The sequence below is a fragment of the Humulus lupulus genome, chromosome 6 (genome assembly GCF_963169125.1).
Source record: "Humulus lupulus chromosome 6, drHumLupu1.1, whole genome shotgun sequence".
NCBI lineage: Eukaryota > Viridiplantae > Streptophyta > Magnoliopsida > Rosales > Cannabaceae > Humulus > Humulus lupulus.
Window position 1 is genome coordinate 80,049,247 of NC_084798.1, and position 72,089 is coordinate 80,121,335.

Below are 72,089 nucleotides of genomic sequence, written 5' to 3' on the forward strand. Positions count from 1 at the left end.
CAAGCTTAAAGGGGAGCTCTTCATCTTCAAGCATCCTCCAAGTAAAATCAAAACTCTCCAACCTTGGGTAAGTCTTCTTCTCCATGCCTCTTAGATTGCTACATTTTTTTCTAAAAAAAATGCCATGGCCGAATATGCTTGTGCCTTGGATGTTCTTGAAGTTCTTGAATATGTCTTGTTCAATGTGTTTGCTTGTTGTCTTGATGAGGTTTGTGGCATGGGTAACCCGAATTTTCCCTTAAGCTTTTAGGAATTTCAAGACATTTTTGGTATTTTGACATAAACATGAATATGGGTTTTGAGGGTTTTGATAGTGTAATGGGTTTTTAAGAACATGGAGAAAACCTTTCATTTATATGCTTTGATCTTGTTTTTTTTTTTTATGTGAATGATGGAATGTGTTTGAGACTAGGGATTTTTAGGGCTTTGTCTATTTGGTTCGGATTAGGGGTAGGCAAAGTATGCCATTAGGGGCCATTTTTTACATGGTTTTTTGCCCAGAAATTCTGGGCATACGCGTCTCTTGAGGCGTGCAAGTTCCATCTGGTTTGATCGGACCTTATGTTCGACCGGAGCCCACGCCAAAACACCTTAGCCAACGACGCCTCCTTAAGTTGTGGTTAAGTCATTAGGTTCGATCGGAGCTCTTGTCCAAGGCTGGAAGTGGTTGCTTTTCTCTTCATACCCGATCGGAGATTCGAAAAATTTCAGACAAATGTGTGGTCCGATCGGACCACACTTCCCTTCCTTGGCTTTTAAGTGCCCGAATTTTTGACAGCAAATTTCGAACCTCCCTTGACACCTATGCCCGATCGGTCCTGAATTGTTGCAGTTGCTGGCTAGGAGTTTTTTGGAGGCACGAGGCACACGTCCGATCGGACCTCAACATCTTCTCCTCGTGCGTGCTATGTCCGATCGGACGTCTTGGGGACTTCGCGTGAAGCTCGAGCGGTGGCGAGGCAGGACGTCTCCTGGCTAGAAGTTGTCCGATCGGACCAAGTGCACTTTGCTCTGGGCTCGCGTGGATGCACGGTTCCTTGACCCATGGGCTCTGAACGCCTCTTTTGGTCATGAGTACCCATCCTATCTTGGCATTCGATCGAATGCTTAGTTGTCCCTTAGAACAATCATACGGTCCTATCGGACCACATTCCGTAGACCTTGGCTTCTTTTCCTTCCAAGTGTATACCCAACCTCTGTATGTTAACTACACACATAAGGAACTTAGTCTTATAGGAAAATCCCAACAATGCCTCCTTCTATAAGCTTTAACAAGTTCAATACTTTAAGTACCTTTTAGGCACCTTTGAGCATTAAATTTTTTTTTTTTTATATGCGTTATATTTTTATAACTTAGACAAAATTTTCCAAGTATAAAAATAACTCTTATTTTTGATGAATTTTTTCTGTATGGTTACTCACCTCCCCATTTTTTATTCATTTTTGTAGATGAATCGCTCTGACTATAGGGGAGGTGACAACCATACGGACTCCGAATCATCCGCCCCGCAAACAATCGAGACTCCCTTGAATAGCGATTCCTCACCAGGCTCGTCTACCGGTTACACTCCAGAGGATCGTCTTCACCGCTTCAAACAGATCCTCCCTCGCTCAGCTTTATATCTTCTCCACGAGGAACAGTTTCTTCGACAAGCCTCTGAGTCGACGATGAGGGTGAAGCAATCTAACAGGCTCCCTCAGGAACACGACCCGCAGGTTGCCCGCAGAGCAGTACAGAAGGTGGTACAGCGTAATCAAACCCGCACTACCACAGCTCCAAGAAAGCCTTCTCTGAAATTTGCTACCGCGATTCAGGATTTGGCTGTCCAGAAGCCACGTGATGAGGGAGAAGAAGAACCCTCCTGGTTCGTTGCCGAAACCTCAAAACTTACTCCCGCGCTATTCCAGAAACACATTGAAGCTTTAGGCTTAAGCGGGGCAAACGTGACGTGCCCAGGCTCGCACCAAAGAGCCAATAGGCCCGGTGGAAGGTACTGTGCCTGGTCCAGGCACCATGTGCATGCTGGAGCAACACTCCCGCTGCACATGTATTTCCGGTCTGTAGCAGACTACTTCAACGTCTCCCCATTTCAGATCACGCCGAATGGGATACAGGCACTCTCTGCGCTGTATATTCTTTATTTTCTGAATGGTTGGGACGAGCCCACCCCTCATGAGGTGCATTACCTGTTTGATCTTCGGACCAATCCTTCTCACAACAACTCAGGTTTCTTCCATTTCTATCACAGGCATAGGGGGGTTACATATCTCAATGGCATCTCCCATAAGTCAAACGCCGGGAAATATCATAAGGAATACTTCCTCACATTGGATATTGAGGCCAACAACTTGGCTTTTACGCGCTCGGGTCCATTTGAGCGACCATTGCCTACTGAAGGGATGTTTAGGCGGGCCAAGAAATTGGCTAACATGAGTCTTAAAGAGAAGGATGTAAAAAAGTTGGTCACGCTGGACCTTCTCCAGATGGTGAGTCTGGTGCCATGTGAGCAGGATCTGGTGGTGGAAAGTACCACCGGGGAGAACGACACGCCTGGTCAGTCTACCGAGGGCACAGAGCAAATGACTGATCGGCATTCTCCTGGGCCTTCTCCGCTTTCCCGTAGACCTGGTGACTTAGTCATTAGAGAGCCTGATCCTCAGCGTAGATCTACTATTCCCGCTCAACCTGGGAAAGGAAAAGCTATCCAGGTTGAAGGGGAACTTAGCTCATCCTCGGACGACGAGGATGAGTTCCTTGATCAGATCTTCAACGCAGGTAACACATGCTTAGTGAAAATAGGCATATTTTTTATAATTGGTAATTAGAGAGTATCACAATTGTAGTATACACTTGCATATGTTTCATTATGTTTATTTCTCTAACAATCTTGTTTTATCATCCTTGGCAGATTCAGACATGTTCAGAGATTGCGTTGCTTCAAAGAGGAAAATTGGTGATGGAAGTGGCTCTACGCCTCCACAGAAGATTCAGAAGGTAGTACCGCCAAGTCAAGGGAGGCAACCTGGGGGACCAACTACACTTCCGCCATTGACCCCCTCTTCCCTTCCTCCTTCTGCGAGCCTAACTCCTACTCACCAGGGTAGTTCGAGTGAGCTTTTTCGTGCTGTTAGCGACCTGGGCAAGGGGCTTCTTGAGGATATTGGCCGTGATGCATCGACGCTTCAAAGCCTAGACTCCTACCCTCGACTTAGTGTCGAAGTTGTCTTGAAGAGAGGACTCGCTCAATTGATGAAGGTAAGCATTTTTCCTCGAGATACTTTGTTATTAGTATTTTCACTTGTATTAACTTTTTGTCTTCCATGCAGTCACTTGTCACCATTGGTCATGCTCAGCTTCGAGCCGTAGATTACAAGGAGCTGATCAAGGTGCAGGACGATCAACTGGTGGAGGCCAGGTCCAAGCTGGAGCAAGCAGAGAGAACTATAGCTGAACGGGACGAGTCTCTCAAAAAGCAGGCTCAAAACAATGCTTCCTTGACAACTCAATTGGAGAAGCAATCCCTCGATATTAAAGAGTTAGTTCGAGACAATGAGAGGTTGATTAGCGAGAACGAAGAGCTGAAGCAAGAAAAAGAGCTTGACTTGATTCGCTTTGAGGAGGCCAGTTTTGACTGCTTCTATAAGGTCTGGAAGCTGAACAAGCCTCTTAATCTTGATTGTTTCCCCAAGGAGGCCCAAGCAGAGGATCTTGCCAGATGTGAAGCAAGAGCCGCTGAAGAAGCTGTCAACCTTCCTGCACTCGCCCCAACCTGCTCTGCTATATCATTTCGAGCGAGAGGAGCAGTTGATGCAGAGGAGGGAGTCGATCAACCCTCTAGAGGAGCTCGCCTGTGACTCCCTCTTATAGTTCATCACAGTCTACTTTACTTTGTATTTTGTTGCTCGAACTAGTGAGCTATTTTGACATTTAGCACTTTACTCTTTCCTTGCTGACAATTTCAAACTTCTAAGTTTTTATTGTGCATAGCAAAGTTTTTGGATGCCTTTAATTTCACATGAGAATTTAGTTTTTTAACTTAGAAATTTTTACCATTCCATAAGTTCACACCAAATATACTTCCTCATGCTCTTATTGCTCTAACTTTTTATGAGCGTAAATGTCTTGTTACACGAATATCAGTTTTTAACTTAGAATTTGAAAAATTCTAAGTTACTTAAGCTTTGTAAAACAAGTTAGCTTAACGGCTGTTTTAGACTCCTAAACTTACAAGTCAGCCCAAAAACAAACATATTTGCTCGTGCTCTTATTGCCTGTGTTGAAATACATACCAGTATACCCTATGTGCCCCCCAAGTGATTGAGGGTGGATAAATCCTTGATCACTTACTACTTGATCGGATTTGTTCGAGTAGTTACTACTCGTGAAACACATGAAATATACGAAAATATATCAGTAGTTGACCACTACATAAATATTATCTAAACGTTGGTCCTCCATATTATGATACCGACCAGTTGAACACTGTCCAGTACATTAGTTTTTAAAAGACCTGTTTTGTTTAAATTATTATGACAGTACACTGCCCAACAAAAATAATCAACACATATGCAAAGTTTGTAGCAAGGTACGACCACAATGCGTGTGGTCTCTTTTATTACTCGTAATAATAAATGACAAAACGTGTCTAACAACGAGTTCCAAACAAAATAACATTGTTCAAAATAATGTGACTGGGTAGCAAATAACCAGTTCACAAACAAAAAACTTAAATAACAAGTTAAGCACTTGATACAAAGCTACTACTCTGCAAGTAGTATTTATTGATAATATTTTCTCAAGTGCTCGCCATTCCAGTAGTTTCTGATTAGCTCCCCATTCAATCGAGCAAGCTTGTAAGTGCCGGGCGGTAAGACCTGTTCAATTTGATATGGTCCTTCCCAGTTCGGTCCTAGCACACCAGCTGCTGGGTCTCTAACAAACACCTTCCTTAGGACTAAATCTCCGACCTGGAACTTTCGATCTCGCACTCTGGAATTGAAGTAGCGTGCCACTTTTTGTTGATGAGCTGCTACTCTGAGGCTTGCCTCCTCTCTTCTTTCTTCGAGGAAGTCCAATGATTCTGCCAACAACTGATGGTTCTCCTCTTGGTTGTAAACGGTCCTTCTATGAGAGGGTGGATCTACCTCCACAGGTAACATGGCTTCATACCCATATGCTAAAGAGAATGGGGTATGGCCAGTTGCCGTCCGAGCGGTAGTCCTATACGACCAAAGGACTTCTGGTAACTCATCTGCCCAAGCACCCTTAGCTTGTTCCAGGCGCTTCTTCAAAGTGTCCTTCAATGTTTTGTTCACTGCTTCAACCTGCCCATTGGCCTGAGGATGGGCCACCGAGGAGAAACTTTTGGTGATGCCATGCCGAGTGCAAAAATCGGTAAATATGTCGCTGTCAAACTGGGTGCCATTGTCAGACACTATCTTTTTAGGTAGACCATAGCGACATATTATATTTTTAACAACAAAGTCCAACACTTTCTTCGATGTAATCGTGGCTAATGGTTCGGCCTCAGTCCATTTAGTAAAATAATCTACTGCGACCACAGCGAATTGCACTCCTCCCTTTCCTTTGGGTAACTTCCCGATCAAATCAATGCCCCATACTGCAAAAGGCCACGGACTTTGCATTTGCCTCAAAAGATTTGGTGGTGCTCTGGGTACCTTAGAAAATCTTTGGCATTTGTCACACCTTTTCACATATTCCATAGAGTCTTCGTTCATAGTAGGCCAGAAAAATCCTTGCCTCAAGATCTTTTTAGATAGACTCTGCCCCCCAGCATGATCTCCACAAAACCCCTCATGCACTTCAGCTAATAAGCTCTTTGACTGGTCGGGGGTTATGCACCTGAGGAGAGGTAAGGAGTATCCTCTCCTATATAACACTCCATCCACCATGGTGTACCTAGCAGCTTGCCTCATAACTTTCCTTGCTTCATTACGACCATCTGGGAGCGTCCCATGTTCAAGGTAAGCAATGATGGGAGTCATCCAGGTGTCGACTATCGTAATCGGCATGGCCTCTTCTCTATTAATACTTGGCTCTGCCAAGTACTCTACTGGAACTATATTCAGTGTTTCGGCATCTTTCGCACTTGCAAGCTTTGCCAGAGCATCAGCATTGGAATTCTGCTCCCTTGGTACTAGCTTAATGGTATACTCCTCGAACTGGGCTAGTAAATCTTTAGTTTTGTTTAAGTATGCCACCATGCGTAGGCCCCTCGCCTGGTACTCCCCTAATACTTGATAAACCACCAATTGGGAATCACTGTTTATCTCCACCGACCGGGCACGTACATCTCTAGCCAGTCGCAAGCCTGCTAAGAGGGCCTCATACTCTGCTTCGTTATTAGAAGCATTGAATCCGAACCTCAGTGCACAATGAATTCGGTGCTTCTCTGGTGTGACCAGTATAATCCCAGCTCCTGAATGGTGCTCGTTCGACGATCCATCAACGAAAAGTTGCCAAGCAGGAACTTCTTCTTTTAACCCAGTAACACTCTCCTGTTGGTTAGGGACCTCAACGATTCCGGTACACTCAGCGATGAAATCCGCCAAGGCTTGACCCTTAATAGCAGTCCTTGGTTGGTACTTGATTTCAAACTGGCCTAGCTCGACCGCCCATTTAAGTAGCCGACCAGACGACTCCGGTTTTTGCAAAACTTGGCGAAGAGGCTGGTCAGTGAGGACCTTGATGGGGTGTGCTTGGAAATACGGCCTCAACTTTCGTGATGCAAGTACCAAGCAGTAAGCCAACTTCTCAATCATGGGGTATCGGGACTCCGCTCCTATCAAACGCTTGCTAACGTAATACACTGGGTGCTGCACTTTATCCTCCTCACGTACTAAAGCAGCGCTAACAGCGTGTTCCGTGACTGCTAGATATACAAGTAGGTCCTCTCCATCAACTGGTTTAGAAAGAACAGGAGGTTGAGCCAAATGTTCCTTTATCGCCTGGAAAGCTTGTTCACACTCTGCGGTCCACTCGAACTTCTTGCCTCCTTTAAGCAGGTTAAAAAACGAGACGCACTTGTCCGTTGATTTTGAGACGAACCTGCTTAGAGCCGCAATCCGCCCAGTCAAGCTTTGCACCTCCTTTATTCTTGTGGGAGACTTCATCTCTATGAGAGCCTTGATCTTTTCAGGGTTTGCTTCTATTCCTCTGGAGTTGACAATAAACCCAAGGAATTTCCCAGAACCCACTCCAAACGAACATTTGAGGGGGTTTAATTTCATGTTATACTTCCTCAAGATTGCAAAGCAATCCTCTAAGTCTCCCACGTGCCCCCCAGCTTCTTTCGACTTCACCAGCATATCATCTACGTATACCTCCATGCTTTTGCCGATTAAGTCACGAAACATGCCATTCACCAGGCGCTGGTAGGTAGCTCCTGCATTCTTTAACCCGAAGGGCATCACTCTATAGCAATAGAGCCCTATATCCGTTCGGAAGCTGGTATGTTCTTCATCAGGAGGATGCATGCTGATTTGGTTGTATCCCGAATATGCGTCCATGAAGGACAAGGTCTCGTGACCAGAGGTTGCATCCACCAACTGGTCTATTCTCGGTAAAGGGAAACAATCCTTCGGGCATGCTTTGTTTAGATCAGTAAAATCTACACAAGTCCTCCACTTTCCATTGGGTTTAGGCACCAAGACTGGGTTTGAAACCCAAGCTGGGTAGTATGCCTCTCTAATAAACCCGTTCTCCTTCAACCGCTCTACTTCCTCCTTAAGAGCCTTTGCTCGATCCTTGTCAAGTAACCTCCTCTTCTGCTGTACCGCTGGATACCTTTCATCTACGTTGAGCACATGGCTGATCACAGTTGGTGAGATACCCACCATATCCTTGTGAGACCAGGCGAAGACATCCTGATTCCTTCGCAAGAACTCTATCAGTTGTGCCCTCACCTCAGCTTTCAATTTCTTCCCAATCTTGACCCCTCTTGTCGGGTCATTCTCATCTATAGGGACCTCCTCTAATTCCTCGGACGGTCCCACATCACTCTCATAATCCCCAAAGCGAGGATCAATATCTCTTTCCTCGCTTTGGGCAACGCCCTATTTGGTGACTTCATCACCTGATGGGGTCTTCTGCTCTTTCGAACTGGGAGTGCTCTCCTGGTCACACCCCTTCAACACCTCTTCATCGTTTACTACAACAAGACTCTGGTCTACGTCCATCTCATCCACTTCCCCTCCTTCAACACACACAATCATGTTGTTTTCCTTGGCACCTTTCTTTGCCTTAGCTATGGAGGCATTATAACACTCTCTAGCTTCCCTTTGGTCTCCTTGGACGTAGCCTACGCCAACGCTGGTCGGGAACTTCATAGAGAGGTGCCAAATTGAAACTACCGCATGCAAGTTGGTGAGTAGTGGTCGACCAATAACCACATTGTAGGCAGACGGGCAGTCAACAATCAAAAATTCAGTCATCACGGTTTCATGCTTGGGAGCTTCCCCCGTGGTGACTGGCAACTTTATTGTTCCAGCTGGTGATAGTCCCTCTCCAGTAAACCCGTAAATGACGTGAGAGCATGGTTTCAAGTCATTGATGGATAGCTTCATTTTTTCAAAAGAGGACTTATAAATAATGTTTACGGAACTTCCCGTATCAACCAGACATCTTTTCACCTTCATGTTAGCTATTTGAACTGTCACTACGAGAGGGTCATTGTGAGGATACCTCACGTGTTTGGCATCCTCCTCAGTGAAGGTGAGGGACTCACTTTCATACCTTGGGCTCTTTGATGGTCTCTCCTCCATCGTCATAACCTCGGATGTGGACGCTGCCTCCAACTCATGACGAAGGGTGCGAGCATATCTTTCCCTCGCCTTGCTGCTATCACCCGCAAGATGTGGTCCTCCACATATTGTATCTAGTGTGAAGTCCACAGGTTCAGGTTGCAAAGGTGGGGACCGTTGTCGCTTGAACCCAGGATTATTGTTGCTTCCCTCTCCTTGGGTTTTCTCTGCCTTATATTTTTTTAGTTTCCCCGAACGGAGGAGAAACTCTATCTCATCCTTAAGGTGGTTACACTCGTTCGTGTCATGACCATAGTCTCCATGGAAACGACAGAACTTGTTCTTATCCCTCTTACTCATTTCCTTCTTGATTGGAGGGGGCCTTCGGTAAGGGACCTCCTGATGGCTGGCTAGATAGATCTCCGCTCGGGTTGCCGAAAGAGTAGTGTAGTTGGTGAATCGAGGTTCATACTTCGTAGGTTTGTCATTCGACCCAGACTTAGCTTTCTTCTCACTGCGGTGGTCAGACCCGTTATTCCCACGTTTCTTACTACCGCCTTGATCATTTCCGCTATCCTTTGGAGTATCCCCCGATCCACTTGGGTTGTTCAACCCGTTCTCTCCTTTCTCAATGGCATCGTCCAACTTCATGTACTTATCTGCACGGTCCAAGAACTGTTGTAAAGTTGAAATTGGATGGCGGTGAATGCTGTCCCACAAAGGACTTCGATAAATAATACCCGAGGAGATCGCAACCATCTTCCCTTCATCTCCAACAGCGGTAGCCCGATTGGCTTCTCTCATAAACCTCTGTATGTAGTTCTTGAGAGATTCATCTTTGCCTTGCCTAATATCCACCAAGTGGTTGGCATAAACTGGAGGGGTTCGGGCAGTGCTAAACTGCCTGCAGAACTCCTTCCTAAAGCTCTCCCAAGAGGTGATGGAGTCGGGTTTGAACTTCCAGTACCACTCTTGGGCAGTGTCTGACAAGGTGGTGGGGAAGACTCTACAGCGGTAATCGTCACTCACCCCAAGCAGCTCCATCTGATCTTCGAACTTCCCAACGTGTCTCACCGGGTCTGCCTTTTCTGTATAAACTGGCAATATCGGCGCCTTGTATTTCCTTGGTGGTTGGGCTGCTCTTATTCTAGCACAAAAAGGGCTACCATTTCTGTGGTCTACTGGATCAATAACTGGTTGTTTGGATAAACCTTGTACTGCCGCCGTCAAAGCATCAAGCTGGGCTTGGATGGCTGGGGCCACTGCTGGGGACGCACTTTCGGGACCGCTAGGTCGGGCACTCCTATCCAGCGCATCCACGTCAAGTATTTCTACTCGACTAGTAGGACGGATCGGCTCCTGCCCTTCGAACGGAGCGGTCCTCCTTCTGTCATCAATGATGTCCCTTAGGTCCTTCTGAGCAGTGTTTTTTCCCAACCGGTCGAACACCGTACTCCGAGTCTTTTCGGAGGGTCTATTAGGTGGAGCGTGCTCTTTGCCATTACGCTGGTTGGGATGTCGTGGTGGCTTCCCCGTTTGAGCTGGTTGATTATCTCCCTCTCGTCGGTTATTATTCTTCTCTTTCGACTGGTTGGTGTGGTAACTGTCACCTTCATCACGCCCATGTCCATCTTTGAAGTGTGAAGTTTCCTTGCCACGAGGGGCTTTGTTATGCCCCTGCTCAGAAGGTGTTTTCTTACTGCCAGACTTATGACTTCCTGACCTGGAAGTCTCTGATCTATGGCTCCTTGAGGGGGTCTTAGAATTCCCCCTTTGGGTAGAGGCAGTGCGTGATCGTACTCCCTCCTCCTCATGACCAGGTGGGTTACCACCACCTCTTGCTGGTCTATCAGCTTTCTTTTGACCAGCCTCTATGGTCCTTGCTTTTTGAGTGGGTATCACCCCAGGCATAGCTTGAGCATTGGCTCGGGTCAACTGCGCAGCTGCCTCCAGAGCAAGTGCAGCTTCGCGGTGTCGCCTGTCGGCCTCCTCTTGCTGTCGACGGATCTCCTCGCTCCTAGCGTCCATCTCTTGTCTCTGCTTGGCCATTTCCTCAGCAAAGGCCTCCTGCCTAGCATTGAACTGGGCCAACTCATCCTGGAACGCGCTCATGGTCTCCTGGAGCTCCTCAACTTCAGGAGCTACATCCTCAAGCACGACCCTAGGCTCATTCTCACGATCTTGAACGTTAGGATTTTCCGATCTAGCATGCTCCCTGGAGGTGCTTGCCCTCTTGGAGGCCGCAGTGGTGTTCTTAGGCGCCATATCGCTTTAGGGACTGTCTGTTTTCTCTTCAGGCTCTCAATGAAAGCACCAAAATGTTGACTGTGAATTTAGCCAACGACGTGAGAACGTCAACTACGACAACCTTCAAGAGAATTATAAACGACAACAGACAGTTTTTTATGAACGGAAGTAAATAACACAAGGTTTTTATAGTGGTTCAGCCCCGATGATCGGTAATAGCCTAATCCACTTAGAGATTTTATTATTATATTCACACTCAAGATCAGATGAACCTTGTCAACTGAGTTTCTTCAGTGTGAGATACTCCAGAATACAAAAATGGGTTTTTCTCAAGAACAACACACTTTCTCTCTCTAGAATACAGATTCACTCTCAATTTTTGCCAAAAGTCCTTTTACGATCCTCCCAAGTCCCTATTTATAGACCTGGGTTCTCAACTGATATCCCCTTTTGATCGGGATATTCTATTATTTACCTAATATTTATATTACAAAATAAACATTCAAAATATAACTGATCCCTAATTTCGAGTGAGGATTGAGTGATTCCCGGATGCTTAGACCAATTCTCACTGAAGTAGTTTTCGGGCAGTTTGACGTAGCTTCTCATGCATGTTGACTATTCTTCAAGCTTCACGTAGGTCAAAGGTAGCATTCGCATGGCTCTCCTTGGACCAAAGGTCAACTACACTCGAGGTATACTCCTCCATTGTGTCCGATCGGACACAATGGTTGTCTTCTTTGGCTTAAGGTGGTTCAAACCACCTTATTTGACTCCTTCAATCAAGGTCCAATATGACCTTACACTTTGCTCCTCGGACCAAGATGGTCCGAGCCATCTTCTTCCTAGCATATCCTCGTACCAACATGGTCCAAGCGCTCCTGCAGGCGTCTTGCACGATCGGGGGAGGTCATGTGCGATCGGGGGAGATCTTGTGCGATCGGGCATAATGCCCCTTTACTTGGACCTAAATGGTCCAAGCTTCCTTTGGCTAACCAAGGTCCGATCGGACCTTGGTCCTCTCTCTTCGGACCTTGGTCCTCTCTCTTCGGACCTAGGTGGTCTGAGCCACCACCTCTCCTTGGATCAAAATGGTCCAAGGTACCCACAAGACCACGTTCGATCGGGCACACATCCTTCTCCTTAGGCCAACTAGGTTTGAACCTCTTCGCTCAACCAAATGCTCGATCGGGCATTAGGCTTCTCTCCTCGGACCAAGGTGGTCCGAGCCACCATCTACTTCTCCTTGGACCTGAATGGTCGAAGGTACCTCCTATGTGTATGCTCGATCGACCACTATGTGGCTTTCCCCTTTTGAGTAAAACTTGAGCCTTATTCTTTTTGAACTCATTCGAGCCAAGCTTAACAAGAGGTCCCCTAAGCTTAGGTCCGATCGGACCTACTGTTTTTATATCTTGAACCAAAATTCATACCTCCCCTTCACTTTCTTGGACTTGGCACCAATTTAATTATATGGGTCTTTAAACTGAGGTCTAAGCCAAGCAACCCCCAGTCTAAATACTCTCTTCGATCGGGCGTATTTGGCTTGACTATCTGTCTCATTCCTTAACTGATGTATTGGGCCATTACTAAGCCAGATCACCCTACTGACTCATGCCACGTGTCAATTTCACTGTCACGTCATTCCTTTCAAATTTTTGGGATAACAACAGCGATGCTTGATTTCTTAGGAACTACTTGAAATGGACTCACCCACTTGCTATCTGAAATAGGGTAAATCACACCCACACTTAAGAGCTTCAGTATCTCCTTCTTAACTACCTCCATCATAGGTGGATTTAACCTTTTTTGAGCCTCTCTAGAAGGCTTGAATCCATCTTCATGAAGAAGATGGTGCATACACATAGTTGGGCTTATTCCCTTGACATTTGCTATGGTCCACCCTATGGTTGTTTTGTATTCCCAAAGTGTTATATTATTTCATATAATATAATGTTACATTAAATAATGTGACAAAATGTGATTTGTCACACCTTGTAACATATTATTGAGAGTCACAAAAATTGGACATATGTGTGTGCCAAAATGTGACATATTTTGGAGTTACAAAAATCAGTTACAAATTTGTAACTCCCAAATATTACCCAATAATGTGTATATTGTATGTTACACATTTGAGATTGGATTTTACAAAGCCATTATGAAATATGGCTGTTGGAGACATGTTCTTAACTCCCATTAGGTGTTTGGAGGTTACAAAATCATGTGGGAAATGATTTGGGACGTTTTGGAAAAATGACATTTTGTGCTCAAAATGGCCTGTGGCCGCGACCATTGACTTTCCCTGGCCGCGGCCTGGGGGACAGGGGCCAGTAGCCTGGCCACGGCCAATGAGGCTGATAGCCAAATTGTTTTTTTTTTCTTCAGTTTTTTCCAATTTGAATTGTTCTAACATCCCAAGTAACTCCCAAATCTCCATTTTAATTCCATAACACATCCAATTAAATATTGGTAACAGCCATGGGGGTTGGTGGAATTTTAAATTCAAAGGGTATCTCAAAACTCTATAAATAGGAACCTAATGCTCACTTGTAAGACAACTCTATTTCTATCCACTAAAGCACTTGGCTAGAAATACACCAAAATGCTTGATTATTCCAGAGAGTTATTTCCAATATTGAGAGAATCCTTTAGTGCTTGAGATAGGGGAAAATACGCTTTTGGGCAAAGGTTGTAAACCTTGTTCAAGTTGGTGATCCCCAATGCTCTTCACTTTGGTTGTGTGAGTGAGAGTGTTTTACTTTTTTGTTCTTGGTGTTTCTTCTACCATTGCTTTTATCTTCTATTCTTATATTTTATATTTACATATTTATTTGTATCTTTTGTTTTAGAGTGGTAGCCCTTATCATTCTCCTCATCTATTTCTTTTCTATATTTACTTGTATTTTGATTATTGAGTTGTAATCTTATTTAATCAATTACCCTGTCTATTATATTTTTGCATAGAGTTGTAATAGTATTTCTTATTTTCCATTGAGACAATACAAATATCTCTAACACAAAGTACCCTTATCAAACGATCCTCTTGTACTTGGGTAAGTTGTGTGGTGATAATAACCAGAAATGTCTCTTTCTCACCCAAGTAAACATATTTGAGATGCTCTGGTAGTGGTTTTAATTCAAGCTTGGGTGGTGATTTAACAGATGGTTGAAGTTACTCATGAGAAACAAGCAACTCTAAGAACGACACCTCTTTAGAAACCTCTCCACCACTATTAAGTGCAGCCGCTGTCTCCTTTACTTCAGTAGTGAAATCATCTTTCTTCAAGTCTATTTGATACCACATAGCCTCAAAAATATTAAAGCGAATCACCTCACCATCAAACTCCATGGTCAAAGTTCCCTCATGACCATCTACCTTAGTTCTAGCTATCTTTAAGAATGACCTTCCCAATAATGCTGGTGTAGAACATGGAATCGAGTCATCTTCCATATAAAGAATGTAAAATTCTGCCGGAAAAACCAATTCATTTACTTTAACCAATACATCCTCTACTACTCCCCTTGGATAGGCATTAGAATGATCTGCTAATTGTATGATCACCCCCGTTTCTTCCAGTGGTCCAAAATTCAAAGAGGTATAAATAGAGTAAGGCATTAAATTGATTGAAGCACCCAAATCTAAGACACATCTTTAAATCCTTTTATTGCCAATAGTGCAAGGAACACTGAAGGTGTCAGGATCCTTACACTTTGTTGGAAGTTTCTTTTGAAGAATCGTCGAAATATTTTCCCCACACTCACCTTTTCATTCCCTTTTAGCTTCCTCTTATTGCTGCATAACTCCTTTAAAAACTTTGCATATCGAGGTACTTGCTTAGTGAAATAAAGTAAGGGAATGTTTACCTCAACCTTGCAAAAAGTCTCCAGTCTCTTGTTCAGCTTCATCTTTCAGTGTCTTTCTCAAACGACTAGGAAATGAAGGAGTGGTGACATAAGTGGGAATAGTTGGTTTAGGGTTGAGTGTTTTGGTTGGGGTTTCATCTTTGTCTTGTTGGGCGGAGTGGGTAGGAGGTAATGGCGCATCATTTGAACTTGATGGGATTGTGGGTGGATTACAAGTCTTGCCATCTCTTAATGTGATGGCATTAGCATTTTCCCTGGGGTTTCGAACAGGCTGTGAAGGTAATTTTCCTTGATTCTATGGTTCACTTTGACTTAATGAAGTGGCGATTTGACCCATAGTGTTCTCTAAATTTTTCAGGGATGCATGAGCGCCTTGAAGAAGTACTTGAGTTTGTGTATTGGAGGCTACTAATGTTTTTAGCATATCTGCCATTGATGGATCCTGAGCTTATGAGATAATAGGATGTTGAGGCTGAGGTGTATAAGTTTGTTGTTGCCTTTGTTGATAAGGAAACCCTGGTTGTCTAGTAGGTACAATTTGTTATTGATTCCCATATCGAAGATTAGGATATTTCTTCCATCATTCGTTATAAGTTATAGCATAAGGGTCATACCTTTGTCTAGGTTGCCTGGGAATCCCCCCATTGCATTTACATGTTCATTAGTATCCTCTTGAAGTGTGGGAAATGCATCCGTAGGATGCCCCGCCAACTGACTTATGCCACAATGTCTCATTTGCTGACCTAAAGTCATTTGTTGAACCATACTAGTTAACTATGCAAGTTGTTGCTCTACTTTAGAGTTTGTCTCATTTAATCCCTTAACTGAAACTTCTTGACGAACTCCAAACTGTTGAGAATTAGCTACCATATTAGAAATTAAACTCCTAGCTGCAGCAGGGGTCTTGTCCACCAATGCTCCCCCACTTGCTGCATCAATCATGGTCCTATCCAATGGAAATAGACCTTCATAAAAGTATTGAATCAGGAGTTGTTCACTTATTTGGTGGTGGGGGAAGCTAGCACATAGCCTCTTAAATCTCTCCCAATACTCATATAATGACTCCCCAGTCTGTTGGTGAATGCTGCATATTTCCTTCCTTATGCTACCAACCTTAGATGCTGGGAAGTAACGCTCCAACAACAATGTCTTCATTTCATTCCAGGTATTAACAGTTCCAGGAGGAAGGTAATAGAGCCATTCTTTTGCACCATCCTTCAAAGAAAATGGAAATGCTCTTAATTTAATCTGCTCTTCCGTTACTAAAGTTTGTTCAATACTAGAGTAGACTATGTGAAATTCTATCAAATGCTTATTCGGGTCCTCTCCTAGTAGCCCATGGAAAGATGGTAGTAAATGTATGAGGCCCGAATTGAGTTCAAATTTAATGTCCAACACCGGATATTGGATACATAGAGGTTGATGGTCTAGATTTGGCACCACCAACTATTTCAACGTCCTTTCCTACACCATCTAAGACTTAACTGATGTTTTAGAGTCAGAATCGTCATCAGATGGTAATGGTAATTGTACTAGATTGACTTTCTTTAAAGGTTGAAAGAGTGACTTGTCAGTGATAGTCCTTGAAGAGCGGGATGACGATGTCTCAAGATATTACTTTATGGCTTGTAGTCTTTCTTGAGTATCGTCGCTAGACATATGCACATACAATAAAAAAAATTAACTAGTGAGTATGTAGTTAATTAAATTGAATAATAAAAACTACTTACAATAGTCCCCGACAACAACGCCAAAAATTTGATAGGTGTCGTATGCCGTATCAAATTTAGGGTTAACTTTTATAATAAGTTTGGATAGCCCACCAAAAATTACATTTAAAATTGAAATTTTAAGAAAAAAAAAGTTGTCACACCACCGCGACTAGTGATTCCTGGTGGTCGCGGCCACGAGGTGTTTCTGGGCTAGATTCGCATGGAGACCGCGGCCAGGAGATTGTGGTGGTCGCAGCCACTATCCCTGACTCCCAGGCCGCGATCAGTAAATGTTGGTGGTTGCGGCCACATACCAAATTCTGCTTCCGTGCTTTTTCTTTGTAATCTTCAACTTTAAGCTCAAACATCGGGTTTAGGGACTTCTAAAACACTTCAAACTTGTTCCAAACTTCATTTTCTCAAATCCTATCATTTCACATTCATTCCTAACCACAAAAAATGTATCAAATTCATCAATAATACCTTATAAAATATTTTATGGCTTAAAATAAAAGACTCGTAAAACAAAGCTAAGAACACCTAAAAACATTTAAAAGAAACATTATCTAAGTGCGAAAGGATAACAAATATAATATCCAAAATACCCTTATCACTCCTTCATATAGATAAGGAGTTTGAATCTTCACTCGTGATAAAATGCTTGCAAAAGATTCATTTGATATTTTACTTCACACGATTTGTAAATACATATGCATATTAAAAACAATAATTAATTCTTATATGTGCTCAAGTTTATTTTACTTCTAATTGCAAGTATCAGAATCTAGGAATTCCTAAAATAATTTTTGTATGTAGTTAGTTTTTTGGACCAAAAAAGATAAATTATCATAAAATATTAATTAATGACCATAAATTAGAAAAATTTGAATAAAAAATGAGAAAAAAATTAGAAAATAGATGGATTGGATTGAAGATATTTTAAAGTACCACATCTCCTTCTTGGGGCTCTCCTTTATTTATATAGATATAGAGAGATTACAAAAATCATTTAAAAAAATTCAAACAAATCAAATTAGAATTCAAATTTAAATTATATATCACATTAAGAAATATTTTTGTAAATCTATTTACGTTTAAATAAAAATCATAAATAATTTAAATAAATGTTTATTACTATAATTATTATTGTTATTATCAACCATAAATTACAAAAAGTAAAATAAAAAAAATGATAAAAAATAGAGATAGAGTAGGATAAAAAAGTAAGAAATTACCCATTTGGAACCTTTATTTTTATAGATATTAATAATCATTTAAATAGATGTTGATATAGATTTTATAGATATTTTTCCCTTAATTAATAATCATAAATTAGAAAAAGTAGAATAAAAAAATGAGAAAACAAAAGATAGAGTGGTTTGGAAAAATTTAGAGTGTCTCGTGGCCTATTATTATAATTGTTTTCAATATTGTAAAAAAACAATGAAAATATTAATAATAATAGCAAGAAGAATAATAATATTGTTTTTTATAGATATTTTACAATAGTACTTTTTTATTGATATTTTATATTGATTAAATATATTTATAGATAGATAATGTCATTTTTTTAATATATATATAAATTTTACAAATTTAAATGATATAAAAATATATACTAAAAAAATTAAATATGTAAAATATAAATAATATATTAAATTTGATAAACTCAACAAATATATAATTATTTGGTATTTTGGCAAGATTGAGTTAAATCAATCACCCATATAAGAAAAAAATTACTAATGTTGAGACAAATCAAAGTGATCCAATGATACTTTATTTATAGACTAAATGTATAATACCCACAATGGTTTGTAAACCATGTGGGACTATAGGGATTTTTTTTAAATTGTTAATTAATGATTAATATATCATACAAAAATTAAATATGTAAAATATAAATAATATATTAAATTTGATAAACTAAAAAAAAAATTGGTATTTGGGCAAGATTGAGCTAAATCAATCACCCATATAAGAAAAAAATTACTAATGTTGTGACAAATCAAAGTGATCCAAGGGTACTTTATTTATAGACTACATGTATAATACCCACAATGGTTTTTAAACCATGTGGGAGTATATGGATTTTTTTAAATAGTTAATTAATGATTAATATATACTAAAAAAAATAAATATGTAAAATATAAATAATATATTAAATTTGATAAACTCAAAAAATATATAATTATTTGATACTTGGGCAATATTAAGTTAAATCAATTGCCCATATAAGAAAAAAAATACTAATGTTAGTACAAATCAAAGTGATCCAATGGCACTTGTTGTCCATATTTTCCACCAAGAACTCTCAGAAGAGTCCCGAGCCCAACCAGGGCCCAATGAACACTGAGCAACCAGAGGTCTGAAGGCCCAAACTCATCCTAGGTCCAATAACTGGCGAATTATCCAAGTATAACAAGAACCCATACCTGAGATGAAGGCCCAGACCAACTTCATGAGTGCACACAACCTCCATCCTCCGGAATGTAGATTGTTATGATGGACATCCCAGTCCAAGGGTCGGATCCCACCGTGTGGGATCCGAATGGAGTTTCCGAGTCCTTCCTCACATTTCAACTCGCTAACAGGATATACCCTTCGATCTGTCATCACTAACTGATGTCCGCCTTGGTAAATGAACCCAGTCCATACAACCTGGTAGAACAAGATCAATACTTCATCTGACTAACGTGTCCCTGAGAAATCCGGAAGTTGGTCTCCTCAACTAACCTGCAAAAGGGTTACGCACAGAATGTACAGTGTTCCTGGGGATCGATACCGCCACTAGTCTGACATATCCTATGCCTAGAATCCCCATGACGGCTCACGTGCACCAGTCCATATCAACGTACAAGGGACAGTTGTAGTGCTCAATCACACTTAAGCCGACCAGTGGGCCCAGATTAAACACTTTGTATTCACATTCTCCACATGTATTATAGCTCCATTAGAGGGTAATTAGGATTATATCTTTATTGGGTCAGGATTAATCCGGGCCAAACTATATGGCCACCTATAAATAGGGCCATTAATGCACTGTAGCAAAGATCCGATCCAACTTTTTCATGGATGCAAAAATGTTGTTGAACTTGCTCAAAACCTCCATTGTTAAACTCTCTAAAGCTCAATACAATTGACTCGTGGACTAAGGCTCATTAACGCCCCAACCAAGTCAAAACTTTGGCCTTGTTTACTTCTTTCCTTTCTTACTAGCTCTAAAATCTTAATATATTTAGTTTATGAAAAACTCGGTAAACAATTTGGTGCTTTCATTGATAGCTAGAAGAAAGCTTGAACCAATCTTTGTCATCTACGATGATGGTGAATACCAAACACACTGTGTTTCATCCTGCTCAACAGCAGCAGCAACAGGACAATGGAGAACCATTGCAAGAACTGCAACTTCCTCAAGACCAACTAGAGGATATACCTTATAACGACCCCCTGCCTGATGACTCCCAGAACTTCGAAGAAGGGGTGAATATGATGAAGAGTATTATGAAGAAGACGGAGAAGGGTACGAAGACCATGAGGCCAAAAATCCCATCGACCCCGATGAGAATGATGTGGAACCTAAACCAGAGGACTTGGAAGTGGTTTGTTTAAGACGACAGATCCTCGATCAAGAAGCAAAGATGGCGAAACAACAAGAGACCACCTGCCAGATGCAAGAATCCCTCCTAACTCTTCAAGCATTTATTGTTGCTCTGGGTTTTACAGTTGATCTCGCAGCAGCTCCTCCCACAAGAACTCAGCCAGCTGTCCCACTTACAGGGACTGGCGCTCCCAACAATGCAACCCCCATTTTTCCTCTGGGATGATCCAATCATCCCGTAGCTGGTCCTTCTAACCCAATTCAAGAAAAAGGGAAGGCCAAAGTGGCTGATCCCGTAGAAAAACAAACCCCTAAAAGAAGACTCCTCCCGCTCCAATGACTAGGGTGGACCCCAAAAAAGAAAGGGTGAATCCTGTCCCAGGACGGAATCACCTGAATAATCCGCAGGAGAAATGCCTGCAGGGTACCAGGCCCCAGAATGCTCTGGGACACGATGCCCAGGGAAGACGTTTTTATCCCAGTGCATTTGTGAACAAGGATCACGGGGGACAAGCACAGCGAGGAGCCGAAAGTCTTTAGTTAAGGAGATGACATATCCCGCATAGATTTGCGAGACGACCTCAACGCCCAAAAGGAGTAGGCTCGTAGAGAGAAGATTTGCCCTCCGGGAGGGGACTTGAGGAATAACCTTAACGACAGAAAAAATGAGAAAGTTCTCGTCGATGATAGAATGGCCAGACCATTCATGGAACAGCTGGCCGATCTCAAAAAGATCAAGGACCGTCTTGTCTTGAAATAAGAAGGCGGAGGTTCTGATTCGGAAGATGAAGAAAAGGAACCATGTGCGAAACACATCCTGGATGTCATATTACCCAAGGGGTTCAAAATGTCAGATATCCCACCTAAACCGGGAACATCGACCCTAGAGACCATCTATCCCACTACAATCGCCTGATGATTGTAGCCCATGTCTGCAATAATGACATATGCCTATGTTTTTTGATCACCTTGGCTGGATCCGCTGAAGAATGGTGGAAAAGGCACAAGACAGGATCAATCCAGTCTTGGTCTGGTTTGTAGTTGGCCTTTCGTAAGCAATCCGCGACCACCCTTAGGGCTTACATGGAGGTCAACACACTAGCCAAGATCAATCAACATCCCACTGACAACCTTAGGGCTTACATCCATCGTTTCACAAAGGAAGATTCAAAGACTAAGGTGGACGATGGGCAATGTCTAGTATCCCTCCAATCCGAAATTAGAACTGGATCCCCTCTCTGGGATGACATGCAACGCCATAAGGCGGACACTCTATAAGAGTTTATAAGAAGATCTCAAGGCTTCATCAACTAGGAAGAAGCTTGAATCCAAGCTTTTGGATGGCCTCCGGCACCACAGGCAACAACACAGACCATTCCTGGATACAGGACGCAAAACCCGACAAACACTTATCCGACACCACCAGCAATGTTCGGACCAACTGGAACTCCCGAGATGCAGTTCATGACCCCGACCGTCTATACGCCCACTTCATCAGGATATGCTCCAACATCTTTTACCTCTTTTTCTGGGTACGGAGTAGCACCAACCGGATATAGTGTCACTCCCGGAGCAATTCAACCATCCCAGACGGAAGTAGTAGAAGCGACCATAAATCATTCCCGGGGAAAACGTTCCAATAAGAATTACGTTCCAGTAAGAATCAAAATCAGATCGAGTCCGCGAAGGAGGGAAAGAGGGGGTATGAGCCCCAATACACAGAATACACAGGACCATACCAGAATGTGTTAAGAAAAAATAGATTTTTCCTAAATGGAAACAATAATAAATTACAACTCTATGCAATATATTACAAATAAATAATGATTGATTAAAAAGAGTTACAACTCTATAACTGAAATTACAAATAAACAAAGAAAATGAAGAAGATGATGAAGGAGAAGAAAATAGTAAAATACAACTCTAAGCAAAAGGTTACAAATAAAGTAAAGTGTTTGAAACAAAAGAAAAGAAAAGATTACAACTCTTGAACAAGAAATACAAGTAAATAGAGAAGAACAATATAAAGATGAAAAGCAATAGAATGAAAGAAAAGAACAAGATACAAAAGATAAACAACTCTCACCCACACTACCAAAGTGAAGAGTGTTGGGGATCACCAACTTGAACAAGGTTTGAAACCTTTGTCCAAAAGCTTATTTCCCCCTAACTCAAGCACTAAGGGATCTCTCACAGATATTGGAAAAGATTTATGGAATTATCAAGCCTCAAGGTGTTTCTAGCCAAGTGCTCTAATGGATAGAAATGTTGTGTCTTAAAAGTGAGCTATAGGCTCCTATTTATAGAGTTTAGAGACACCCTTTGAATTTCAAATTCCACCAACCCCCACGGGTGTTACCAATGTTTAATTGGATTAATATGGAATTAAAAATGAGATTTGGGAGTTATTTGGGTTTTTTGAGCGGTTCAACAAAGATTGAAAAAACTGAAGAAAAAAAAATGGTCAGTTTTTGGCCTGTGGCCGCGGCCAGAGACATTAGTGGCCGCAGCCACCGACCATTTTCAGCACTAAAAAATGTGCTGTTTTTCCAAACGGTTCCAAACCCTCCCAGAACACATTATTGGGGTTAAAATCATATCTCTAACAGCCATATCACATATGACTTTATGAAATTCATCTCAATATTGTGTAACAAAAAATTTACACAATTAAGGGTAATATTTGGAAGTTACAAATTTGCAACACCAAATATGTTACATTATTTGGATATATCTCATATATCTCAATATTGTAACTCTCTATTATATGTTACAATATGTGACACACTTTGTCATATTTATTTAATCTAAAACATTATATTATAAAATAATATAACATTTCCCCACTAGATTAAATAGTTATCTATTGTAACACTTATTTAATCAATCATTATATTTTGAAATATAACATATCCCCCACTTGATTAAATAAGAACTCTCTCTTATAAGAGTCATTGCATTAGTACATAAAGCAAAGTGTTTTTCAACTTGAACTTTACTATAGTGTAATTATCACAAAATTTGTCGAAAATTTGGTTGCACTAGGCATTGAACCATCTTTTCATGAGAACAAATCGGTGATAACACACACACCTTTGCAATGTTCACTTGAGACCTCTATGTCTCGCTTTGCACCGTTAATGGCCATGTGCACTTTCCATTCATGGACGTTCTTGAGAATACTCCCAATTCTCATGAGAGGCGGCACCACCCCTAGGTCCATATAGGTAGAATTCTTACAATATTTTGTTACTAAAAATACTTGTCTTTACAAGACTGAATTCTATTAAAAAACCTTTCAGTTTTAACCCTCTATTTGGTAACACACAAGTACTCAATATCTCAAATGGGACTTGTTTTGAGTACAACTAATATTCACTTGATTGACTTCTTATTACCTATTTAACCTAACACTAGTTGAATAACTAATGTTAAGATAGGTTACCATCAATCGTGAATCTCTTTAGGGAGTTTAAGTCCCATCCCTCGAGATGATGCGGCCACTAAATCCCTCGTTAGTGGCTTAGTGAAAGGATCTGCCAGATTTTCACTTGTTCTCACATAGGATATTGAGATGACTCCTCTTTGAATCAATTCTCTTACATATCCATGTCTTAGACTAATGTGTCTAGACTTCCCATTATACACTCTGTTGTATGCTCTAGCCAATGTCGCTTGGCTATCGCAATGTATCGATATAGTAAATACATTCTCTTTGATTAGGGGAATCTCTATCAACAGATCCCTTAACCATTCGACCTCTTTGCCGGTAGCAGCTAGAGCTATGAACTCTGCTTCCATAGTGGAATGAGATATACAAGTTTGTTTCTTGGAACCCCAAGAAATTGCACCTCCACCAAGTGTAAATACCCAACAATTTGTGGACAAGCTGTCCCCAAGATTGGATATCCAACTTGCATCTGTATATCCTTCTAATATCGAAGGAAATTTGGAGTAGTGAAGGCTTAGTCCTTTGGTTTTCTTGAGATAACCTAGGACTCTTCCAATTGCCTTCCAGTGATCCACACTTGGATTACTTGTAAACCGACTAAGTTTACTTACCACAAATGCTATATCAGGTCTAGTACACTGGGCAACGTACATTAGACTCCCTATAGCACTAGCATTCTCCAATTGAGCCACCGCTCTTCCTTCATTCTTCTCTAGTTTTACACTATGATCGAATGGAGTATTGGCATCTTTAACCTTGAGATGGTTAAATTTGTTCAATACTTTCTCAACATAGTGGGCTTTCCCTAACGCAAAACCCCCACTATGTTTCTTTACTTTGATACCGAGTATGGTATCAACTTCTCCAAGATCTTTCATCTTGAAGGTTGATGATAGAAACCTCTTCGTTTCTTCTATCCCTTTCATGCTGTTACTTAGAATAAGCATGTCATCCACATATAAGCAAACAATGATCACATATCCCTTACAAGTTTTGGAATACAAACACTTGTCTCCATTGTTATGTCTAAACCCATTAGACATGATGGCTTGATCAAATTTCTCATGCCATTGCTTAGGAGCTTGTGTCAATCCATATAAGGATTTTACAAGTATACAAACTTTATGTTCATATTTTGGTAGGAAAAACCCTTCGGGTTGTTCTATATAGACCTCCTCATTGAGGTCACCATTAAGGAATGCTGTTTTGACATCCATTTGATGAACATACAAGTTGTGTATAGAAGCTGAAGCGAACAAAATTCTTATAGAAGTTGTTCTTGCAACAGGCGCATAGGTATCGAAATAATCGATACCCTCTTTTTGCCTAAACCCTTTAGCTACTAATCTAGCTTTAAAGGTTTGGATAGTGTCGTCAGTGTGGTATTTTCTCCTAAATACCCATTTACACCCAATTAGCTTAGACCCCGGTGGGAAGTCTACCAATTCGTGTTATTGGAAAGAATGGAATCCATCTCATCATTGATGGCTTCTTTCCAAAATGCACTATCTCTCGATTGCATAGCTTCTCTATAAGTCTTAGGATCATCCTCAATGAGAAGTAGAATAGGAATTTTCCTAATGACTTCCTCTCTATTTCCTTCTACCATGTAGAATGAAATTCGTTGAGAATCTATCTCATCCACTACTAGACTTTTATGATTTTTAAGCCTTTTACTTCTTCTAGGTTCAAATGGTTACTTTACATCCTTTTGAGAATTCTCCTCTTGAGAATCAACTTTGGATGTAGAAGCTTGAGAATTGTTCTCATATAACAAATTCTCCTTTAGAGATGTTGAAGCTTGAGAATTGTTGTCACATAACATATTCTCAAAAAATTCAACTTCTCTAGATTCAATCACAACATTAGACTCTAAGTCTAATAGCCTATAAGCTTTACTATTGTTGGCATAACCAACAAAAGCACACTTTATGGCTCTTGACCCTAACTTTGTTCTATTAGGTTCGTTTTTCTTGCAATATCCAAGACACCCCCACACTTTGAAGTACCCTATGTTGGGTTTTCTTCTTTTCCATAACTCATATGGAGATATCTCATTTTTCTTCATCAGTATTCGATTAAGAATGTGACAAGTGGTTAAAAGCGCTTCACCCCATAAGTTGAAGTTCAACTTAGAAAACACCAACATAGAATTTATCATCTCTAGATAAGTCCTATTTTTCCTTTCGGCAACACCATTGTGTTGTGGTGTATAAGGTGCAGTGCACTCATGAATTATACCATTTTCTTCACAAAATGTATTGAATTCATTAGAGAAGTACTCTCCTCCTCTATCACTTCTTAGCACCTTAATCTTTTTATTTAGTTGATTTTCAACTTCTAATTTATACAATTTAAAAGCATCAAAAGTTTCATCTTTATGCTTTAAAAGGAACACATAGGTATATATACTAAAATCATCTATAAAAGTAAGAAAATACCTTTTACCACCTCTAGTTAAAACACCATTTAATTCACAAAGATCACTATGGATTAAATCTAGTAAATTAGATGATCTTTCTACACTAGGAAATGGTTTCTTAATCATTTTCGCCTTAACACATGTTTCACATTTACCATAGTTTTTATTATTGCATGCAATCATATCACATTTTACTACTCTTTTCATGGTAGAAAAACCTATATGCGATAGTCTAAGATGCCACAAAAATAAAGAATCATACTCAACAATATAGGCGGAATTAGCATTTTTATTGATAACATTGAAAGTTACATCATTGGTGCACAATTTAACCATTCTCTCACAAGAGTACCCTTTTCCCAAGAATACATTTGATTTGGTAAGTATAAGTTTACTGAACTCAAAACGGCTTTAATGCCGGGCTTGCCAAACAAATCACCACTTACCAAGTTTCTACTCATTTCGGGAACATAAAGTACATTCACTAATGTAACTTTCTTGCCGGAGGTGAAGTAGACTTCAATAGTACCTTGGATTTTCCCTCATTGCCCATTTGTATCTCATGGTTGCCCTTTGACTCTTCAAAGGTCTTGAACAATGATTTGTCATAGGTGACATGGACGGTGGCACATGTATCATACCACCACCCTTTCACCTTGCCTTGGACCGCATTCACCTCACTAAGGGTAGAAACTATGTTTTCCTCTTGAGTTGCATTCACCTTAGGTCCTTGTCGGTCTTTTCTATGCCTACACTCTCTAGCATAGTGACCCTTTTTCCCACACACAAAGCAAGGACCTTTCTCGCCCTTAAACTTGTTTGGGTTGGGTTTTGGACCCAAAGGTTTCTCGTTACCCTTTTTCCCTTTGTTTTTGGGATGTTTTGGTTGTGACACCGCATTTGCTTTGGAAGTCTCTCCATTAGACCCCTCCACAAGTTTATCTCTATATATCGATTCCTCTTCTATTCGAATATGTTTTTGGATTTCCTCCAAAGAATAATCCACATTTTTATGAAGGATTCTTTTCCTATAGCTCTTCCAAGTTGGTGGTAATTTAGCCACTATAGCACCAACTTGAAAGGCCTCGGGAAGCTCAATCTTTAGCACTTTGAATTTGTTAACAATTATTTGCAATTCATGAATTTGAGGAAGAATAGGTTTATCACCAAAAAATTTGAAATCGAACTATTGAGATATCTAAAACTTTTTGGTACCTTCCTCTTCCGCCTTAAACTTTTTCTCAAGTGCATCCCATATCTCCTTGGCCGATTTGGTCTCGGTGTAGAGGTCATAGAGACTATCAGATAGGGCGTTGAGGATATGACCCCTACACAAGAGATTTTCCTCCTCCCTCTTCCTTCTCTTCTCCACCTCCTCGGGGGTGCCTTTGTCGGATGGCTCGGCTAGAGATGCCAAGGAAGACTCAAGGACGTAGGCGATTTTGAGAGTGGTTAAAAGAAACCTCACCTTGTCTTGCCACCTAGTAAAATTGGATCCATCAAACCTATCCAATCTCACTAGGTCTTGGTTCATGATCTTGATTGTCTCCCCTTCCATTGAAACAAAAAGGGATAAGCTTTTGAATGTTAAGAAAAAATAGATTTTGCCTCAATGGAAATAATAATAAATTACAACTCTATGTAATATATTAAAAATAAATAATGATTGATAAAAAAGAGTTACAACACTATAACTGAAATTACAAATAAACAAAGAAAATGAAGAAGATGATGAAGGAGAAGAAAATAGTAAAATACAACTCTAAGCAAAAGGTTACAAATAAAGTAAAGTGTTTGAAACAAAAGAAAAGAAAAGATTACAACTCTTGAACAAGAAATACAAGTAAATAGAGAAGAACAATATAAAGATGAAAAGCAATAGAATGAAAGAAAAGAACAAGATACAAAAGATAAACAACTCTCACTCACACTACCAAAGTGAAGAGTGTTGGGGATCACCAACTTGAACAAGGTTTGAAACCTTTGTCCAAAAGCTTATTTCCCCCTAACTCAAGCACTAAGGGATCTCTCACAGATATTGGAAAAGATTTATGGAATTATCAAGCCTCAAGGTGTTTCTAGCCAAGTGCTCTAATGGATAGAAATGTTGTGTCTTACAAGTGAGTTATAGGCTCCTATTTATAGATTTTAGAGACACCCTTTGAATTTCAAATTCCACCAACCCCCATGGGTGTTACCAATGTTTAATTGGATTAATATGGAATTAAAAATGAGATTTGGGAGTTATTTGGGTTTTTTGAGCCGTTCAACAAAGATTGAAAAAACTAAAAAAATGGTCAATTTTTGGCCTGTGGCCGCGGCCAGAGACATTAGTGGCCGTGGCCACTAGCCTCTGTCCCACAGGCCGCGGCAACCAACATTTAGTGGCCGCAGCCACCGACCATTTTCAGCACTAAAAAATGTGCTGTTTTTCCAAACGGTTCCAAACCCTCCCAAATGATTTTGTAATTCCTAAAACACATTATTGGTGTTAAAATCATATCTCTAACAGCCATATCACATATGGCTTTATGAAATTCATCTCAATATTGTGTAACAACAAATTTACACAATAAAGGGTAATATTTGGAAGTTACAAATTTGTAACACCAAATATGTTACATTATTTGGATATATCTCATATATCTAAATATTGTAACTCTCTATTATATGTTACAATATGTGACACACTTTGTCACATTTATTTAATCTAAAACATTATATTATAATATAATATAATATTACATTATATTATAAAATAATATAACAGAATGACCAAAAGAGGTATCTTAGTGAGCTTGACCACGACTATGAGATGTGTGCATTGGTCCAGACTTCGGTCCATCGCCCAAAGCTGATGAATTTACGAATAACATTAACGAAGGAAGATGCTCGAAATGTCTACTTTCCGCATCACGATCACTTGGTCATTGACACCCAAATCACCAACAAAAGAGTATCTCGAGTGTTGGTAGACAATGGAAGTTTTGCCAACTTATTGTTCAAGCTGACCTTCACAGCAATTGGCTTAACGGAGGTGGAGCTAGACTCGTGCCTAGCACAGATATACGACTTCAATGGGGACTCATTGCTCCAGATGGGCAAGATACAACTCCCAATTACATTGGGAAATGATGCTCAAAACACTTTCAAATACTACACATTCGTGGTAGTGGACTGTCCCATTGCGTATAATGTGATTTTTGGGCATCCCGCTCTGGTCGATTTTGGTGTTGTTACCTCCATCCGCCACCTATACTTAAAGTTCCCATGTGATAACGATGGATTGGGGACAATATGGGGAGATCAGAAGAATGCCCAGAAGTGTTCTCAAGTGTCTTCCAGATCAATCTTTATGGTTCGCGAAGAGCCTCTAGAAGAGGAGGATGTCGCTCCAATCTCACAACCACAACCAGCACGAGGGATGGTCTAGGAAGATGAAGAATTGGATCCCCGAATAGAGGTGGACAGAGCATTAGAACCAATGGAGGAGATAGAAGAGGTGTGCATCAGCGACATTGATCCAACCAGGGTGATCCGAGTAGAATGAAATATGAATCCGGATGTCAAGGCTGCCATAGTCAACCGAGTAAAAGAAAACCAAGACGTCCTAGCCTGGTCCCACACGAATATGACCGGGATTGACCTTAACATTATATGTCACGCCCTGAACTTCGATGAGAACGCAACTCAGTTCTGGCAAAAGCAAAGGCCATTGGGCACGGAATGGGAAGAGGCCCTCAAATTAGAAATTGAAATGTTATCCTTGATCAACTTCATCCAAGAAGCCCTGTATCTCGTATGGATGGAGAACCCAGTGTTGGTGCCAAAGCCAAACAGGACATGGAGAACTTGTATAGATTTCATGGACCTCAAAAAAATGTGTCCAAAGGATTGTATAGACCAAATGGTGGACACCACTTTTGGATACGAGTTGCTAAGCTTCATGGATGCCTACTCCGGCTACAACCAAATTTCGATGCATGTAGCAGACCAAGAACACACCAGCTTCTAGATGAACAAGGGTGTATACTGCTATATTGTCATGCCTTTCGGGCTAAAGAATGTTGGAGCCACATATCAAAGGCTTGTTAACAGAATGTTCTCGGACCTACTCGGAAAGAACATGGAAGTCTACATAGATGACATGTTGGTCAAATCCAAGACATCGACCCAGCATGTGGATGACCTAACCGAAGAATTCACCATTATTTGGAAGTACAAGATGAAGCTAAATCCCAAAAAGTGCACCTTTGGTGTGGCATACAGAAAATTTCTAGGCTTTATAGTAAGCTCGAGAGAGATAGAAGCCAACCCGGAGAAGATCAGAGATTTGATCGACGTGCCATCACCACAGAAACACAAAGATGTTCAAAGCTTGACAGGAAGAATATCTGCTTTGAGCCATTTTGTGTCAAAGTCCACAGACAAGTGCATGTCGTATTTCAACATACTTCGCAGAAACCAGAGGTTCAAATGGATAGCCGACTGTGAAGAGGCTTTCCAAAAATTAAAAAAACGTTTAGCTCAAGCACCAATCTTGTCGAAGCCGGTGGATGGGGAACCACTGTACCTATATTTGGCTGTGTCCGAACATGCCATAAGCGCCTCCTTAATGCAAGAAGAGAGAAAAGTCCATCTCCCAGTCTATTATGTAAGCAAAAGGTTGCTGGGCGTGGAGTCCAGATAACCATTGATCGAGAAACTGAAATTTAGCTTACTGTCTACTTCCAGGAAGTTAAGACCTTACTTTTAGGCTCATGCCATCAAGAAACTAATGAACCATCCCCTATCACAAGTATTGTAGAAACCAGAATAATCAAGAAGACTTTTGAAGTGGGCTATGGAGTTTAGCCAATTTGATATCGCCTACGTTCCCAGAATCTCCATCAAGGGACAGGCCCTAGCTGACTTCATCGTAGAATGTACCAGAATCACTTAGGACGAAGAGCCAATCGATCTTGTAGTGCCTATTTGGAAAATATTTGTTGACGGAGCCTCCAATGCGAACGTGTCTAGGGCCGGGATTATCCTAATGTCCCCCCAAGGTCACCAATTACAAAGTTCCCTACGCTTCCAGTTTGAAGCATCAAACAATGAGGTTGAGCACAAGGCCATGTTGGCCGAATTACGCTTGGCTCAGGAAGTGGGGGCAGAGAACATTGAAGTCCATAGTGATTCCCACTTGGTCGTAAGAAAAATATCAGGAGAATACCAAATGAAGGGGGAGAAGATGGCCGCCTACGTGGGTTGAACCTAGGAGTTACTTCAACTGTTCAAGAGATACATCATTCACCAGATCCCCAGGGAACAGAATGTGTTTGCGGACACGCTGGCAAAGTTGGCAACAGATGTTGAAGAAGAACTCTTTGGAGTAGTTTCAATTGACCATCTATTTGCACCTAATATTCAAGCCCCCGTAACCGTGAATGCCATCGATTACACCACGTCCTCGATGGGGCCTCTCATCCGGTATCTAACCACTGGGGAATTGCCCACGGACAGAGCTTCCGCAAGAAAGCTCCAATACCAGGCCCCGAGATACGTTATGAAGGACGACAAGCCCTATCGTAGGGGGTTATCCATGCCTTATCTTTGATGCGTATACAAACTAAAATGAGCGCGATCATGCATGAAGTGCATGAAGGCTTTTGCGGAGATCACTCAGCCGGACTCAGCTTGTCCAAGAAGATCCTAAGGCAAGGATACTTATGACCAACAATGAAGGTGGACTGTGTAGATTATGTCCACAAATATGAGCAATGCCAAAGGTACATGAAGGTACTGCGAGCTCCTCCCACGGATATAACCTTGATGATCAGTCCTTAACTTTTTGCTGTTTGGGGAGTTAATTTAGTAAGACCCCTCCCGACCGAGAAGAGCGGGTTGAAATATGTCATTGTAGTCGTCGACTATTACACCAAGTGGGTCGAGGCAGAACCAATGAACACCATCACCTCTAAAAAAAGCCCTAGACTTTGTCATCAACAATATTGTGTGCCGATACGACCTCCCTCACAAAATTGTGTCCAACAATGGGAAGCAGTTTGATAACATCCACTTCACCGATTTCTGTGAAAGACATGGAATCGTCAAAAGCTTCTCCGCAGTCATAAGGCCACAAGAAAACAGACAAACAGAGGCCGTGAACAAGATTTTAAAGGGGACACTGAAGAAATAGCTACAAGCCTGCAAGAGCAAGTGATCGGGAAAGGCATACTGAACCATGGAAAGGACTTTGACCGGACATACTCCCTACTCAATGGTTTATGGTGTTGGGAATAGTGCCCTTAAAGCAATTGTAGTTGACAAATGTTTTAAATGAAATAAATAATTGAATTGAATTATTATATATATAGATTATGTTCGATATTATGTTGATAATATTAAGTAAATATAAAAAAATTCCAAAGTTTATCTATGTGGTCTAATCTCATATTGGTATAAGAGAATCGAGATTAAGATAATAAACTTGAAATAGTTCGTAGTAAAATAAAGTTATGGAATATTTAGATTATTTACTGCTAGTACGGTTCGCTTGTATTATGAATACAAGTGACCTAGATCCCGGTCACTAGTGTAGTAGGACACTTTAGTGAATGTACTTTATATACAGTGATATATAGAACTAGACCAAATGTGATTTGTTAATACTTGTTTAAACACTGTTTCATAGTATTAATCAAACACATCAAATGATGATCATAAACACGATGAACTTAATCTTGAGGTTACTATGAACTCCTATATATGTCATCTTATCCCTTGATTCATGCGTTAAGGTTTGTCAGAATGATTAGGCTAAGAACAATTATTTTGGGGACTCAATGATATATATGGCTGGGGACATAGTTTAACAAATATGGAATCTATACCTTCTTATAGATTGAATAATAGTTCCCTATTGGGTTGACTTTTGGAGCTGAAGAGGTTATGATTGCTCATGTTGCGAACTTGTTGTGACACAACCTTCACTAGTAAAGTCAATGGTACACTAGGATAGTTAAAAGGGTAAAACGGTAATTTGATTCCCTTTTAATTATGAAGTATTAATAGAGGATTAACTTTGTATGTAATGATTATATCAATGGACAATTTATTCTTTAATAAAGTACTCTGTAAATATATATCTATAATTATCAAGAGTTCAATCTCATATTTATAGTTGAGTAATCATGAGATTAATAAATATGATTATTTAATCAAAGAGCTTTGATTAATAATCTAATATTTATTAGAGCTTGATATTATAGGTCCATAGGTCCTCGCAGTGGCTCTATCAACACCATATCAAGGTAAGAGTTGATACAAGGGTAAAACTGTAATTTGAAAATTTGAGAAGAATTTTATTCTTCGGGTCAGATATACAATTATATGATAATTGAAGTTGAATAAATAATTTGAAATTAATTATTAATTTTTTTAAAATATGTTTATTTATTCAAATATAGAATTTCAAAATATATATAAGTTAATTAATTTGTTATATTAATTATTTTATTTGAGTGGGAGAAAATAAAATTGGTAAGTCAAAATAGTTTTTGATTTATTGAATTTTAAAAGATGATGATAATGATGATAATCAATTTGAATTTTGAATTTAAAATTGAAAATTTGAAATATGGTTGTGATCTTTTTCTTAAAAAGATAATATCATATTTTGTGGATGGATTGATTTTAATTAAATAAATAAATAAAAGAAAAATACAATATTGCTGAAAGGGAATACTACTATACACGCATGACACAGTCTAGGGATTATGCCATGCGTGTAGTAGTGTACTGATAAAGTATCATTATTATTTTTATCTTATTTTTATTTATTTATTTAATAATTTAAAAATAGATATTTTCAAATTTGGTAAGTTAAATATTTACCTAAATCAATTCCTATCATCATTATGATATTATTAATATATTACTATTATGATTACGAATAATAAGGTAATATATAATCTCTCTACATATATTGTGTAAGAAAAAGAAGAAAAACAAGAGAGTAAAAATTCAAAGAAAAAGTTTTAGAATTTGTCAGACAATAAATTGTCATCTTCTTCTTCTTTTAATCTAGCTCTTCTCAAGCCATAATCCAAGTTCTCATGTGTTGAGATATACTTGTGATTTATAAATCACAAACCCGTGTTCTCTATATGCCTACACACATCTTGAGGTGTAGAGAACACTCTGGAAGATCGTTGTTTGAGTACTCAAAGCGTTAGATAGGAATATCGATATATATATATATATACGTAAAGATTCAAGGACACTTGATAGGCTTCAAAAGGTAATTATTTCTATTGTTGAATATTTGTATAAATGTGCATATGATATATATAAGTATGTGCATATTTTTATATATGTTGCATGATTAATAATATTGTATATTAATGTTTCTGTCTAGATGTTTTCTTGAACATATAAATTATTTATATGAGAGATTGAAATTTTTTGTGTTTATAAACTGGTCTCACCACGCCATTTTCGTTGTGCACTCTAATTGTTTTTCCAACATATGGATGTGATGTTGTCATCCTAGTAGAAACTGATGTCCCATCCCACAGATGAGACACATACGATCACGTTCAGAATCATGGCTTGCTCCACGAATCCTTGGATCTCATCGAAGAGATCCGGGAAGAATCACAAGTGCAACTAAAGATGTATCAGGGAAAGATCACAAGGCAATTTAATTCTAAAGTCAAGAGGCGAAGGTTCAGGACTGGTGATCTAGTCCTAAGAAGAGTTTTCCCTACATCTCAAGATCTGGGAGTGGGGGCTCTAGGACATAACTGAGAAGGACCGAATGAAATCCAAAATGAAGTATGTCTGGGAACATATCGCCTAAAGCGGCTAGACGGAACAGAGGTCCCAAGGGCATAGAACGTTGAACACCTCTACCAGCACTACCAGTAGTCGGGAAGATTTAGTCGTATCTTCTCTTTTTAACATTTTTATTTTCAAGTAATGTACGCCCCAGGAGCATTTCTTATTTAATGAAAATGGTGTGAACAAAACACCATAAGAAATGTTTTATGAAAAGAAAAGGTTCATGTCCGTCTTTAATTTTTACACGAACAAGAGACCTAAGACTAAACTCTTTGGTCACTTGGGGGGTACGACCATCTACACATTCTAGAATAAAAAAGGATGCAAGGCTCAAAGCCTAGTCCTAACCCAGATTCCGATGGACTGGGGGGTTCAAAACCCAACTCCCAAAATACTAGTCCAGACCTAACATGGTCTGGGATAGTTTAATCCTCATTTATTGTTTCCCTATAACGGTCTAGGACCGTTGGAACTTGAATCTTAGGTTTGAATTAATTAAATTTAATCCCTTTAACGGTCCATGTCGTTGAAACTTGAACCTTAGATTTAGGACAAATTAAACAAATTCTATTTGATAATTCCTTAATGGTCCAGGCAATTGGAACATGAACATTGGGTTTGGGATAAACTAATCAACTAATTTCTACCTAAGCTCTTTAATGGTCCATTCCGTTGGAACTTGAACCTCAGATTCAGGACAAAGCATCTAAATTCCATATGAAGTCCATAACGGTCCAGGTCATTAGAACCTGAACCTTAGATTTGGGACAAAGCATCTAAATTCCATATGAAATTCATAACGGTCCAGACCGTTGGAACCTGAACCTTAGATTCGAGATAAATCAGTTAAATTATATCTGGTAAGTCCAAAAAGGTCCAGGCTATGGAAACCTGAACCTTGGTTTCAAGATAAATTAATTAACCTCCACAATTTTTACCCTAATGGTCCTAACCATTTGAACCAGGGTTCCACATTTAAAAAGTTCATGCATAGTGGTAAAACACTTAGTGAATTTGTAAGGAAATAAATGAATATAAAGCGGGAAATAAAGATGTGCAAGAATAAAAACCGATATAGTAACTAAATAATAAGATAAATTATTGTCTTAAGCGCATCCGCGCCCATAAACAATATTACCAAAAAAAAGTATGTTCTACAAAAGAAAAGAGGAGGAAGTACTAAACAAAATTACAAAGGCTCAGGCCTAGGCCTCGTTCTGATCCGGGACATCTAGGGTAGCTTCATCCTGTTGACCCTCGACAAGGAGCTCCGTGTCTTCTTTCTCCTTGGCCAAAAAATCAGCCCTCTTTGCAACTGGATCTTGATAGACTTGGAGATTCATATTATTTTCCTGGAGCCAAGCCATATAAATGGCTTCATCGAAAGTGGAGGCCAGCAACTCATCAGCTTGCTTCTTTCTCCTTACAAGCCTTCTCACTCTACTCCTACTCCAGCTGGGTCCGGAACTCCAAAGCTTGGAATTGGGTCCTGAGAGACTCCATCTTCTCCTGCTCTTGACACAGTTGGGCCTCATCCACCTTCAATAGTGCCTTGAGTGAATCTTATGAACCGCAGGCACTAGACAGCTCCATCCACAACTTCTCCAGCTCCTCGGTCAGGTTGTCCACCACCTTCTTGTGGTCAAAATCTTTCCTAGACAAGGCTTCCTCATGCTGAGCTCAAACTCGTGCAGTCTCTTTGTCAAGGGCCTCATTGGCAGCTTCCCACTGGTTAACAACCCTCTCCAGCTCCATCTGGGCCATCTTCAACTTCATGGCCATCTCGGCCACCAGGTTTAGGCTCCTATGAGCCAGTAATGCATCCTGGAACAAAACAAAGTTAGAAACAACACACAAAAAAAGATAATAATAATACAGAAACGAGACAAACAAATGAGACTTACTGTCATGGCCTAGTGCCGGATGGCCTAGGAAATGAAGAGGGCATCATCGCTGGCCAAGGTGGCATAGGCTTTGAGCCGGAGGCAAGACATGGAAGTCCAAACTTGGGCTAGCAAGTCCGCGGCGAATGGGGCCAAGTCCTTCCCCAACTTGGGCCAAAATCCAAGCTTGCCTCCCGACCGTTCCACGATCTGTTGGGGAGTATTATAAGCCTCGGGACGCCTAGAGAACTCCATGTTCTGGCGAGTAGTCAAAGCCGGGGCCACCTCGTCCTGTTTGTCACGACCCTCGTCCCAAGCCCGGGATACCATCCTCATCCTTTCCTCCAGGACGACTGACTCGCCTTCCCCAGGAAGAGTCAGGGTGATGGGAAGCACATGACCATCCGGGAGATCCGATGTCATAATGAGACCTTCTCTGGGGGAGTGCGCCTCGATCACAGACAAGTCCCCCACTATCTTAGACTTCTTGGCCAGCTCCACGGATTCCATGGCAGCGATTTCCATCTTCCTTTTATTCGCCATTCCTTCTATCAAAGGTTCCTGCTCCAAATTTATGACGTGGAGGGGAGCAGGTGGGGCTAAATGCTGCTCATCAAATGGTGTGGTGGCCGAATTGAGATCTCTCCAGGGCCCTTGTGGTCGGTTTTGTTGGCTCGACCATCAAGTTGATGATCTTCATCCTGGCTGAGCCCTTGGCGACCTTCTTCGTTGTTGCTTTGGCCTTGGCAGCCCTAGCCTCAATCATTTCTTTCATCTTGGCTCGGGATCAGCCATGTCTGGTTCACCTAAAGTAAGAACAAAGTACAAATTAGCAACGAAGCGGGAAGGACAAATAAAAATGAAACATGCAAGTCTAAGTCCTCTGGGACGGAGCCTTATCGATGAAGCGGGCTCGACTTAATTCTCCTAGGGAAAACGCATGAATTTGATCCCCCATGTCATCAAGGCATCATATTGGAGGAACCCAGATGAATGCATGAAGGTCAGCATTTCCACGGTTATAGGGCGAGGAAGCCTCCTGTTGCTAGTAGTCCCGGTTAAATAGTCCCGATTTCGTTGCCTATTCCTAACAAAGCCCTGAGTATGAGGAACATAAGTCAAAATAGAGGGGATTTACCTTGCCCTGAGATGCTAGCTCCGGGAGCTCCAGTGTTGGGTTGCCTCCCCTCAAGCAAGGCATCCAGCTCCTTGGACTCGGCCCGCTCCGTAAGTCTCATACGTTCCACCTTCAACCTCTTTGTGTTGGACTTGACCGCGACTTCCACCATCTCAATATGAACGAGGGCCAACTCAGAGCAAGGTCCCTCTCACACTGTAGTCCCCAGAGGTTGGGGGCCTATATCGATTGATGGTCGACAAGCAACCCGGCTAGCCGAAGATTATTCGTGTTCACTAACCCCCCCCCCCCCTCCAGATATTCGGCACTGAAGGTGGTGTATTTTCACTTCCATTCCAGGATAAATTTAGTCATCCGAGTCTAGGCATACAGACCTGCTCAAAGGAACATGAATATCCAATGATAAAGAAAAAAAAAAGATGAAGCGTAGAGTGGGAAAAGAAAACTTACCCACACGTTGAAAGTCAGGCACTAAAGTGGGATTCTTCTCCAGAAGGAACCTGGATGTCATAAAGCAATAGTGTCTGACATCTGGGGTGGTGTTTCCAGGTGTTAGATGGAGTCGGACTGACATTACAGCCCTTCAGTCTGTAAAACTCGTCTCGCGTCCTGTCCTTGGAGTTCAGCTACGGCTCCAACCGGTAAAGTATAGCACCTCCACGGGAGTGGGCTTTGCCATCTCCTTCCAGGCACATAACACATACCACCTAGTGAGTAACTTCTACGCCTGGGGCAGGAGTTGAAATGGCGCGATCCCCATGAACTCGAGGAATCACGCAAAATAGTCGTGAAGTGGGAGACTGGCTCCCACACTAATGTGGCCCATGCTCCAGGCCCCAAATGCACCCATTTCAGTGTGGGCCTTTTTTACCATCCGGGCGAGCCTATTGAAGAAGAGTCCCAGAGTCAACTCTACCCTGAAGGATTTCTCAAACTCGTTTAGCATTCGGTAGTTCTGGAACTTGTTCGCCTCCACGTCCATTTCCCACGTATTACCAGTGGGAAGCTTATGCTTCTCCAAGAAGATTGTGGCCACATTTACATCATACTCCGTATAAAGTGTGATGCCATGAGCCATGATCAGGGACCTGAAAGTGACAGGGAAAGCAAGAACCAAGCAGTTAGCACCAAAACTGAAGAAAAATGATTAAGGCACTGGGATTCTCCTAAACTTCTTGGAGAGGTCCCCTTCAGACAGTGCTCCAAGAACAACTAAAGTACCAGGATAATAAGTCGAGAACTAACAGCAAAACAAATTTTTAGAGGGGAACAATTCACTCAGATATTTTTAAGGCATTCGGGTTCATCGTTTCATCACACTACCTAAAAAGTTCGGAAGGAAATTTACACTAAAATTTTTCTATTATTTATCACTACCTAGAACCACCCCACGCGGTGGTCATGGCCATAACATTCAACATGAACACGAAAGCAATATGATAATAAAAAATAAAAAGGGAAAACAAAGAAGTGGCACAAAAAAACTTACTAGAGAAATTTGAACTTGGGGTTAGTTGGTGAAGAGGCTGGAACGTCGGTAGAAACTCACCCTTGAACTTGAGAAGACGGTACTGTTGGGGTATTATTCCCTAATTAAAATCCAATTTCTTTGTAATCTCACTTATTATCAATAACAGAATAGAAACCATTTTTTGATTTGGTCAATCACTTTGCTCACATGTTTTATTTTCATGATTATTTGTTTAATATAAACTTATATTAAATCCCGAGCATATAGCTAATTATATTTATAGTGACGTAATCACAGTGGAATATAAATATGATTATATGTTCAAAATAAGTTAGTCCTAAGATTAGTCAGTGCACAGGACTTACACTGACTTGCTAATCTACGATATGATCTACTTACACATCGCAGTGTTATGTTATTTCCACAACATTAGCAAAGTAGATAAGATCGGATGTATTTGTTACACCAGACATGACCGATATTGACAGTAGAAAGGATAAGTAAACATAACGTTATTATCTATTCTAGTCATATCATATAGTTGACCATAGGTCAATTCAATCTCAATTCTGAGTGGTTAGTATTCTAGCTGATTGTAGTATACTTATATCTTGGGAACTCGATAGTGTAATTGAGAGGGAGTGTTAATCATAGATATGAACATCTACAACTTCTGATGAAGAAGTGAAACGATGGTTTCCTTTTAGTTTGGTTCAAGGTGCTAAATGAAAGAGATCTCATTTCAGTAATTAATATTAGTTTACTGAAATATCATTTACAAGGAACTAAATGTTTTAAGGATAAAATACAATGAGGGGTAAAACGATATTTTAGTCCCATCTCATTGTATACCATCTATAGAGGATTGAGTGACAATTATGGTTGTCACAATGGATAACTAATAACGTATCTATATTGCTTATAGAGTGTTCAATGAATTCAAGAGTGCAATTCCGAGTCTTTAGTAGAGTCACGAGGAATTAATAAGTTAGTAATTATTTGTTAGATTTATGATAACTTATTGGAGCTTGATTTTATAGGCCCATGGTCCCCACTGTACCTTGGATAAAATCATCTAGATAGTCTCCATTAATTTATTTAATTATCAATTAGAATTATCAAAGTTGACCAGGTTAATTTTGGATAGTTACACAAAGTAATGTAATTTAGAGAAGAAAAGAGAAATTAGGGCAGATTTATTAATTATGATAAATTGGTATCTAAATTAATAAATAAGTTTAAATCAAGGTTCAAATTATAAATAATTAATTTGATAAGGGATTTAAATCATTATTTAATTATTTAATTAATAGAAAATAATACAGCCCTTGATTGTAAGTCCAATGCGCTTATAATTAAAAGGGAAATACATGGGCCTATGGCCCATGACAATTTCGATCTAGGACTTATAATTGGCTATTATTTTATTGATTTTTAAATTAAATAAGTAACCTAATTGATCCTATAAAAGGAATGATACGTGAGAGTTGAGAATAGATTTTTAGAAAGATTATCTGACAGAAAATCAGAAGATCTATTCTTGATGCTCTAGGTTTCAGATTCTCTCTACAGCATAAGTCCTTTTTTAAGCCTCAATAATCTCTTCCATTCTTCTTCTTTTTGTATCTATCTCATGTGTTGAGAATTTCCCACTCTAGTCTAGGTGATTCTGAGGATACTTTGGAAGGCTGTGAACAAAATTGAAGAACGATTCAGTTTCTTGGTGATACCTTGCAACATAAAATATACAAGGGTTGGAGAAACTGAAGGAAGGACTCATTCATTCCGTTGTGTATAATGTAAGTGTTCTTATCATTATCTCTGTTTAAATTCTATTGTAGAAACATGTTCTAGGTTGTCTTATATTAATGTGTTTAGTATATGATTTACATGAAAATAAACAAGATCATGTATAAGTTTTCCCAACAAAAAGAGGATGAGATCAGCTTGTTGAAACAGCAGCAGGTTCCAGCAGGGAACGTCGCACCAGTTGTGCCACCTGTCATGGTACCAGTTTTACAGCAGCGGCCGGGGGCTGAGAACAGGTGGGAGCCTTTATATGAGTGCTTCAGGAAGCAACACCCTTCTACTTTTGAGGGAGGGCCAAATCCATTACGAGCTGAGCAATGGATGGGTATGACCACCTCCATCCTAGACTTTATGGGCATGGTAGGTAATGAGAGAGAGGCATGTGCCACGTTTATGTTTGTAGAGGACTCCTGAATTTGGTGGGAAGTGGTATTCCAGACTAAGAATGTGAATAACCTGAGCTGGGCAGAGTTTAAATATTTGTTTAATGAGAAATATAACTATGATGTAGTGAGAGCTGCAAAGGCAAATGAATTCAGTAATCTTGTCCAGGGCAACATGTCGGTGACAGAGTAGGCCTTGAAATTTGATAGGTTGGCCAAGCTCACTTCTGACTTGGTTCCAACTGATGTAATAAGAAAGGAAAGGTTTGTTCGAGGGCCAAATGATCTTGGGATGTCAGAATCACCTTTGTACCTGGAGTGACGACTTAAGCTCAGGTAGTAGAGAAGGCCTTTACTGCTGAGGGCGCAGATAACAAGAACTGGTGCGAGAATGTTGCCAGAAGGGACACAAGGAGGGTGGGACCTCCCTTTACAGGATCTGGTAGGGGTGGAGTCCCTAGTGACCAGAAGAGATGACCCCAGATAATTCTACAGTTACAGGCCTAGACAGGAGGCCACGGTGTATACAAATAGGTTGCCAGGGTGACAAAGGGAGCTGGAGAACCTATCTACAGTGTGCCTGATGCATAAGACATCATCTGGGAGAATGTCGAGCGAATGCATGCTTTTTATGCAGTATAGTTCGACACCTTAAGAAAGATTGCACGAGGGTAAAGAAGGAAGATCCAAAGAAGGCAGACACCTTGATGTCAACTTGAGTGTTTGCACTGACAAAGTCAAAGGCTGATTCTAGTCCTCGTGACAAGTTAGCTTCCTAGTGCTGGTATGTTTGATACTATGTTGATTGATTCTAAGGTTACACATTCCTTTGTATCTAGTAGAGTGGTTGATAGGTTGTGTATAACATGTGAGTATTATATTGTGGGATTTAGGACCTTATTGCCTACTAGGGATCTGGTAGTCTCTAGGAGATGGGTCAGATCATTATTGGTAGAGGTGGATAGTAGAGAGTTATTGGTGGGTGTGATTGAGCAAGTTATGGATGACTTTGATATCATTCTAGGTATGGATTTGTTATCCAAGTATGGGGCAACCATAGTTTGTAAGAAGAAGATGGAAATTTTGAACCTAAGGGTGAGGACCTGTTTGTATTTGTGGGAATTGTGCCAGGACCTCGTGTTCCTATGATATTAGTATTGAGGGCTAGAGACCTATTGTGAGGTGGCTACATAGGATCCCTAGCTCGTGTGGTGGACACCACCAGGGTTGTGCTAGATTGATCTAAAGAGACCAAATTAGTCTGTGAGTTTCTGGATGTATTCCCAGAAGTGTAAACGGGGTTGCCGCTGCATAGGGAGATAGAATTTGTTATTGAATTGGCATCGGAGATAGAATCAATGTCTAGAGCACCGTATAGAATGGCTCCAACAAAATTGAAAGAAATTAAGGTTTAGTTACAGAAGCTACTTGATTTGGGGTTTATCAAGCCCAGTTTCTCGCAATGGGGTGCACCAGTTATATTTGCAAAGAAGAAGGATGGATCCCTGAGGAAATGCATCGATTATAGAGAGTTGAATAAGCTGACTATTAAGAATGAATATCCATTGCAGAGGATCGATGATTTGTTTGATCAGCTACAGGGCAAGACAGTGTTCTCAAAGATTGATCTTCGATATGGTTATCACTAGCTGAGGATCAAAGAAGAGGTTATTCCAAAGACACATTTTCGTACCAAGAATGGGCATTATGAGTTCTTAGTCATGTCATTTGGATTGACTAATGCCCCAAAAAATTTTATGGATATGATGAACAAAGTGTTCAATGATTACCTAGACAGATTCATAATTGTCTTCAATGACGACATCCTAGTTTATTCCCAGTCGGAGGTAGAGCATGAGCAACATCTCCGGTTGGTATTGCAGAGACTGAGAGAGCACAGATTGTATGCCAAGTTTATGAAGTGTGAGTACTGGTTACCTCAAGTGTAACGCCCTGGTTAACCCAGAACAGTTACAGTGATCGGTGAACCATGAACCGTGAATTTAACTCGCTACCCGAGTTCTTTGGTTAAAAATGTGCTTCTAGGTATTATTAACAGGCTAAGGTGGAAAATCAACCAAAAAGGAAAGGGTATATTTTATTTAAAACATAAAATTGTTCATGGGCCCATCAAAACACTTTCACGAGTTATTTACAACTCAAAATGGTCATTACTGTTTAAAATTTACAAACCCGCCGACCTAAGCGGCAAAAATAGGGTAAACCCCCTAGTTCCTCTGAGAACTCCTTGGCCGTGGTGGTCAAGCAGCCGCATATGTACACAGCACCACCTAAGCTCTCCACTCAGCACCACATAGCACCCATGAGCCAAAGCCCTGCAAGAAAACACAATATAGCATGATTATAATATCAACAATGATCATAATAATCATTCAGGACTTTCAGTCCAAAACAGATGAGTGACAGTCACAAAAGTCACTAAGATGGGTTTTGTTCCCATCAGCCATGTGACGATAGGGTCACCGAGGATTTACAAATAAGTGATCCTTTCACTAGCTTAAACAGGATAGGTGCTTGATGAACTAGTCACCAACATAACCTACCTCGTGACCATAGAGTCACAACCATGGGATTCTGCTCCCTAGCCATGTGACAAGTTGTCACCTAGGCCTTTGGCCCTGGCTCTGAGTAACTAGTCCTAGACTAGTCAAGCGCTTATAAGTTTCATCGACCTTAGGTACGGTCCAGCATTAATGCTCCTAGAGTCATTCAATGCTGATATCGATTAGATCTAATCTTTTATCGGCCCTGCGTTCAGGATGCTTATGCCATTTCTGACTCTCAGGTCAGTAATATGCGACGAGTGTCGTCCCTGACTAATCAGTGCCATACACAGGTAAGCAAGCTCTGCTAAGCATTTAATATGCAATCAATGTCCACATTTATCAACCAACATGCCTCAACAACAATCATGCATGTCATATACACAGGGTGCAGTTTCCTTACCTTTGATTCGAGCGAGAATGAATAAAAGAATGACCCTTGAGAACGATATGACTTTTAGCCCTTTAGCGGTCGCCTAGTCATAACCAAATATAGGATACCATCAATAAAATGAATAACAAAGGTTCCCGAACCAAGATCTAGCCTCTGGGACATCAAACCCCACTAATCCGGGTAGTAGGAACAATCCCGAGGCCTAAAACCATGTTCCCGAGATCAAAACACTCAAACAGCCTCAAAACCCTGCCTGAGCCGCGGCCCTAGCACCTTGAGTCGCGGCCCCCAGCCACACCAGGAGCAAGGGCCGCGGCGCCCACTACCCAGCGCTGCGGCGCCCAGCACATCCAAAATGCCTCCACCTGCTTCTTCGAGCTTGGGCCGCGGTGCCCAAGAACAGGGCCGCGGCCCCCACCCAGAAACCAGCCATAACCTCAATTTTATTCATCCCAAACCTTCCAAAAACATACCTAAACACTTCCAAATCCAAAAATCAAAGTTCCCCAATATCCCAATGATCCAAAATCATCAAATCCCGAGCCTCAAACGAATCAAAAACTCAACAATTCACAAAATCCAATTCAAAGCTTAGAAACTCTAAAAACTCAAAACTTAAAGCTTAGATTACCTTTGATTAGGTTGTTTTCCATCAAATCCTTCGGTCAAGAAGCTTCTAATCTTTTCTAGGATCGCTATGCCTCGATCCACGCTTGATTCCGACTCCTAGAACTCAAGATTTCTTCGAGATTGCCTTGAACGGTAAAAGGAACTAACGGGAAGAGAGAAAGTGTTTTCTAACGTACGGTTCTATCTGACAAACTACTTCAGGCTTAAGTAACCTCAAATAAAACCTAGTGCTCGGGGTCCCGAAAACACCCCCTGGGACATGATAGTCAACACTCCCAGAATTTCCTCCTGATCTCAATAACTCCCAATTTATCATCAAATAAACATTCCCATTACTCAATATCCCAATAAAAGACCCTGTTATGACAAAACCGCTAATTTGAAATATAAGACCGTCTCATGTCGAATAGCTTGAATATATCTCCATAATAATGGGATCTCATCCATAAATCACAATATGCACCAAAATACACAAATATGCCCTCAACGGGCCAATTTACCAAAACACACTAATAAACAAATGTGGACCCACATGCATGCATTTAACATCATATTATAATATAATTCACATAAACATGCATATAATCATTTAATGGCATAATTAAGCAATTATGGCCCTCCCGGCCTACTAATCCAGCCATTAAAACGCATTAGGGATTTTGGAGCATTACATCAAGTGACATTCCTTGGGCACATTATTAGTAAATACAGAATTAAGGTGGATCCTGCCAAGATTGAAGGAGTCAGGGATTGGACAGGGCCAAGGAGTGCTTCTGAGACAGATGTTTCCTTGGAATGGGGGGGGGGGGGGGTATTATCAGTGCTTTGTGGAAGGGTTTTCAAGGATTGTGACACCACTGACGAAGTTGACATGCAAGAATCAGAAGTTTGTATGGTCAGATAGATTTGAGAACAATTTCCAGGAGTTGAAGCGACGATTGATCAATGCTCCGGTTCTGAGTCTTCCTTCAAATTAGGAGAAGTTTGTGGTTTATAGCGATGCATCAAAGCAAGGGTTAGGTTGTGTTCTTATGCAGGCTGGAAAGGAGATTCCCTATGCATCACGACAACTAAAGGATTATGAATAGCGATACCATATACATGACCTGGAATTAGCAGTGGTGGTCTTTCCATTGAAGGTATGGCGGCACTGCCTTTATGGGGAGAAGTGTGAGATATACACTGACAACAAGATTCTAAAGTATTTCTTTATCCAGAAGGATCTGAATAAGAGACAAATGCGTTGGCTAGAGTTGGTGAAAGATTATGACTATGAGATTCTATACCACCCAGGGAAAACCAACGTGGTGGTAGATGCCTTGAGTCGAAGAGGTCCGAGACAATTATTTAACTTGAAGTAGATATCAAAGGAATTAGCAGAGGATATGAATAAAGCAAGGATAGAATTGGTGGTGGGCCAATTAGCCAATATCACCCTACAGTCTACTCTCTTAGAGAGAATAAATGATGGTCAGTTGAATGATCCTCAATTGATGAGGCACAAAGAGGATGTCCTAGCTGGAGTGCCTAAGGACTATACTGTTTCAGACATGGGTTCGCTGAGGTTTAAGGAGAAAATTTGTGTTCTGATGGACTCTGCTATCAGGAGAGAGATTCTTGATGAATCTTATAACACACCGTACTCAATCCATCCAGGAACCACGAAGATGTGTTAGGACTTAAAATTGCTATATTTGTGGCCTGGGATGAAGAAGGATGTGATTTAATATGTGGCTAAGTGCCTAACGTGTTAGCAGGTGAAAGCCGAACACCAGAGACCAGTAGGGCTATTACAACCTTTGGGTATTTCTGAGTGGAAGTATGAGGACATTACTATGGACTTTGCAGTTTGGCTGCCCAGGACAGTGGGTCAGCATGATTCAGTTTGGGTGATTGTGGATCGGTATATCAAATTAGCCCACTCTTTATTTGTGAGGCAAATTTTACAGTAGATTAGTATGCTAAGCTGTGTGCCAGGGAGATTGTACGCTCCATGGGGCTCCAAAGTCTATTCTGTCAGATCGAGACCCCATCTTTCTTTCAAGGATATGGGTACACAACTAAAGTTTAGTACAACCTATCATCCTCAGATAGATGGACAATCTAAGAGGATGATTCATATTTTAGAAGACATGCAGCGAGCATGCGTAATGGACTTTGAGGTCCTGGAGCAAGTATTTGCCTCTAACTACAACAACTATATGTCGACTATTGGAGTGGCTCCATATGAGATGCTATATGGTAGGAAATGTAGATCACCCTTCCAATGGGATGAAATGGGTGAGAGGAAATATCTAGGTCTTGAAGCAATTCAGAGGACCAATGAGGCTATTGAAAAGATTAGAGCTCGGATGCTCACTTCTCAGAGTAGACGGACGAGCTACCTGGTCCTAAGCGTAGAGACATAGAGATCCAGGTTGGGGACTATGTCTAATTTGTGTTTCACCTTTGAGAGGAGTGAAGCAGTTTGGGAAGTATGGCAAGTTGAGCCCTAGATTTGTGGAACCTTTTGAGATCCTGGAGAGGATTGGTCAAGTAGCCTATAGGTTGGCTTTACCCCCATCGCTGTCAGGGCTTCATAATGAATTCCATATTACGATGCTTCATAAATATGTATCAGATGTAACACATGTGTTGAGTTATGAGGATCTGGAGCTACAGACCGATTTGTCCTATGAAGAGCGACCAATTCAGATCCTAGATAGAAAGGACAAGGTCTTAAGGAAAAAAACTATACCTTTGGTAAAGGAATTACGGAGGAACATCAAGGTTGAGGAAGTGACCTGGGAAGTATAGTTAGACATGCGAGATCAGTACCCCTAGTTGTTCGGGTAAATTTCAGGGGCAAAATTTCTAAGGAGGGGATAGTTATAACGTCCCAAAGTTCCTAATAAGGCTTAGTTCCGTGATTAGGGTGCTTTGAGGGAATTATTTGAATATTATGTGTAATTATGTGATTTAATTGAATATTTATGTGATTATATGAATTGCATAAGTTATATTATGATATGACTGATTATGCATGTTTAAGTGTATTAAATACGCATAAAATGCTCGCTTTTATTTGTTAGCCGTAATTCATGAACCCGGTGACCATAGGGAACATATCGTGAATATATATATATGAATAATTTTATGTTTGTTTATTTCTCTCGTTTCATCCAAGTTGAGAATATAGGATATAATATCCGTTTACAGTGAAAAGAGTTAGGAAGACGTTGTTAATAATATATTACCTAGAGAAATATGTACAAAAAATTTCCATCCAAGATTCAATAGTTGTCCATTCTTAGCCTCAGTAAAGTCCTTCTTGTTGTGATAGGAATGAATAAGAAAAAAATAAATTTTAGCTAATGTAATAAAGATACCAATTGTCGATTCAAGAACACCATATGTTTTATTTATTTTTAAAAAATTCATAAACAAATATGTATGGAATAGAGATATTCCAACCACCCAAGTAAAGAATTGTTACAAATAATGAAGAAACTAATAAGTTTATATAGGAAGCAACGTAAAATAAACCAAATTTGATCCCCGAGTATTCAGTTTGATAACCTGCTATTAATTCCTCTTCTAGTTCTGGTAAATCAAAAGGTAATCTTTCACATTCTGCAAGTGAAGAAATTATAAAATTATAAACCCTTTAGGTTGACGCCACAAATATCATCCCCAAAAACCATATTTTGATTAGGCCTCAACTATATCAACTGTACTTGAACTATTAGATAATTATAGTTTATGATACCATCATTGTTACCATCGCTATTCCAGAACCATACATGAGGTTTTCACCTCATACGACTCCTTAAGGACCATAAATAAATCTAAGGACCAGATCCCTAATATTTTATAGTTTTTTTTTATCTTGATATCTTTTTAAGATGGATAAGGTCAAAATTTCTCTTACGATCCCAAATTAGACCATTTGAATTATGTCTGTTTTGCTTTAATAATTATTTCTATTTATTTCAAAAAATTATTAAAATAAATTTAGTACTTCTGAATTGATCTCATCCTTTCGTTAAAAATTTCAACAGTCATTTAAAATTTTCTTTGTTGAGTAATAATTTAATTCTTCAATCATATACTCATTGTAAAAATATCACTAACCTGGTCTTTTCACTTACGAAAAAGACTTCTATATTAATTCATAAATTATGATATGAATCCAATTCTATCTATATGAATATGGATAGAGAAAGGTAAAGAATAAAAGTAGAATAGAAAGAAAGACTAAAAAAAAATATTTTTCTACCGTATGTAATTGTATTCCTTTCTCTCTTTTTTCCTTTCTATTCTTCTTTCTTCTGAGAAAATAAAAAGGAGACTTACAAAATAAAGATAATTCATATCAGTTATACTTTTTGATAACATCATAACTCTTGCAATCATATCAGGTCATACATTTCATAACATAATTTATAGAAATTCTATCTAACTTCCTTACCTCAAGTCCAAGAATAAGTAAAGTGCGGGTACGTCACAACGAGCCTATAATCATAATCAAACGTTCGTTTTAAAATCATGTAAGAATTCACATGCCCAACATACATACCCCACGTGTGCATGGATCATGCACACGTGGCACAAGTTGCACTACAACTCTATTCACACAACAACATCACATAAAATCATAGAGAATAATGACAATTCTAAAAATTAATCATTCATGGTTACAAAACAAAAATCATATGTTTGAATATTAGGTGTACATTTGAACGTAAAAATACACTTGCATGTAACATGCATACGTGAGAGTGTTCTTAAAATTAGCGTCTAAGTTGACAATTCTACTTGTTCACGTTATTTCCACTTTCTTAAAAATTCTGCAAACATAAATAATTTGCTACCTTAGTTAATACGAAGTTATTTCTTTAAATCACACATTTTCATTCATAAATTTTATTACAAAAAATTTATTTACTAAAATAATTCCTTAGCTTTAATTTGCATAAAATAATACTCCCATTAATTATTTAATAACAATTATTAGAATGCGACAAAATTTTGTAGTACTTATAAATAATTAAATAAATTCTTTGATCTCCTTTAAAATAATTTTACTTAATCATTTTGTAAATAAATGGGGAAGAACTACATAAATATAAATGAGAAAATACGTATTTAGAATGTGGGAAAAATTATATATTTTATGTATAAAACCTAAGACTTATATATTTGAGCATATACCTTATATTTTTAATTTCAAAGAAAATTTCTTTCAAGAAACTAAAAATTCCAGCACTGAAAGTCGATCCCTTCTTCTATACATTCCCCTTGTATTTATAGGAGATCATCTTAGACAGTTTTGGGTAATCGTGCATTAATATGATAATTGAAAATTTTGGGTAACTTCTCATTTACATAAATACATGATTGCCTATTAATTCTATACATGTTATATTGGGTAATAAATACATAATAAAATACGGGCATTTATTAAGCATATAAAGAATCTCCGAGCCTTTTGGGATTCTTCACTGTGTGTCATAGTTAGGCTATTGCGAGCTGAAGACACTCCTCGAGTTGGGTGTTGTAGGACCAATGCGAACTGACAAGGGTCATGTTCGAAGTTTCGCGAGGGTGATCTAGACGATATGTACATCAAACTAAGTTGTTAGCGTAAGAGGCGATCTAGAAACTCGGTTGTCACAGACTGTCAAGTAAGCTCAAGCTACTCACTTCAGAGTTAACAAAAAACTTTATATGTATATTTTCTTCATGCGCTTGCCTGCCACTTGTACCTCATGCTGAATAATTCAACTTATATTTTTTGGGTACAACATTTTCCCCCCAAGTCCCTGCTCGTGCATGACGCCATGTCTGACACGCACAGTAGGGGCTTTTCTTCTTCCATTACAGGGAATTGTTCCCACTTACCCACTCGAGTATGGGACACATGTCTGCTCTTTACTGGCACATGTTTGGGTTTTGAGTACTGTGACAGTTGTCCTGTCACCATTTTGTCATCGTTTGGGATAATTAACTTGGGTCCTTGGATCCCGAACTGATCTGATCGTGTGGCTTAGATTAGTTCCCAAAGTTTACGTATAAATAGGAGAACCAAGCCTAAGCCTCACCACCTCTGCATTCAAAATTTTCCTCCTCTTTCTTCTTCTCCAAAATATTCAAAACTCTCTGCCTTCCCTTACTTCCTAGAAACTCTCAGTCTCAGATTCTGTTAGCATATGCTGTTCTTCTCTCACTTTCTTCACTTCGTCGACTAAGAAACCAAATTGTAAGTATTTTTATATATGGTTTAAATTTCGTTTTTTTATTGTTCAATGAGTTATTTTTATGAAATTTTCCAGTATTTTTGACTTGTTTCGATATGAGTTTAGCATAGGCTTTATATATGGCAAAAACTGACAACATTAGGAACGGTTAGGAACAATGCACAAAAGATTGATCATACTTTTGGTTTTCTAGGTTTGAGAGATGGATGTTTGAATATTTGGGTTTGAAGATTTGAGGGTTTTTAGGTTCAGTTCTAGGCAGCTTAAGCGTCATGGTATTTAGAGTGGTTTTGCATTAAGCTACTTTTTGAAAAGGTACTAGGTCTAACACATGAATCCCGAAGTATCAGGATTTCCTGAGGTTATGGCGCGTGAGTCCTGATCATGCGTGAACCCACGCAGTAGTATCAGGTGATGATTTAGCTCGTAGGTAACTTAGGTCAAGTTGACTGAATTTAAAACTCTAGGATGCCCTTACTTCTACTATCAAAGCTAGGTTATATCCTAGGGCATCTCTAACAAGCCACTTTGTCGCCAGGCAAACTAAATTATGGCAAGTCATAAGAAGAAGTTAGTAGTGAGCTCCTCTTCCAATTAAAAAAATAAAGATAAGCAAGTCACCTCTGAGACAACCATTCCCCACTTTGGTCCAGTGGTGGAAAGGCAGATCGAGGTTGCACATGTTATTCTTTGAGGCCAAGCACATCGAGTCTCGAATAAAGACTCTAAAAAAGGTGAAAAAATATCGTGCTGAGTCACGGGATTGAGATGGGTCCCAAAATACTTATTGCCCACCCTTCGTTGGACGAAGAGCGGAGCTACTCCCCGCTCTAGGATGACTTTGGAGCATGGAGTGATGAGCACATGAAGGCAGGTGCCTTCCTTCCCCTAGAACAGTATTTCGTATACTTTTTAAACTACGTCAAACTGGCACCGTTCCAGCTCCCACCGAACTCATATCGACTCCTGGCAGGGTTGAAATACTTATTTTTGAAGCACGAGTAAGAGGTCCCCACTCCGGCTGATATTATGTATTTTGTCTGCCTCAAGGCCCATCCAGAGACAAATAGTCAAGGTGATGGTTTCTACTACCTCACCAGATTCCCCAACACAACCTCCATCTTTGACCTCCCCAGCCACCCGAGTGACTTTAAAGACGTATTTTTATGTCCAACCAGTTCAAGAATTGCATGCACAGATATTTCAAATGTCCTTGTAAGTTTTCCTACCCTGTGAATTCTTTATCTGAATCCTTTATCACTGATCTCGATTAAGTTATTGTCTCGTACAACTATTTACAAGAGGACGAAAATTTCTGTGACCTTGGGAGGTCAATACGAAACCTTGGCCAAGCACACTGCCCCAGAGAAGGAGTGCATGACGGTTGTAAATGATGCCACGATGGTTAAATATGGTCTGATCAAAGAAGGTCAGACCTTGAAGCTGAGAGCTCAAGCTCTACTTTTTGACGAGGTTGAGGAGGAAGAAAAAGAGGAGGTCGCGCCATTGGTGCGCAAGAGGCCTGGTGAGGTGGCCCTGAAAATTGAGGGAAGACAAGGGCAAGCATAGTTAGGGGTAGCATTTGGCACCTCCAGTCAAGGTAATGATGATAAGGATATAAACTAGGTTGCTACCAAGATTATTTTGGCTCGGTATGACCTATGATGGTTCGTGAGCTGTAATTAAGAAAACTCGAACCTAGATATCACACTTCAACAGTGCGTGGATCATCTAGTAATCCGCCACGACCTGGCTCTCCTTCAATATACTATAATGGTGGACAAAACCCTTAGGCTCAGGTCAACCATTTTTAACAAGTATGAGACCAACCTTCTAACTTGGGAATCCATTCGCCAGGGTAGTCATGCCTTTGGCGTCTCTTAGCCCATGCATGAACCCAGTCTGGTTGAGGTGCTCAGACCAAGTGAACCTTGCCAGATAATGCTTTTAGACTCTCCCCCACCTCCAGCCATTTGTGAATTAGAGGTCGAGTCCAGCCTAGATTAGAATCTGGAGCTATTTATAGTCGACTCCCCCTCTAGCTTGGAGGCTAGGATTTTCTCCTTTTTCCTTTGTATTATCTTGACTTATTCATTGAATTCAACTATTTTTCTCGTTCTCTGTTAGATTAAAACATGGACCTAAAGAGCACCTTCAACTCTGTTGGGGCTAGAGCTGGACCTGTCGTCAAGAAGCTGAGAGTATCAAAGAAAACCACCTCCGGAGTCGGGGCTTACACTGGATCCCCTACAAAAGATAAAGGTATCAGCTCCATCCAGAAATAGCAGCAACTGAAGCAGCAGCAAGCTTGGGTGATGGCAGTTACCACTCGAGAAGCCCCTCAGCCTACTCTGATTCCTCAAGTTATTCAAGGCAAGGCCCCACCCGTGCAGCTTCTTGTTATGCCACTCGAGGTCGGAATGATCTTGGAAGCATTTTGTAGGCCCCTCCATGAGATGGAAAATCACCTAATGAGCCACGCCAACCAGGTGAACGTCAAGGACCTGAGAGCTATAGAGGAGCATCCCTCAGAGAATGTCCTGGACTCTTCCTTGGGAATGTCTGAATGTAAGTTGTCCTTTTTACTTGCACACATTTTTTTTTTTTTTGATCAGTTTCCCTCCTTTTCGCAAGCTAACCCTGTTATATATATTTTTTATTGCAGTCTTGTTTAGCCTTAATCCGCGGCATTGCCCAGATCCTAGCTGAAAAGGACGAGGCCAGGGCTTCCCTGGAGGAGTCTAAGAACGACCTGAAGGCATCCCGATACAATGTATGAATCGCCAAGGGACAAGTCAATAACATGGCCCAACTTCGATACCAGCTGTCTGAGGAAGTTGACGTAATTAAAAAGAGGTTGTCTGAGGTCGAGGAGAAATCCAAACAGGACGTTGAGAAGGCCAAGCATGAGACTGCTGAGTAAATGTGCTCTTTGGAGGAAATACTTTATAAGTACTGGGCGTACAACCAAGAAAGAGACCTCTCATTGCTGGAGGTGAAACTTTAGGGGCAATACCTCGCCAAGTTCCAGGACCGATTAGCGAAAGAGTCCTCCGAGACCTTAGAGGCTTCTGAGACAGCTGATCGGGGTGATAAAGAGGTTACATCACATGAGCAAGTTACCAGAGCTCAGTGATGTCTAGGGTGTCCTCTTCTTTTTTCTTATTTTTAATTTCACGTAGGGTTCTTTGAATCCTTTGTAATCAGGCTTTAAAAGTCGAGACAATTTCATTTAGGCTTAGTTCAAGGTTATTTTTCCTCAAGTTATACACATACTTATGTTGGTACATGTTTTATAAATTTTTGATCTATTTTTTGTTTCCTTTTATCTATTATTTAGCCATGTTTATGAACTTTAAAAGGTCCTCATAAATTTGCATAGTCATAGGGCTTAACTTTATATCTAGATAAATATCTAATGGCTTGACCAGTTAATTTTGGTTGATGACCTGGTTATATCCAGAAGTTTGGTCGCCTAATAGTTTTATACTTGTTAAGAATCAGGCCTCATACCTACTTATATCCAAGATTTTTGTATCCAGCTAACTTTTAGGGTTTTTTTCTTAGTTTTAATTTTCTTATCTTAGTTCGTATTCAGAATTTATTTGAAAACTCAAGTTTTAAAAGTCGTAGAGTAATCAATTTTCCAAATTCAAAGTATATCTAAATTTGCTTAATACTTCAAAGACTCTTCGAGGGTTATATTCCCCCAAGTGATCAGAATTTATGGATATTCTAGATCGCTTTTACAAAGTAAACTTGTGATAAATTACAAGATATAAAATATTGGTGCCATGTGTAAAATTCGTTGCAACCCTGTACTATTCAATTAAAATAAGATGACTTTTATCAACAAACCTTACAATGAATAAAAAATGCTAAAAATATTAAAAACTAACTAAGTCGTTCTATTACTGATAGTATGTTTTGAGATGTAAAGCACTCTAGGTCCATGGGACCAATTGTCCACATAACCAAGCTAGTTTTAAGGTTCCTTCGCGCAAGATTTCCATGATATATTAGGGTCCTTCCCAGTTCGGTCCCAATACACTATCTTTGGGATATCTATTTTCCAAAAACACCCTTCGGAGCACTAAATCACCCAGTTCGAGTCTGGGTCCTTTGACTTTTGAATTAAAGTAGCGAGTAACTCTTTGCTGGCAGTGGGTGAGGTGCAATTAAGACTCCTCCCGCTACTCTTCGATTAAGTTAAGGGATGCATTAAGCAATTCATGATTCTGATCCTGGTTGAAAGCTTTCTACCTATTCGACGTCACTAAGGCCTTGACTGGGAGCATAGCCTCACTTCCAAAGGTTAAACAGAAGAAAGTGTGCCCAATGGAGGTGCGATGTGAGGTTTAGTAGGCCCATAGTACTTGCGGTAGCTGCTCAGGCCATAGCCCCTTAGCATCTTCTAGTCATTTTTTTAAGCTCGCCTTTAGGGTTTTGTTCACTGCCTCGAACTATCCATTAGCTTGAGGGTATGCCACTGAGGAGAAACTCTTAATTATACCGCATTTCTCACAAAAAATGTGAAAAGGTCACTATCAAACTGAGTTCCATTGTCGGAAATAATCTTTTTAGGGAGTCTGAAATGGCATATTAAGTTTTTCACTACAAAATCTAGGACTCTCTTCGAGGTTATAGTCACCAGGGGCTTGGCCTCAACCCACTTAGTAAAGTAGTCGATGGCGACAACTGCATAGCAAACCCCTCCCCCCCCCCCCCCCCCCGCCCCCCCAACCATCGGCAATGAGTCGATTAAGTTGATCCCTCATATGAAAAATGGCAAAGGCGATGAAATTATGGTTAGATCCATGGGTGCTACTCGAGTAATAGTTGCGAAACACTGGAACTTATCGCACTTTTGGACATACGAGGTCGAGTCCCTCTTGACCGTAGGCAAGAAATAGCCTTGCCTTAATACCTTTAGAGCCATGTTTTTCCCCCAGCATGGTCTCCACAAAACCCTTCGTGTATATCTCTAAGGATGGTTTGTTCTTTCTCGGGCAGAACACACCACAGGAGGGGTAATGAATGGCCTCACCTATCGAGAATCCCCTCGACCATAACATACCAAGGGACCTGGTACAATAATTTTCTTGCATTCTTTCAATCTTCTGGTAGTTTACCAATTATAAGGTACTCGACAATAGGAGTCATCCAGATCGGTTCTGAAAAAATCATTCGGACCTCCCCTGACTCTTCCTTGTTACTTCATTGTTCCAAGAATTCTACAGAGAGCACAGTTAATATGTTGGCTTCCTTGGTGGTGGCGAGTCAAGCTAAAGCGTTAGCATTTGTGTTCTGTTCACGTGGGACCTGCTCCATGGAATAGAACTCAAACTCAGACAGCTCATCTTTAACCTTAGCTAGATAAGCCGCGATTTTGATTCCTTGAGCCTGATACTCCCCTAATATTTGATTAACAACGAGATGAGAATCGTTGTAGCACTGAATCACCTTTGCTTTCAACTCTTTTGCTACTTAAACTCCTACCAACAATGCCTCATACTTTGCTTCACTGTTAGATGCGTCAAAACTGAACCTCAGAGGTGTATGGAATCGGTGTCCTTCAGGTGAGATTAGAATTATCCCAGCTCCTGATCTATTTTCATTGGACGATCCACCAATGAGAGTTTCCATAATTCCCGCACTGGTTTCCTCATTGGCTCGTTCTGGTAACCTGTGCATTTTTCCACAAAATCATAAAGCGCTTGGCCCTTGATCGTTGTCCGTGGATTGTATAATATCTCGAGTTCGATATCCCACTTCAATAGACGTCCTGATGTTTCATGCTTTTGCAAGACCTACCTCAAAGGTTGATCGATTAAGACATGGATAGTGTGGGACTGGAAATATCGCCTGAGCTTTCTCGAGGCCAAGATCAAACAAAACATGACTTTTTTTATTAGAGCGTAACTGGATTTAGCTCCAAGAAGTCTCATTCTCACATAATAAACCGGCTTCTACGCTCGATTTTCTTCTCAAACTAATACAACGCTGACCATGTTTTCTGTTTGCTAAGTATAAGAACAAATATTCACCAGCAACTGGTATTGATAATATAGGGGGCTCGGCCAAGTGATCTTTCAGGTTCTAAAATTCTTGCTCGCATTCTGTGGTCCACTCAAAACATTTATTTCCCCAAAGAAAATTTTAGAAGGCGAAACACTTGTCTGTGAATTTTGGTGTCGCGATCTTTCAAGTTAGACTTTATACCTCTTTTCGCGACCTAGGCGAAGGCATTTCCTACAATGACCTGATCTTTTTCGGGTTTGCCCCGATCCCCCTTGCATTGACTATGAAGCCTAAAAGCTTCCTAGATGAGAGCCCAAAGGTGCATTTCTGGGGGTTCAGATTCATGTCGCATTTTCTCAGTACGCCAAAACATTCTTCTAGGTTAGATACATGGTTATTGGTAGTCTTTGACTTAACAAGCATATCATCGACATACTTCTCCATGTTTTTCCCGATCTGGTTAACGAACATCTTGTTGACTAGCCTTTGGTAAGTTGCACCAACATTCTTAAGTCTGAATGGCATAACCTTGTAATAGTATATGCTATGCTCGATCATGAAGCTGGTGTGCTCTTGATCTGCAAGGTTCATCGCGATCTGGTTATATCCAGAATATGCATCCATGAAGGACACGAGCTCATGACCGATCGTTGCATCCTCTAGTTGATCAATTATTGGTAGTGGGAAACAATCCTTAGGACAGACTTTATTGAGGTTGAAGAAATCGATGCAGGTTCTCCACTTTTCGTTTGGTTTTGGGACCAAAACAGGGTTAACGATCCAGGTTGGGTATTTTTCTTCCCTTATAAACCCACATTTGAGTAGGCGAGCTATTTCTTCTTACAAATCTTACCCCCGTTCTTTTCCCAAAAGCCTTCGTTTTTGCATCTTCGTAGGATCATTCCTATCCAGGTTTAAGGTGTGCATCATTATGCTTGGATTTATTCCCATCATATCTTTGTGTGACCAAGCAAAGACATCTAGGTTCCTTTTTAAGCACTCGACTAGTTCCTTCTATCTTTCATTTCCAAGGTTTCTTCCATTCTTTACTACCCTCGAAGGTATCTCTGGGTCGATAATGATTTCCTTGAGATTCTCTAACACTTGGAGCTCAGTTCTGTCTTCACCTAATCTTGGATTGATGTCCTCAAGTTGGGCAACCTCATTTCCTTATTCTTTTGGTTCTTCCACCTCTCATGCAATTACCATTGTTGACTACCTTTTTCGCTATCAACCTAATCTAAGAACTTGCTATAAACTAGAAGAAAATGACACAAAGGTTTTACATGGTTCAGTCTATAAAAGAGCCTTAGTCCATGAGTATTTAGTATTAGTGAGTTTGAAGCTTGTTTGAGCAAGCTTCAATGGAGTCGCAGGCAGCATATATATTGCTCTGAGCTTACAATGTTAAACTAGTCGAGTTCTGAACCCTTTACAAGGAGATACCACAGCCATATTTATAGAGGCATGGAGCAATGAACATTTAATATAGATTTCCCCATTATTTGGGGAGTAAACTGCTAATTAATTACATATGGATGCACTAACAAAGACCATGGCCCTACGCGGATTGCACGGGGCCCATTTGCAGAACGTTGTTCACCAACTTCATGGGGAAGAGGTATCTGACCATGTCAGGATAAGGCGCACGTTCACCCATGTCAGGTAGCATTGTGGGAAATTTCGATTGTCGAGGGTACGAACTTGACACCACCAATCGAGGCTCACCAAAAGTTTTCAAATGATCTAGTGGGCAATAGTTGTGGCGACTGACATCTAGCAGCCACTCTAGGTTTGAGGAGAAGAATCCTAGACCTGCGAGAATGGAAAATCAACAGAGTGATGACCTTTCGAATGGTCCTCGGGGCGTGGCCTCACTCAGATACATCCATTCCTTGGATATGGTTCACTGGATGTGGCCTCGCCTTGATACATCCGTGCCTCGAGGACATACCTCGGGGCGCGGCTTCACTTGGAGACATCCATTTCTTGAAGACGAGTCATCAGACGTGGCCTCGCCGATATTTATGCCTCGAGGACAGACCTCGGGGCGTGGCCTCACTTGGAAACATCCACGCCCGACCATATCATAGTATGAAACCTCATTAGTCCTCGACGAGCTTAATTACTCCTATAACGAATGCCACGTTTCTTCTGGTGAAAACACAGACAATATTTTCCCCCAAAGTCTTCACTTGTCTTCAGAAAGTGGAGACTTAGACTGTGAGGAGTAATTTGAAATGTCTTCGAGAGGAGACGCTTGGGCTCTTCATGGCGTCACTCTTGGAAAAGATAGGACCATGTGTCAACTCCCTATTACTGGGCCCATCAATATGTGCCATTAATGAGAAGTCCATCCCACTACCCAAAACGTCCAATCCGTACCCTAGGTGTCCTTTAGCTCCATATCTGAGGCGTCCTTTTCCCATGCTAATGATCACGATCCATACCTCTTGGATTCTGACCATTGGATTACTCTCGAGTGCTTAAGTCATAGGTAATTAACGATCGAGGTGGAGCTGCTTCCACCCCAAGCTTTTCGAGTATAAAACCTCGACAACCGCCTCTCAGAAATCACATTTAGCATCCGAAATTAAAATCCCCAAAACTCTCAAACCCTTTCTTCTTCACCACTTTGCTTCCCAAATTTTACCCACTTTCATAGTTTCCGGTGGTGCTCTCCGGCATCCATATTTTGGCCTCGAAGACACCCTAGTCCCCTTAGAAACTGTTCTTCTCATCTTCTCGAATATTAGTCTTAGGGTTTCTCGTCCTTGGCCTATTTTCTTTGGGCCTTGATGCTAACTGCTTGGTTTATTGTTTTAGATGTCCAAGGAGCTTCAACACTTACACCAGCAGGCGTTCTACACAAAAAAAATAATTCTCATCACGCTTTCTTTTTTTTTTTACTTGACATTGGGAAAAAGGAGGAAAAGAACTTTGATCTCCTTTACAATATGAAGAAATAAATAAGGGTCGAAGTTTAGACTGCTCACAGTAGTTATACCTATAGAAAAGATCATGAAAGAGGCGATCAGAATGGTACTCAAATCCATTTACGATCCCGAGTTTCTAGACACATCGCACTTCCGCTCGAGTCGAGGCCGCCACTCGGCCCTAAGACGGATCAAAGAAGAGTGGGGAACCTCTCGCTGGTTTTTGGAATTCGACATCAGGAAGTGTTTTCACACCATCGACCGATATCGACTCATCCCAATCTTTAAGGAAGAGATCGACGATCCCAAGTTCTTTTACTCCATTCAGAAAGTATTTTCCGCCGGACGACTCGTAGGAGCTTTTCTATAGCTTTCTAAGCCCTTTTCTCTTAGCCAAGGGAAATCCTAGTCTAGAGGAGAGTTTTCTATAAGAATGTGGAAAGAGGTTCGAGAGACCTTAATAGGTTACCCGATCCCTAACTAAAAAAGTGGGGGTCGAAGAGAAGAGATAAATGATTTAGAGGAAGGATCTTTTCCATTTGAATACGAGGTACTGGAAATGGCTAGAGAGGCAAGAAGACTTCCCAAGAAGAGAAAATAGTTGGAGAACAGTCAGGCTCTCGTGGTAAGAGAAGATAATGCCCCAACAGCGAAGAGGCCTCTCTGACATGGAATCTCAAAGGAGGAGAAAAACGCTGACCCTCTACTGTCAAACAAAACACATGCCACCATTGCGGGTTTCGAGGCGGAGGTGACCCCATCAAGCTCAGACACCAAGAAGCTCTGGATAGAATTGTAACCCACCGCTGGGTGGACAACATTGTGATGTGGCTGCGCTTGTCTTGAGAGGACGAGAGGGCGCATGAGAGTGTCCACGGCCTCGGGGCCTGGAGCGTGTCTCATCTTCAAGCTGGTGGTGTTTTCCCATTGCACAAATACTATGCTGACTTCTTGAAGTTCATTGACATAGCTCCATTCCAGCTATATCCAAACGAATATCGAGTGCTAGTCAGGCTATACATTCTATACAAGAGGCATAATTGGTTCGTTCCTTCTCCAACTGAGATACTATACTACATGCTCATGAAGCATACGTACTCAGGGATGAAGTACAAGGCCTCGTGCAACAACGAGAACCACGTGACAGACTACAAGGACCACTTTTTCTAGGCAAGTGGCTTCCCTACATGAACCAACCTAACTCTTCTCCTGAACTTCTCCAGGGTTGGTAAGTGTCACTCTCGAGCTATAAAATTTATTAGTCCTCTGCTTGTAGTTGTTCCTTGGTCTCAAATGTTTCTTTTCAGGTCCCTTCTGCCACACACCTTTTTTTGACGCATACAACGAAAGGTTCAAGAAAATGAACGCACTACTCGAGGAGGAGATGAATATCGCTTTTCTTATCACCGAGGTCCATCTTCAGCAATACGGCCTGCTTCTGGTGGATCAAAGGATAAGCTTCATGGCCTCACTATCTTTCATGATTCGAAGAATTTAGTTAACGAGTCAAGGCTTCACATGTGATACATCACAGCGAAGGCCCAATACAAGTACGAATAGCGTCTTCCTGAGGAGCGTATAGAGAGTGTACTTATGAACCAAGCCGCCACGAAAGCGAAAGAAGACGAGGAGCTCAAAGTCGAGCTCAAGACTGGGATCGAATCATCCTCCGTGCCCCAAGTTAAATCACCAATAATTCTTAACTACGCTCATCATGTAGAGGAAGGAACTAGTCCAGACCATTCCTTATTCTCGTCATCACTCCTTGAGTGTGGGAAAGTTTCAAAGCGTCCTTGGACTGACGAGGAGTACCAAGACTACCAAGACCTTATCGAAGTTTTTCTCTACCATCTAAAGAGGAGGAAACACCTCCAAGGGCTCGTGTCTCTGGACAAGGAGACGTCCATGCACACAATATGGTTTTGTCAATACGACACCAACACAACACAGGAAATGGGCTGACTCATCTGTGAGTTTTCCCATTCCATTCTTCACCCAGAAGAGCCTTATCGTGGTGGGGCTCCAGAGGAGATTTATTTTGTGCCTTGCACGCATGTTTGTTTTTACGGATAACTTCCTTTCTTTTCTTCTAAAGACTGACCTTATCTGTTTATTTGTGCAGAAAACATGGGTCCGTATGACTTGGTTAGGTAGAAGTGAAAGAGGGTGATGAGGCCCTCTCAAATAGATACCCTGGAGGCATCAACTGTGGTGCCTTGCCCACGCTCATGCCTTTGCCCCCAGTGGTCGGTCCTCCAGCTCCTGCAGCTCCCGTAAACCTGGAAGTTGCCCCGTTGGCCACACCTTCAAGGCCAACGGTTACCAAATAGTTCATTGTCCTTGAGGCTCCCCCCCGCCCCTCTCAGAAGGGAAAATAAATAGCTTCTAGGGTGTATGACTGTCCTTTGGTTAGGACACCTCTCCTAGTGGTATTTCCCAAACACTTTGAGGAAGGAGACCTGGAAAAGCATAGACGGGTAGTCGAATGCTTTAACACTCGTCTTGATGAAGGAAACAAGGATTTCATAGTCCTCTCGGAGTACCTGTGGGAAGACAGACCGCAGGGTCCAGTTGGTCCTTCTAGCCGCAAGGAGCAGGAGCCTCTACTCGTGGGGAGAGTTGTAACGCCCTACTTCCTTAGAGCCGTTACTAAGTGAGTTTTTAAGACAAAACAGTGTGCAATGGACTCGCTAACCGAGGTTTTGAAACAAAAGTGTGACTAATTAAAAGTTAAGGCTGTAATCTTTGAAAATGCGTCATTTTCATTAAAACTTCTATTATTAAACATTTGGGATCCCAAAATAAGTTTTGAAAACTAAGTACATCTTGAAATAAGGTTACAGTTGAGAAATCATAAAATCATAGATTATTACAGCCATTTTCGAATAAACCCCCAACCAAAGCAGTCGGGCAGACCAAACATGTACACGTCGCTTCACGCTCTCCGTACTCATGGTTGGTTGACTCAGTCATTACCCTTACCTGCAACACAGAGAACCCGTGAGCCGAAGCCCAGCAAGAAAACTCATGTAGAACATAACATATGCAATGTATACAGTTTTATCATAACAGATAATCCACAAATAAATAAGTCAACAATTTAGACTAAGCAAACACATGTATCCACCGGGCCCCGCCCTGATTATAGCATAACACATGAATCCACCGGGCCCCGCCCTGATTATAGCATCCCATGTGCTAAGTGTTACTTTCGGCCCACGGCCGCCCCGGCTTACGCCGTACTCGGCCCACGGCCGCCCCGGCTTACGCCGTACTCGGCCCACGGCCGCCCCGGCTTACGCCGTACTCGGCCCACGGCCGCCCCGGCTTACGCCGTACTCGACCCTTGCCGCTCATTTCATCATAATCACACATATAGCACATTCGAAATAATCATTCACACACATCATGATTCATTTAAGGTTTAAACATTTGCACATAATACAATCTGGGGCCATGCCCTAACCTCGGGTGTTATAGTTTTCTTACCTTTCCCTTCAATAGCTTAGATCACCTGACTCCTTGAGCACGATCCCACACGAGCCTTAGCGCACACCTAGGCACAAACATAGGTCAAAGTCAACACCGAACCCCAAGTCCGAATACCTAGCCTCGGGACCAATCCCGAGCCCCCGGGAAGTCCCAAATCCCCAAAACAAAGTGGCGGAAACAAGCCCCGAACCCTAGGTCAAAATCCCTCATCAAAAACCCAAAATTCACCTCTGTGAACAGTGCAGCGCTACAGCGCTCTAAAGAGGGCGCTGTAGCGCTACAAGCAGAATGCACCCCCCAGAAACAGGGACTAGCGCTACAGCGCCCACTGACTAGCGCTGTAGCGCTAGTTGCAGCCCAGAAATCCCAAAATCGCATTTCTGCGATTTCTTTCACCCAATCTCAAACCAAACTTCCCCAAATCTTTATCAAACTCAAAATCAAGCTTATGAACACTCTCCATTCATCCCAAGCATCCCAAATCCTCAAATCCCAAGATCATTTATCCCAAATCTCAAAATCTACCATGAACAACCCTAAACCAGAAATTCATGCAAACCACAAAGATAAAGTCTTAGAAATCATACCATTGCTGCAAATTTCGACCTTGAATCAACCCTAGGCCTCCTTAGCTTGCTCTCCCTCAAAGCTTGCCCAGAAATCCCCTGAGATTCCCATCAATCCAACTCAAAACACAGCTCAAACCATCAAAACCCTTAAAACCGAAAATCTCTAAAACTTACCTCAAACATTGATGTGTTCTTGCCAAATCTTCAAGTCTAACCCAAGATCCTTGATGCTCAGCCTATCCTTGCTCTCCACTAAGCTTTGCTCCAAGAAAAATGGAGCGGAAAGGTGCAAAAATGCACAAGCCGACCCTTGTGAAAACCCCTCTGTTTTTCCCTCTTTTCTTTCTTTCCTTTTTCTTTCTTTTCTTTCTTTCTCTCCACAGCCAACACTCTCTATAAATCCCACTAAGTGTAAAGCCTCATAAAACCTATCTTTAAAAGCCAAATGACCAAATGCCCTTCCTATTAACTCTAAGTCCTTTTGTCCAAATAGGGTCGTTTTAGTCATTTTACCAAATTCCGCTAATCCTCAAGTGTCCCTAATATTTTCCCGTTGCTTTCCAACACTCGATTAACCACCAAATAAATATTCCCCATCATCAAAATAAATCTCAATCTATTCTCTGAATTCCTGTTCATACCCCCAGGCTCGCCCCGAGCTGGGTATAAATTCATGTCAACACTTTCCGCTAGCCTGCTCATTGGGATCGCCTCGAGTCACAAAGCACAGATACATCCACATACCACTGTGGCCTCAACAATCAACACATATCAATACAGTTACGCCCAATCATGGCCAAAATTACAATTATGCCCTTCTAACACGATCCGGGTCTACATGCACACTAACTTACATAGTCATGCATCTCAGATAAACAAATAGTCATATAACATGCTTTAAATCATAACCATGCATTTAAATAATTGAAATCACACATAAATCCCATCATGCCCTCCTGGCACGCTAATCAAGGCCCTTAAGCCTTATTAGCGAATTTGGGTCGTTACAACTATCCCCTCCTCATAAAAATTTCGTCCTCGAAATTTATCCAACCTATCCGTTGTAAACCCGCAACTCTGACCATACTTCCAAGGTCCACCGCCTTTACTTTACTTTTCAACCACACCCCTACAAGAGTAACAATTTTGCCCCACAAGATCTTGTCTAATAGCCATACTCTTGATAGCCTCTCGTTACACCGCAACCCTGCCGAAGCCCAGGGTCTGCCTAGGTTACAATGACCAATTCACTGTCTTATTCTTGATTCCAGAGATACTCAAAAGTCATCACCTCTACTAGGTGGGATCAGCTTGTAGGCCCCGCCGGCCTAACCCTTAGTACAACTTCTGAATTTCATGTTGAAATAGGTGTCAGAACTCTCCCTTCTTTCTCTGAACACCTTACAGATCCTCGTCTGTTATTACGCAGAGACGCAACTCTTTCCTTCCGGAACTTTATTTCCTCAAAACTTAGCAATTTACCAGCTCTTTATTCTTTCGAATATGCAGACACTCCTGCCTTAAGGATTCCAACAACCTCTCTGGCTTTCTCTCTGAACCAATGCCAACTAGTAGTATTCATTATCCTTCGTCTCTTACCACGTCCTATGTCATGTTACTTTAACAAGACGCCAACATTTACCACCACGGCTAACTCACCAGGGATAACGTTTCCCTTAAAATCTCAAGTTTTCGCATACTCAGCGCTCGATTCAGTTGATGTCTGATAAACTTTCAGACTGCCATTCCACTTGCAATCCACTGGTAATCCCAGATTCCCACTCTGTTCTTTTCGTTCTCTAAATCCATTCCAAAATTTAAAATACTATAGGGTCTCAATTCGATATCATCGATGCTCCATCCTGAAACCAGTTCACTTGACCCAACCACATTAACTCCATCGACTGAGTTAAAACTTTTCATGTCCAAACACCTTACTCAAGGTCTAAAGTGGTCTATTCCCATCATACACTACCACATCACTTAACCCCTCAGGGTCCAAAGGAAAACACTAGGTTCCGTCACCCGCTCGACCCTCCCGGTACAACGTACCCTAGGAGGTGGAATGATATCCATTCAGAATTCTCGTTCATAAACCAAATCTAATTGGATCCTTCGTCCATTTCTGGTATCCCAACTTGTACTACCTTAGCAGGGTCCTTCCCTGCTTCAACTCAAGCCAACACTTTGAATTCCATAGATCATTGACACTCACCAGCTAAACATACCTACTAGCGTTACGCCAAACTCAGTCGTCGCCTTGCCCACTCTATTACAGTCTATGGCGCCATCCCCTGACTGACACACGCCTCACAACTAGGAGTTCTGTCTCCAAACATATCTCCCCTCGCCCAATCAAGGATTTCAAACACTGATCATCCGTCTGTTACTTTTCACCACCTCTGTGTCTCGACGCTATCTTCCTTACTAATACCCAAGACTCAAGCACCTTATAATACGCGTAACTGTTAACTTAACGCTTCAAGTATATTAACCACGCTCATTCTTTCACCTCCCGCAAGGTTCGATCCATCCACGCGCCAGATGCGCCTGGGCGTGCCTAATCCGTGATGCACCCCTACAAGTCCATGTCCTCATCATAGATCAAGTCCTTTATGCCATCACTCTTTACTTAATCAAAACACACGCAAATTCCATTATCGTCCGTAACCAATCAAATCTTACCTTGTCTTCTGAATTTCTTTCTGATTTGACACCACTCAATCCGTCTAACCTCAAGTTTTACTGTTCTCCTCATCTCTGATGTAGTTGTCTCCGGAGGTGCTTGCAATAGATGTCGCGCTTACCAATCTTGTTATGCTTTCAATTCTTCAGACGCTCTTCATTAGCTTCTTTGCGGCTTCAGATCAATTCTTCTCTTACCTGTGACTTCGCCTTCTGGGTACGAACGCCTTCCGTATAGTCATTTGCTCACCATTTCCTTCTGAGAGCAATCCATGTGTACTGCTCGTGAACTTGAAGGGAACTTGCCCACACCGTTCATGCATTCTCTGTCTAAAGAACTTACCTGCGCTGCTGTAGCTTGAACCGTTCCAGAATCCTTGTTACCAATTCCTCACACCCTGCCCGGTGCAACCTAATCAATTCACGAAAAGTCTTTATCCTTGGTTTCCAACTGGCAATAACCAGGTCGTAGATCAACTCTTGGGGACATCGTCCCAACTTGTATCCAACATTGTACCTTTCGTCCTAACCCGACGATACTAGCAATCCCCGCAGTATAACACCCTGGCTAATCCAAGATCAAACTCCCTCGATCGCTTAAATAGACTTTCTGTCGGCCAAAACCGTCTTCTACAACATTTCTTATACCAACCTATCTGTAGTCTGACCTTGAAGTATTCCCTAAATCTTTCTTTGCATACCCACATAACTTTCCCACTGGTCAGCTCTGTCTCCTTTACGTACTCCAGATGAAATCCTCAACAATCCACCTGCCAGAGTTTCTAATTCCTTCTCAATAAGTATTACTGTCCTCGGCCTCTCAAATGGCACCTTTGAGGCAACCTTTCTATGTCCATCTCCCTCGCGGAACATTCTCAGCACCGAGCCCTTCTAGTTCGTTACATGCCCAGAGCATAAGCTCGCCAGTTAAATACTCATCCTTGAGGACTCAGCCTCGAACCTCGAATGTATCGATGCATTCCAGTTCTCCGTTTCCCGCACCATGGGAAATCCATCCTAACATCTCGAGTCATCCTTCGTAGAAGTCATGTCCTCACCTGACCTCCTCTCAGGTGGCATCCTCTTCCTCATGTGCATACCAATTAACCTCCTGGTTTCTGTCGCCATCTCGATAACTACCATTTCGATCAGGCCTCTTTCCAATCTCAATCTAGGTGCCCAAGCACTGTCTGGAGTCCTTGTACCTCAAAATTGAGAATCCGACCTCACTGCGTTCTATCAACAAAAGTACCGTCTTATCAGTCAGACTTTTCCCCTTTTTCTTGGCAATCCAAAAGCCACAACACTATCCGGGGTTCTTTCAACTTGATTATCACGAATCTATCTTTACTAATTCCATCAAAGGAAGCACCGCCCTTGCGGCTCTAGCACTCATGCTCTATACATCAACCATCAGTTCCTCAAACAATATGGCCCTCTCCGCCATCCACATGCAGACAAAAACTCTTTCCTCAAAGCAGCCCAAATGCCTTAAGCTATTCCAGATCTCATGCCCTTAAATGGGTCGCCACCAATCCCAGATACATCCATCTGTATAAATTTCCGCAATGAACTATCCAATTCACCAAACCATTGATCTACGCTGTCGTTACCCCTAACAGTCCAAACCAGACTTAAACATTTGCCCGTCTCCACGGTTCTAATCAAGTCTTTAAAAAAATCTCATCTAACCATTCATCATCTAGGTTCTTTCCAACCCATTAAGCCAGTACCTCATCCCGAGTACCAATTCCAGGCATCCCTCTGCCTCAACATTTAACATAACCCCCTAATCAGGATCTCTCGTCCTCTTAACCAAGGGCGGAATTAACTCAGCTCATCTATTGATAAATTCCTTGTCAACTCGTACCTTCCTCAACTCTAGAGGATAACATCCTAAACGCCTTTCATATAGTACCCTTATCTGTCCATACTTCACAATAAACCATCACCAGTAACCTTACTGTTAAAACATCTAATTCAACCATCTCCCCAGAGAATCCGCTGTTCTTCTATCCCATCTCAATTAACAAACTCCACAGCTAACTCACACACTAGTGACCCCTTTGCTGCTGCTCTCCGGGATAACTGGAGGTCTCAACTCCAACTTACATCTAGAAACCCCCTTTTCAACACAATATCAGGTCCCCAAACCCTTCTAGGAACCAACAACACGAGTTCATCTGTCAAAACCGACCAACTCCTGAACTCTGTGGTTCCTACTCTGAACCAAACCACCACTAGGTCCAAATATCCACAGGTATAATGCACACACAAGCATATACTAGTTCAAATCCACAATGATATACATTTAGCTACCAGATTTAACATCACTAAGTATATCCAGGCTCATCATGCTTCATACAAGCCAATATACAGATATAATATATGAATTTAATCCAGAAATTAACCACATACACTCAATATGCGAACCATTATGCTAATATTCATCCATATGCATAATAGTATTATTCAGCATGCATCAATCTCAACATGCAATAATCAAGGGCTCAGCCCAACAGCATCTCCTGCATATGTCAACTCATTTCTCATGCTCCATATAAATAAGCAGGCAAACAGGGCATTCAAACATATATTCAGACATGTCAATTAATCATACCAACCAACCCTGAGTCGAGCTTGTCACTGACAGCGAGCGTACATGTTCGGTCGATCACCAGAACCAATAAACCTTGGCTCGCTCTGATACCAAGTTGTAACGCCCTACTTCCTTAGAGCCGTTACTAAGTGAGTTTTTAAGACAAAACAGTGTGCAATGGACTCGCTAACCGAGGTTTTGAAACAAAAGTGTGACTAATTAAAAGTTAAGGCTGTAATCTTTGAAAATGCGTCATTTTCATTAAAACTTCTATTATTAAACATTTGGGATCCCAAAATAAGTTTTGAAAACTAATTACATCTTGAAATAAGGTTACAGTTGAGAAATCATAAAATCATAGATTATTACAGCCATTTTCGAATAAACCCCCAACCAAAGCAGTCGGGCAGACCAAACATGTACACGTCGCTTCACGCTCTCCGTACTCATGGTTGGTTGACTCAGTCATTACCCTTACCTGCAACACAGAGCACCCGTGAGCCGAAGCCCAGCAAGAAAACTCATGTAGAACATAACATATGCAATGTATACAGTTTTATCATAACAGATAATCCACAAATAAATAAGTCAACCATTTAGACTAAGCAAACACATGTATCCACCGGGCCCCGCCCTGATTATAGCATAACACATGAATCCACCGGGCCCCGCCCTGATTATAGCATCCCATGTGCTAGGTGTTACTTTCGGCCCACGGCCGCCCCGGCTTACGCCGTACTCGGCCCACGGCCGCCCCGGCTTACGCCGTACTCGGCCCTTGCCGCTCATTTCATCATAATCACACATATAGCACATTCGAAATAATCATTCACACACATCATGATTCATTTAAGGTTTAAACATTTGCACATAATACAATCTGGGGCCATGCCCTAACCTCGGGTGTTATAGTTTTCTTACCTTTCCCTTCAATAGCTTAGATCACCTGACTCCTTGAGCACGATCCCACACGAGCCTTAGCGCACACCTAGGCACAAACATAGGTCAAAGTCAACACCGAACCCCAAGTCCGAATACCTAGCCTCGGGACCAATCCCGAGCCCCCGGGAAGTCCCAAATCCCCAAAACAAAGTGGCGGAAACAAGCCCCGAACCCTAGGTCAAAATCCCTCATCAAAAACCCAAAATTCACCTCTGTGAACAGTGCAGCGCTACAGCGCTCTAAAGAGGGCGCTGTAGCGCTACAAGCAGAATGCACCCCCCAGAAACAGGGACTAGCGCTACAGCGCCCACTGACTAGCGCTGTAGCGCTAGTTGCAGCCCAGAAATCCCAAAATCGCATTTCTGCGATTTCTTTCACCCAATCTCAAACCAAACTTCCCCAAATCTTTATCAAACTCAAAATCAAGCTTATGAACACTCTCCATTCATCCCAAGCATCCCAAATCCTCAAATCCCAAGATCATTTATCCCAAATCTCAAAATCTACCATGAACAACCCTAAACCAGAAATTCATGCAAACCACAAAGATAAAGTCTTAGAAATCATACCATTGCTGCAAATTTCGACCTTGAATCAACCCTAGGCCTCCTTAGCTTGCTCTCCCTCAAATCTTGCCCAGAAATCCCCTGAGATTCCCATCAATCCAACTCAAAACACAGCTCAAACCATCAAAACCCTTAAAACCGAAAATCTCTAAAACTTACCTCAAACATTGATGTGTTCTTGCCAAATCTTCAAGTCTAACCCAAGATCCTTGATGCTCAGCCTATCCTTGCTCTCCACTAAGCTTTGCTCCAAGAAAAATGGAGCGGAAAGGTGCAAAAATGCACAAGCCGACCCTTGTGAAAACCCCTCTGTTTTTCCCTCTTTTCTTTCTTTCCTTTTTCTTTCTTTTCTTTCTTTCTCTCCACAGCCAACACTCTCTATAAATCCCACTAAGTGTAAAGCCTCATAAAACCTATCTTTAAAAGCCAAATGACCAAATGCCCTTCCTATTAACTCTAAGTCCTTTTGTCCAAATAGGGTCGTTTTAGTCATTTTACCAAATTCCGCTAATCCTCAAGTGTCCCTAATATTTTCCCGTTGCTTTCCAACACTCGATTAACCACCAAATAAATATTCCCCATCATCAAAATAAATCTCAATCTATTCTCTGAATTCCTGTTCATACCCCCAGGCTCGCCCCGAGCTGGGTATAAATTCCTGTCAACACTTTCCGCTAGCCTGCTCATTGGGATCGCCTCGAGTCACAAAGCACAGATACATCCACATACCACTGTGGCCTCAACAATCAACACATATCAATACAGTTACGCCCAATCATGGCCAAAATTACAATTATGCCCTTCTAACACGATCCGGGTCTACATGCACACTAACTTACATAGTCATGCATCTCAGATAAACAAATAGTCATATAACAT

The 72,089-nt window shown here is 41.0% G+C and overlaps 2 protein-coding genes across 2 annotated transcripts; both read left to right on the plus strand.

Annotated features, from left to right (window-relative positions):
* The first annotated feature begins 2,430 nt into the window (after positions 1-2,430).
* LOC133785248 (uncharacterized) lies at positions 2,431-3,855 on the plus strand. The gene is made up of 3 exons (XM_062224499.1): positions 2,431-2,709; positions 2,984-3,256; positions 3,328-3,855. The coding sequence occupies exons 1-3, from the start codon at positions 2,431-2,433 to the stop codon at positions 3,853-3,855; spliced, it is 1,080 nt and encodes a 359-aa protein (XP_062080483.1).
* A 25,023-nt stretch (positions 3,856-28,878) lies between these two features.
* Positions 28,879-29,496, plus strand: LOC133785249 (uncharacterized). Its single transcript, XM_062224500.1, has one exon. It carries the CDS (start codon positions 28,879-28,881, stop codon positions 29,494-29,496), a length of 618 nt encoding a protein of 205 aa, XP_062080484.1.
* The last annotated feature ends 42,593 nt before the right edge of the window (positions 29,497-72,089 follow it).

Excerpts from the sequence above, each read along its gene's own strand:
- LOC133785248 (XM_062224499.1), top strand. The coding sequence starts at position 2,431 with ATGAGTCTTAAAGAGAAGGATGTAAAAAAGTTGGTCACGCTGGACCTT. Across the intron at positions 2,710-2,983 it reads GGAAAGGAAAAGCTATCCAG|AAGATTCAGAAGGTAGTACC; the intron begins GTTGAAGGGGAA and ends ACGCCTCCACAG. Across the intron at positions 3,257-3,327 it reads GACTCGCTCAATTGATGAAG|TCACTTGTCACCATTGGTCA; the intron begins GTAAGCATTTTT and ends TCTTCCATGCAG.
- LOC133785249 (XM_062224500.1), top strand. The coding sequence starts at position 28,879 with ATGTGTGCATTGGTCCAGACTTCGGTCCATCGCCCAAAGCTGATGAAT.